The sequence below is a fragment of the Mytilus californianus genome, unplaced genomic scaffold (assembly GCF_021869535.1).
Source record: "Mytilus californianus isolate M0D057914Y unplaced genomic scaffold, xbMytCali1.0.p SCAF_3, whole genome shotgun sequence".
In the NCBI taxonomy this organism is placed as follows: domain Eukaryota; kingdom Metazoa; phylum Mollusca; class Bivalvia; order Mytilida; family Mytilidae; genus Mytilus; species Mytilus californianus.
The window spans coordinates 84,664,713-84,726,873 of NW_026262679.1; the positions used below are offsets into that span (position 1 = coordinate 84,664,713).

General features: G+C 32.5%; 2 protein-coding genes across 2 annotated transcripts; one reads left to right on the top strand and one right to left on the bottom strand.

Annotated features, from left to right (window-relative positions):
• The first annotated feature begins 5,526 nt into the window (after positions 1 to 5,526).
• LOC127735266 (uncharacterized) lies at positions 5,527 to 28,412 on the top strand. The gene is made up of 2 exons (XM_052245383.1): positions 5,527 to 5,750; positions 23,792 to 28,412. Exons 1-2 carry the CDS (start codon positions 5,702 to 5,704, stop codon positions 25,999 to 26,001), a joined length of 2,259 nt encoding a protein of 752 aa, XP_052101343.1. The 5' UTR covers positions 5,527 to 5,701; the 3' UTR covers positions 26,002 to 28,412.
• Positions 28,413 to 36,873: 8,461 nt separating this feature from the next.
• Positions 36,874 to 52,907, bottom strand: LOC127735273 (mesenchyme-specific cell surface glycoprotein-like). Its single transcript, XM_052245399.1, has 9 exons — positions 52,680 to 52,907; positions 52,124 to 52,310; positions 48,572 to 48,716; positions 46,816 to 46,930; positions 43,036 to 43,215; positions 42,042 to 42,110; positions 39,318 to 39,556; positions 37,934 to 38,142; positions 36,874 to 36,991 (listed from the first exon to the last, which is right to left on the bottom strand). The coding sequence occupies exons 1-9, from the start codon at positions 52,897 to 52,899 to the stop codon at positions 36,877 to 36,879; spliced, it is 1,479 nt and encodes a 492-aa protein (XP_052101359.1). The 5' UTR covers positions 52,900 to 52,907; the 3' UTR covers positions 36,874 to 36,876.
• Positions 52,908 to 62,161: the final 9,254 nt, after the last annotated feature.

Genomic DNA, 62,161 nt, shown 5'->3' on the forward strand with positions numbered 1-62,161 from the left:
ACTATGGCGTTTGCAATAACTTAATTCATATTGAGAAGATGAAAATATTCTTGATCTCGGCGAAATGACAAAGTGTGAAAGTGGTGTCTGACAGAAAATTCCGTGGAGTGTTATTATTTGAGAAGATTAATCATGTTACTCGTACCAGCCAGTCTTTATTTTTGAGTCGGTTTTTCGTTGAAAGGATGACAATGCCTTGAACGATAAAGATGGCACATTTGATTAATGTAGGTTTACGCAATGTTCAATCAAAGTGAAATTATGAACTTCAAGTTAATCGTCAAATTTATCAGATTATAACTGTTCAAAATGCATGTATGCTAATTATGTTTACTTAAGGTCTAGCCCCGAGCTGATAGACAAGTTGTTTTTGTGCTAATTAATTTGTAAAATTTGAATGTTATCAAGGTTAACAATAGTAATTAATATACCGGACAATTGATCTATCAAGTTAAGTAGCACGACAATCACTTTAGAATTCAACAAAATGCATTATTGATTTTTAATACACATTTATATCAAATCTATTAAAATTCAAGAATAGGTCCGGATAACCGGTTAGCGTTTTTGGTATTCGGTATTCGGTCCTTCCGACGGTAAACCGGTTAACTAGTTAATCGTTGACAACACTAAATTATCATTAATTAGTTAAACATTTTCTTTTCTTAAAGAGGAAGGGGGATGTTTACCTCCTCAAGTTGCAAAACAATGTGAAATTCTTCTTTATTTCTTTTGATAGTATGATTTTTGTATTTGTAAACAAATATGATAAAACTTTTTAAAAATATGTGTATTTTGATATCACTGTCACATGATAAACTATCGAAACGAACATATTTTACCTTGAATACATGTAGTTCAACCTTTTTTTATGTTAAAAAATCATGTTTTTGTGTTGTTAATGATGATATTATATGAAATCTACTGGGTAATACAGCAGCAAATATGAGTGAGAATAGAAAGCAAGTACGATGTCTAAAACAGAAGATTAGGAAGTTTGAATATGCTTTCGAATACTGGAAATTGTTGGCCGGGATGCAAAATCCGCCTACTCTAAACTGGTGTCGGGTTATGAAAAGCGGTAAGTAAGTAAGTAAGTAAAACTTTATTTTGATTTGGCATATTGACAAACATACTACAACATAAGCTCTAATGAGCTTTTCACTGAATATAAAAACATATGCAATAACAAATAAAACAAGGCATGCAGCATGCAAATAAATAGTAATAAAACAGCACCAGATTTAACTCTAGCATATATATATGTATCTTGCTAATACTAAAAACATATATATGAAGCACTAATACAGGAATAATTTTAAAAATTTGCAGCTAAAAATTTTCAGTAAATAATTTAATGTAAAAAACTTCAACTCCTGTAATTATTTTAAAAAACGTAAAAACAAAATTCCAGTTGCAACGCAAGCTGTTAATGCAGCATAAAAAGCATAAATAATGTATCAAAAATTACCTGCAGGCAGAGCAAAACAGTCCGTTCCACTCCACGACTGAACAAGACTTCTAAAATGTGTGAAGCTGTTAACAGTCCTGAAATGGTCTGGTAAACTATTCCATAAAGAAGCAGAAGTAAAGCTAAAAGATTTCTCTCCATATGAGGTAGTTCTTACCTGTGGTATTTCCAAAATGTCACTGTATCTAAAATAATACTTAGTGCTTTTAATATGAAGTAAATTTTGTAAACATAAAGGAGCCAAATTATTTTAAATTTTATAAGTCTCAAGTGCTATTATCCTGATGCGTCTCACTTGTAGGGTTGGGACCTTTGCGTTCTCAAGAAGAGTTTCAGAGGATGATAAATAGTCGTCATATACGAATCTTAATGCTCTCTCTTGTATTTTTCCAGTTTTTTAGAATTTTTCTCTGTGCAAAAATGCCAAGCCAAAGGGCAAAAATTAAAATTACTCAAAATGAAAGTATGGAAAATTGTAAGTTTTTTCAATCTGGTTAAATGGGATCCAATTCTCTTGAGAACATTCAGCTGTTGTGATGCTTTTTTACACAATTTACTTATATGTGCATCAAATTTTAGTTGGTAATCAATATCAACTCCAAGTAACTTGACGGTTTCTTCACATGAAAAAGTATTTTGCTGAATTTGGATAGACGGATTTTTTGCAAAGGTTCTTTTCCCTACAGCAATAACTTGAAATTTATTAGGATTTGCCTGCATCTTATTTTCTTTGAACCAATCATTCAGCACTTGAGACTCAGATTCTAATATAGATATGAGATGGTCATAATCAGGACTGCTAAAAGACAGAGTATTGTCGTCAGCATAATTAACATATTTTGTGTAATACTCCATCCGTCCTCTTTTCCTCGATTGAGACAACCCGGAATCATACTTGTCATTGAATTGTTACTCACCACGAGCAACATGACGGGTGTGACATGTGGAGCAGGATCTACCTACCCTTCCGGAGCACCTGATATCACCCCTAGTTTTGTTTAAAAGGGGTTCAAATTGCTCTTGATTTAGTTTTCAATGTTGTTGTAGCACGTGACAAGTGTCATTGGTATATGAATGTTAGTTTTACAGTTTTATAACTACTGTATCATAGCCGTAATCACCAGTATAAAAGATCGGTCCAACACGTCACAAAACAAAATCGAACAACAAATCTTGTCCAAACTTATCAACGAGACAGCTACATAATTTGTGTGCATATATGTATGTATAGACAAGAGTTATTAACATACAGCGATTTAAAAGTATAAACTTTTGTTATTGTATATCAACAATCGTGGTTGTTGGGAATCATGGACGGACAGAATAAAGATAATGAATAAGTTCGAACCATAAAGGTGATATCCGTTTTTTGAATTGTAATAAGTTCGTTAGTTAAAAATTTAAAGAAGTTAAATCAAGTTAACACAATGGTCAGTGGATTCTTTAAAAACAATCTACAGTTAGAACAATAGACTGACTTCAGAGAAATTGGTTAAGGTAAGATAACAGTCAATAACCAATCCGCTATCACTTTGTACCTTTCCGGAGCACCTGAGATTTTTTCCAGTTTTTTTGGTGGGTTTCATGTTGCTCATTCTTTAGTTTTCTTTGTAGTATTTGGTGGACCTTTTTGTCTTTTCGTTTCGTTTTATTATTTTTTTTTTTGCCATAGAAGAGGGATGAAAGATACCAGACGGACAGCCAAACTCACAGATCGAAAACAAACTGACAACGCCATGGCCAAAATTAAAAAGACAAACAGACAAATAAAAGAAAAGATGACACAACATAGAAAACTAAAGACTAAGCAACACGAGCCCCACCAAAAACTGGGGGTGATCTCAGGTGCTCCGGAAGGGTGAGCAGATCCTGCTCCACATGTGGCACCCGTCATGTTGCTTATGTTATTACAAATCCGGTAAATAGTCTAATTTGTGTCAGTTTTTCTTTGACATCTAAGTTTTGAATGTCCCCTATATATCTAATTGTCTCTTGTTTAGTAATTTTTTAGCACGCTATAAAAAAGAAGTAATCACCTACTACAGTTTTCATCCAAGATCCTTGAACCGTCACAGAAAATTTTGCCACCCCTTTATTAAGTTGTTTAAATATTTTTTACACCTGAAATTCCATATACTTATATATTCATAAAGAAAACATTATCAGTTGTTATATTATTTGAAACCAGGTTCGCGCCTGACCACTACACTTTGTTCATGTTTCAGCGTAGCGTAAATCCAAGTGGTTCCCAGTTTAACCCGGTCATTGTACTTTTTATCCATTTTGTAATTTTGGATTTATCTAGCAATGTTTTACTTGTTTCTTTGTTTTATCATTTTTCTGAACGGATTTTCTTGCATTCGTATCTGTACCATTTGTTATATATTCCGCCAAGTATTTTCTGTTACATTCTAGAGCTTGTGCTTTGTTAAGGACAGAAATCAATGTTAACCTTTAAATGTTGGTTTTTGCTTATGACCGGGTTTCAAATAAAAAGTCTTTAAACAAAGATAAACTTAATGTAAGGTTTTACTAAAACCCATCCTTATCCAGCTTGTCTGCGGGTACTCTTCAAATCATACACCATATACTCTGACATCATTATATGTTATTATACTTTATGCAAATTTCTTATATATTATCCATTCATTTCATTGGACACGCGGCATTTGTTAATTTTCTTCGTTGTCAAGCATTATGTATAGTAGCAAAGACTGTCTGCTCGGAATCAGAATAACGTATATTTAAATCCGGTTTTTTTTATTTATAAAAGCAACAGCAACATTCTAAGACACAAACTGTATGTGTATAAATTTGCTTATACAATTAGGGTTATAACTTTCGATAATTGTGATTCAATTAATGAAATGTTGCAGTTTATTCATTTCTTCACGTTCTTTGGAATTTTTTTTTAGCACAAAACGACATAATATTGGCTATAACAGGCGCGGATCCAGGATTGATGTTAGGGGGCGCTCCTCAGAATTAGGAGGGAGACCATGACCACATTTTGACAAAAAAAATGGCTGTTATTTTACCTATTAATGTACGTTTTTTTCCTTTTTTAGGGGGCGCGCGCCGGTTACGACCCCGTCTGAATCCGCGCTTGTATAATAGTGACTATGAGTATTGATGTTTAGCATCAATTGGCAAATATGTTATGCCGCGTGATTCATAACGAAAGCAAGTCTGACTATAAATGAATTAGATAGGTTCTACTATATTGGTTGATCAGGATAGGATATAAAGCGGGATATTTGGACTGACTCCCAACAAAGTGTATGTTAGATAATGGAAACATGGTTGGTCGCCAAATTAGGTCACGTACATACTCCTGACTGCTTTTGAAACAGTTTTTACGTGCTACGGGTTGCGCTCTTTCAGCGCGTGACTTACCAAATGAATTTCTTATTTTGTTGTGCATTTGGTTTTCTATTTTATATTTCATATTACAGTTTTCAGGTGGATGTGGAATCATGGAAGTATTTCATGGGCCATAGGGATAATGATAGCCTATTTAGAATTTTAATTTTCACCACTTTTTAACACTGAACCAGAACCTACATACACAGATAATTGTATTGCTTTCATTGCAATATTCAGACATAATTGTATGATTTCCGTCTTCATGATCTGTTATCCGAATAATACTAAGGCTCCTGGTGCTTTGCGGCCTTTTATCATGTAGTGAATACCAAATTTTCAAAAATTCTAAAATATTCATTTTCACCTGCATGTAAAATTATTTTATATTTATCTACACCTAGCTGATTCGTCCCTCAGATTGGAAAAATATGTTCCGTAGATTCTGTATTTGTGGTCCAATCACTGTGGTCAGATACATATATTGAACTAATAAGTATATTTCCCGGAAAGTACATTGTAAGTACTACCGTTCCACCTGGAATGCTATAACAATTAGGTCTGGGTAAACCGCAGAAGAACACATCGCTTGTAACATGTGGTCAGGTTTTACTGAGGCATTCAAGTAGATCTATTTATGTCCTTGTCTGTTTAAAAAGATATTATGTAATAAGATTTTCTGTCAACATCAAAAAAGAATTAATTACTCACATCTTATGACTTTTAACTATTACGGTCATAATGGACCAGTCGGTATAAAGAGAATATTCGAACGTCTTCCATCCGGAAACGGAGAGAATCCGGTATACAAATACACACTTCATTGATCAGAATGCAGTAATATTTGGATATCTTACCAACCTGGTAATGGATAACTATATTTTCGTGCAAGTTGCTGTATTTTTTGTGGTTGCAGGTAAGTAGTTTATTGTAACTATTATGTATACAAATTTCGCAGGTTATTATAAGTCGTGAGTTTTGTCATGACTCAAACAGTACACATTTGTTTTGATACAGATGATCTTAATCTCCTTAAGTTTACGATATCATTCTAAATTTTTCCTTCAAATGAGAGGAACATTAGGCAATACAAAAACCTTTTACCTTTATTATCTGTATACAGTTTTTTCTAATAAATAAGTTTTATCATTTCACTTTATTTTCTTCCATTAAATGTGATCTTGATCATATTTATCCCCCTATTAGCATTCAATATGCATTTGTTAAGACGTGTTAAATTTCTGAGATAATAAGCTAAGACAACAAAAATCTGCTAACTGAAGAGTAAACCTTTTTCTATATTCCTGGCAATTGTGTTCAATATGTTTATACCCTGTTTTAAACAGATGAGTGATAATTGATTTTCAGTAGGGTTAACGTTTGAAGTTATTAAATAATATTTTATGGTTTATAATAGTCTAAAAAATAATGAAATTTTTACCAACTTGATATTGAATAATTCGATGAAAATAAATTGTAATGTGGTAAACACTGCCACCAACAGAAAATTTAAAAACATGATATGTACATAAGTAATATTTACGTCTAACATGTCAACACCAATATGATTTGTGTAATGAAAACGTGCTGTTAGGATTAAGTGTACATATAAATTTGTACATGGATAGATGTGAGGCATAATTATTAAATTAAACTATTCATTTGCCGAAATCCTATCGTAAAATTTCAACACGCTTGATTCATTGATTTTTATATCACAGATTTTTGTATCAGTCTTATAAGCCCAATGACAATTTCAATTCATGTTTATGTTTTAAAATCACATTGTGATTTTTATATTTTTGTATATTTTTTCCAATGCCTAAATGTAAGTTATTTCCCATTTAGAGTAATAATAGCAAAATTTGCATTGTAAAAACTTTTAAAAAAAATAAAAGTTTTATTACAGTTTGGCACTCAATGTAAATAAGTCCCAACTCGAAAACTAACTTATCCGAAATTAGAAAAAGATAAAAATGTTTAACTTAAGTTCAGGTTTGAAGTCATTTTTTTAAGAACACAACATTGTTTATAGAACCAAACAGTCTTATTTGCACATTATGAAATTGTAAATTGATATTTTTTTTTTCAATAAATTGCAGACTTAATTTTGTACAATTGAAAATATTTATTAATTTCTTTTTAATTCTGCCCGGTATTCTCGTGAAAAAAAAAGATGTGACGTCATTTTAATGGTGTTAAACAACTCCTAATCAATGTTTTTATAACGTCTATGAAATTGTCTTGTTCTTGCTTCTTCGTCATTTTCAATACATTGATTCATCAAATTTAGCTTTTTTTGCAACCAATAGGTGCAGACTTTTTAAAGCTCAATGTTGACTGATTGTAAAATTCAACTTACTCGTGCAATAAAGTTTATGAGTTACAGAAACATTACATATAGTTTCATTATCAATATTTGTTTATCGTTTTTTTTTATATTATATTCAATTTTTACCCTCATTCAGAACAAAATATTTAATTCATATACTATGTACTGTTAAACAATTGAAAGATAATGTCCCTGTTTTCACTCGATATTATTTGCAGAGAAATACATTTTTGTGAAAAATTTTATTTGAATTATGAAAAGCTTCTTTTTCTCTTTTCAAGTAATACAATATGTTTAACCCATATCATTTCCATTACTAGAAGTAATCTTTTACTATACGCTAATTTCTCACGTCATTTAAACGTTTTATGGTCTAACTGGATCCCTGCATCTTTGAACTGATAAAGTAATATTGTGACTGCATGACATTTTTCAAACACCCGTCTTTATTCCCCTTGAGAATATTCATCTCTTATCCTGGATGATCAGAAAGAAAAAACTATTTAAGGGTTATTGGCAGTAATTGGCCACAGTTTAATAGATTAAATTACATCACAACTATAAACTTCAAACAATATATTTTTTCTGAAAATTGTCAACTTTAATGTCCAATATAATTATATATTCTAACACTTTGAGACATAATATATGATGGTCGCCGACTGTTCTTAAATAGAAGACCATAACTTCTCAATTGAATAGGACGAAAATCCATTAACCCTGGAAATCAGAGGCTAATGATTTGAACCGATTAAATTGAAATTAACCCTGGAAATCAGAGACTAATATTTGAATTGAGTTTGTGAATAATATATAACAATGCTATCCGAGCGCAGCGAAATGTGCCCATTATTGAGACGGAGTTCACAGACGCAACAAAACAATCCATGCATAGAGAATCCGTGTCAAGTCTTTGTTGTTGCCATTATTCACCAATCTCAAGGTACACAATCATCAAACACCATTGTATATTTCGCTACATTTCGATCTGCCTCTGAAAAATATGAGAAACAGCAGCAGTATATTGTCCAAATTGACTTAACAGTAAAGAACATATATAATACAAATAACACATTATCTAACACTGAACTTGTATTTACAATTTTTCATTTGAACCCCGCTGCAAGATTCAGAAAAATGAAACTAATGTTGCAAGTCAAGAAAATAAAATTTGGGAAAGGGAAGGTGGGTTAAATGAAATAATTCTTAGCCTTTCAACCACGTCTTTTCTCTTCCAATATTCTTGAAAAAAGGAAGTGCGTCACTGTGAGTTTGATGACGAATGCTGCAGCTAAATACCGCAATAATTCTTAGACTTTCAACCACGTCTTTTCTCTTCCAATATTCTTGAAAAAAAGGAAGTGCGTCACATTGAGTTTGATGACGAATGCTGCAGCTAAATAAGATAACACAATGACAACTATAAACCAGACCACTGCGGATAAGAGATTTAAAATCTAAAGTTAGCTCAACCTACTGACGTAGATTTTATGCCCAACAATCGCACAAACGACGTCAAATAACGTCACCGATAACCAAACGCTTTGACGGGAAGATTAGGGACTAGGATGAAATTCTAAAAAAAGGCAGGACAGGAGTTTTAAGTAAAAAAAAGGCAGGATTAACAACTCATGTAAAAAAGTCATGATAAAGTAATAAAAAAAAATGCAGGACCGACTAGTGAAAAATAAAAAGGCAGAACAGAGATTACAACTAAAAAAAAAATGCAGGACAAAATTTTCCATCCTAGCCCCCCCTTTTAGAAGTTACATGGTAGCTCCCTTACAATTGGAATCAAGCGTATTACGAATTGATACACAAAGCCACAACACATTATTGAAGATAAGCCAAAGGATTTTACACCAAATAATAACGGTTTTACTTTGTCGCTCTGAAGAAATTGTAACCTGTGATTAATCGCAATAAATTTCTGTTATTTCTCAATGTAATCTTGTCTGCCCAAAAAATCTACAATGGAAATTTCAGGTTGTATTAATGTAAACTGACACGAGACGAAAGCTTTATTAACGTCCAACACTAATCATAAACAACATTCAATCATGATTGGTGACAAGAAAATAAATGATCTAAAAAATAATTACTAGTACAAAATAGTCATTTTAAGAACAATAATAAAAAATACACACAAGACGTGTGACACGCTTTTGTGGTGTGGGATATATGGAGTAAAAAAGGTGGGATTCGGGGAAAAAGTGGGAAGCGGGAAAAAATTACAAAAAAGCGGGATTTGGGAAATGAGCACCCCGTGTCACCCCTTTACACAACAGAATATCTCTACAATACCAGTTACAGACATAGATCTTACTGAAGGAAGGTCATTATTTCTTCTTCAAAAACAAAAACAAAATTTCGTAAAGCAGCACAAGACATACGGATAGCATTCACCTCAATTCTAATTCTTTATGGTTTTTAATATATTAAAATGAAGAAAATTTGGGTGAGGTTGGTCATTTTCTGCTTTTTAAAGATATTTAAAAAATAAAGAGACAATGGAATTCATCTCGCTGTTTTGTTTTACACATATAGCAGATCCTTTCTTCAACCGGAACCTTTGCGATCAGCACCAAAATTCCTCTCGCTGATTAATATTACACACATAACACATTCTTTCTTCACCCGGAACCTCTGCGATCATGCGTCCAATTAAAATTTTTTTTTTTAAATATTATTCGTACGATTCTTTTGCAGAAATGCGACTTGTGCAATTGAGGTTACTAATTATATTACATAAATATTGCTATGTTTCAACACAGAAAACTATGGTGTACTTGCTTCTCAAGTGAAGTGGTATCAATAATGAATAGATATTCTAAATGAAATGAAGCAAACTCTGTGGTATATATACATCTTTAGGCCAACAACACATTTACACACATAACTTGATTAAAACAGAAAAGCACACTTATATATTTTTTTTATTACTTAGTTCTTACTCATTAACAAGCTCAAATAATCAAAATCATGCTTAGCCGGATGACGATAATTTCAATATAGAATTTAAAGTTCAAAATTTTACATCCATAAAATACAGACGTAGAATTTCGTTATCACGATAATTTTGGGTTTTTTTTTCCTCTTTGTTCTCATTCATATGAACAATTAGTAAAAAAAACGATGAATAATTTGCATGAAAAGACTGTCATGTCAAGGGAAATTACAGAGAAGGCATGAAAAAGCCAACATAATTCGAACATAGAAATGAATATTTTGTACGTGCATCATATCTAATAATTTCCTTCATATGTTCGAAGGAAATTATTCTGTAGTATATCATTAAATGATAATAAACTTATATATTTGTCTTGCACCGTTTGCTTTTACTCTTCAACGTTTTGCAAAACCTGAAATTTAAATGCATAAGTTGCCTTAAATGCGTACTTTTCAGTTCTTACAGTAAATATATAAGTATGAAACACGGCCATATCTAAAAAGACTTTTGGGTGTAAGGTGTCTAATGAAAACATATATGAGTCAAATATCTATTTCAATACAGGCCTTTGTTCTTTAACCCAACATAGTCAATATAAGTCAAATATCCATGAACATGTATGTCAAATTTGTCAATTGCAACATAATTATTCATGACGTCAAACTGACAAAAAAAATCTGCAATTTTATTACCATATAAAATAGTCCTTTTTATTTATTAATACACATAAAATCAACGCGCTTTTGAAAAGATTTAAATGTTCTTTCTTTTTTTGCATTCGGCGGCTAAACACATCTTAGCATCAATTATTTAATTTAAATTGTATTACGCTTTGCATGTCTGTTTTTGTCCTTGAAAAATTAGCTACAATGTGTGGATGAAAATTACAAATAAAAATGTACCTGTGTATATATAACAAAAACGTTCTACTTTCCTTCGGAATCCTTAGATATATAACAGTTATCAGTTCGCTTCAAGTGTCAATCTATTTTTATACAAAAAGATACTTCTTCAAAGCTCATTCTTTAAAAACAAAATTCAACGTGAACATTTTTTTTTAGAATGAAACAAACAATACTATTGTTGCAAAAAGGGGGGAAAATACCAAGGGGGACAACCAACAACAATATGTCGCTTAAAGACGCCCGCAATGGACTAGTGAACATTTATAATGTTGGATTCTCTATTCCATCATAGCCAAAAGGGGGGGGGGGGGGGTGAACAAACAAATAAAAGTCTACAAAATACTACAAAAAAACTGAGCAACACGAACATCATCAAAAGATGGTGGCGAAATTATATGCCGCAGAAACGGTTACAAAGTACAAGCTTCTTGTCGAAATCTATTATGTTACTTCGAAAGAGCAGGCAGCAGTCACTATAAATTATAGTAATTAGCCTTTTTATGTTTTAAAACAAAATTAACTAGCCTTTTATGTTTTAAAGCAAAATTAACTAGCCTTTTATGTTTTAAACAAAATTAACTAACCTTTTAGGTTTTAAAACAAAATAAACTAGCCTTTTATGTTTTAAAACAATGTCATATATCGGTTAGGGTTAGGGTTAGGGTTAGGGTTAATCAATTGTGTTGTTTTAGCATCGCCGCACGCCATACTTTGTACAAATGAAAAGCTGATTAAACACTAGTGACAGTTTGTCAAGACTTACTTTTATGGAGTACTATAAACGACCCTCAGTAAGCTTTCGTTAAAATTATTTCTCACGTGATTTGCTGTATATTCTAAATGTTTTTTTCGTTGAACATATAGAGTAAAGCCACGAAAATGGACTTGCTTGTAGGTAATTTCTAGCATGTGTGTTCATTGGGACATATTGAAATGTTTTCTTTGATGTGTTTGTTTTGAAAGTTGTGATTCTTCGTGTTCAGCATTTGATTCTTTATTTCAATCAAATTTGTGTTTTTACAGATTTTTTAAATGGTGACGTCCGTTTTCGCTGAACTGGAATACATTTTTGTTTCGGGGCCAGCTGAAGTCCGCCTCTGGGTGCGGGATTTTCTCGCTGTGTTGAAGACCCTTTGGTGGCCTTTGGCTGTTTTCTGCTGATTGGTCCGGTGGTTGTCTTTTTGACACATTCCCCGTTTCCGTTCTCAATTTTATTATTTAAAACTTTATATTGTTTAGTGAAATTTGGGAATAATTTTACATAGTTAAATTATACATTTCACTTTTGCTTAGCCTAAAACTACCGTTGAAAGTTAAATAGCTGATTACAGATTAACATTACACGTGGAGATACTGTAGTCGTTCTCAGGTTGAGGTTGAGGTGGAATGTGTTAGTATTGTTCGTAACCGATTAACCGAAGTAAGCAGTAGAAATTTCTTAAATCACTTCCCATTGAAGATAAGTGACGAAACTTCAACTTTGTAGTTAAATTATAAACTCTAAAGGACATGTGTAAACAAGAAATAACTTTTCTAAAGCTAGTCGTCTCTTTGGTGATGAAATTAGAATACATATTTGTCATTGTATCTCAGTTCATTCAAAATAGCTTTGTATATAAATATAGTAGTAGATTACAAAATTTAAAAGGCTTATAAAATGTTTGTGATTACCAATTTTTTTTTCTTTTTTTTTGGGGGGGGGGGGGGGGGGGTAAACCACTGGAAAGGTGTGGAGGGGGTCATTTCTTAATCACCTGCGCTCGTTGGTAAAAATTAAGTACCAATAAGAAGGTTGTTTTGTTATCGATTTTTTTTCAAATAGATTTGTAATTCGTTTATTCGTCCTTTGACTGTTTATTTATTTCTTTGTGTTAGAAAATAATGGCCACTCCCGCCTATATCTGTTTCACTCATAGTAGGTATCAATAAGTGTGAAACGTAATAGATATTTAACAACACAAATAATATATTACAAAACATTTCTCACATCTTTTCAAAACGATCCTTAAAATTTTAAAGCTTGATATATGGTATAGTTAAATTTTTGTTGCTGAAGATATGACATTGGATTCGTGTCTTTTTATTGTAGTTGGACTTCTTTCGCAATGTGGAATACCCCATTCCTCTTTTTTCCGTATTTGAATAAAGAGTATCCTAAAACTTAAAGTGATTCTCTTTAGATATAAATAAGAAGATGTGGTATGAGTGCCAAATGAGACAACTCTCCATCCAAGTCACAATGTATAAAAAGTAAACAATCATAGAGACTGTTTTTTTTCATGTTTGGTTTTTATTGGACTTCATAAATATAAATCTTTGAGAGAAAACAAATACTCAAAAGGGGAACTTATGATACGAGCTATTGTAAGCGCCTGAAATACAAACCATAGTAATTTCATCATATCATAATAATTTCATTGGTTATGAAGAAGGCGATAAGTGCAGCAATGCAATTTTGATTTCAGTATGAGGTCATCAACTGTAACATATTATAAATAATGTTTTTTTCCGTTGTTTTTTTTGTGTTTTTTTTTTATATAGCAAAAACGGTTATTAAGCATAGAGTTTGACACTGTATTGTTTATTTTTGTTTTACATGAACATGTCCTTCTTTTATTTACCATAGTACCATTGTTATTTCTAGTAAAGCGATTTTATTGTACTGATCTATATTGAACAATTTTTATGTGCATTTGTCATTCAAAACTGATTAAAACAAAAGTGTTGAGATGAAAAAAATAGTAGCGTAAGCCCAACCTTATAATATTACTATACTGGTTAAAAAAGCAAATCCACAAAGTTTTGAGACTGTAGAAAAATGAGAAGGTACAAGGCTCAATATGCCATATTTGAAATATAGCAAAAATTTCAAATTAAGACTTAATGACTGTTATAACAATGAACCACTATTAAAACAAGAAATAGATTAAATATCATTCCATGACGTCAAATTTAGCAAAGCAAAAATAAAGAAAACAGACGAATTTCCATTGGTTTTCAGGACCAGAAACATATCACCCAAGCGAATAGGTCGACAAAAAAAGTAAACATTATGATTGTTATACATGATATGATAAATAAGATGCAGGACTTAAATATTTAATTTGTCCAATCCTGCGCATTTTTTTCAGGCCCCAGTGTGGTCGAAATCCAGAAGATTTGGAAAATGTCATCAACATCTGTATGTGAGGCCTATGTTGGGTATCAAATCTGACGATACTTTCGAAACGTTCAAAAAAGTTCGATCTATAAGGTAGATCGGGTGTCATTTTCTGAGCATCCCTTTTCGGCATGTTGCAAAAATCCTCATTTTTTGTTTAGAAATATTTTAAAAAGTATCATTCAATATACAACAGAAACATCATAAACTTGAAATTTTTATATCAAACTATCAAAAATTAAGTGTCGTTAAGTGTATCTAAAATTTTCAGAAAAAAATCCTTTTAAAATCAAGTGCAGATAATTATATTGAATTTTTTGTTTTTTGGATTTTTCAAGAAAATAAGGTTGTCCTGCGAGAGAATGTTCTGTGCTAGTGATTTTGTCCTGACCGGTTCTGCTGGGTCATTATTCTGTGCTGGCGAATTCGTTTTCATTTTATCAGAAAGGCAATAAAACAACCATTGTGTTGCTCAATTTTTCACTAATACGTTATACGTACATCGCAAGGTATTTTAAAACGATTTTTTTTCTCGCAAAAGTAGTGCAAATTCGCTAAACGAAATTGTCCTGGTACTGTGCTAGTGATGAGAAAATATGTTCTGGTTCGGTTCACCTAGAAAAGACAAACAAACATTTGGTGAATGAAATATTTGAGCGATTAAACAACGGCCTGATTTATGTACTATACAATAAACAAAAAAACAAATATGATAGACTGCAACCAACGACAACATAAGAAAAACTGCAAAAATCAGTTAAAAAGGGCTATCTCGTGTTATCATCATTTATAGAAAAGTACCATAAGCTTCTGATTACTTAGTATTAGAAAAAAAAACAACGTCCATGTCTTTTGGCCTCTGAGTATACCACATCTCCTTTTTTATATCAATCTTTTTAACTTTTTGCCTAATATTGATCTAATATATGACTCGAACATTTAAAATGGAAAAGGTTTTGCATAAAAAGTGGTGAGTTTAAAAATAAAAGTAATGACTTTACATAGGAACGTGAAGCTAAATGGGGAGGGGAGTACAGTACATATCTAAAAATAGTCTTTCACCTATGCAGAGAATATATTTTAAGGTACAAAAATTACGAGCGATGTTGAAACACAAAATTTTAGGTAATAAATTAGGTGCCGCCTAGCATCCTAGATATCGTTTCTGTGATTCTTTCGTGCCGTACTCTAGATTCTTTTTTATTTATTCAACCAAATTAGTTTCTATCCTGTATCTGTGCGAAAGAGACACTGTGACACATGTCATCCGCAGCTAAAATCGGCATTCTTTCTATAATGTAGTTCGTAATAAATGGAAGATAACAATATTGTTTTGAGTGAAAGGGGGTGGGATGGGTTGGTGAAAGTTGCTAAGCTTGGAAAAGTTTTATAATGTTTGTAAATTATTTGATGCAGATTATTATGAACAACTTTGATCACGTCAGAAAATAATTTAACCCTTAAAACGTTTACCAAGACTGAAGAGGGTGGTCCTAGAAAGATAAAAAAAAATCTTATCCTATGCAGATAACAAAACATTTTCTGATACACAAATTACAAGTAATATTTTTGCACAAAAATTTAAGCCAAAACAGTAGATCAGGCTTTATCATCCTGGATCTCAGTTTTCTGGCAAGCAGACTTATTTTGTGGTGCACTGTTGTTAGGTCTTTCCAGTTTACTATGAAAAGACATTTTGTTTTTGTTCTGATTAATTTTTTTCTTCCACCAATGTTGTTTTTGAAAATTCTATTTGATTTTGCAAAATGTCTATAAGATATTTGGTAATTGGTATCTAACAGTTATGCTTTTGAAACTCACCCTCCCATGTTTCTGTGCCTGTCCCAAGTCAGGAGCCTGTTGTTCAGTGATTGTCGTTAGTTCATGTCTGTCATAATTGTTTTGTTATAAATTCGTCCGTTACTTTTCTTAATTGATTTTTTCATATTTTTCATGTACGGGCCTTTTATAGCCGATTATACGATATGGAGTTTTCTCATTGTTGAAGGCCGTAAGGTTGTCTATAATTGCTTACATCTACTTCATTTGAACTTTGGTGGATAGTTGTCTGATTGGTTATCATACCACATCTCCTTATTTTTATACAGTTCAACGGAACACTTTTCCGTATGGGAGTTATCTCCCCATATGTTTTGTGCTATTGCTTCTCCTCAGACAACGTAAAAGTTATCGCTTATATTATTATAAGCATTTCAAGAATTATACATTTTGCATTGTGCTTTGAAAAAATCAAATAATTTTCTTCAACCGTATATAATATGCTTATTGTAATTGTGCGTGCAAAATGATGAACGCCAGACATCTGTTATATGTCAAAACTTAAGTAGAATATATCACAGGGGCTCGTATCATAGAATTTTTGAGGCGGAAATATATGCCAGTCGACTTTATAAACAAATGTAGAATGCATACCAGTCGACTTTATTAACACAATGTAGAATGCATACCTGTCGACTTTATAAACACAATGTAGAATGTTTACCAGTCGACTGGCATATATTTCCTCCCCAAAAACATCTATGATACGAGCCCCTTTGAGTGTATCGAGAAAATTTGAAAACCGTAGCACAAAATCCCCTCTTTCTTCGATACAATTTAGTTTAAAAATTAACAGGTACCTCCCTGTTTTAAAGACAAACGTTAATACATGTACAACATTATTTGTGATAAAGATTTATTAATGTTGTCAAATTGCATCGGTTTTTTTGCATTTTTGATCAATTATTTCGACCTTTTAGATAAGAATCACTTGTTATATGTGTTTAGGTACCATGTGCAGATATGTAACGCATATTCAATACGGGAACAAAGAAACTAACATAAGTTTTGTAAAGTTAGTCGACCGTGTTTAAGGACGGAAAGACTACCACTTGGAAAAAGGTTATGTTTAATAGGATCAGAAAATTTGCCATGCATCAAGCCATATACGGACCTTTCAAAGAGTTGTCAGAAAGATTCATAAAATTGTAGAGAACATGACACTCTTCCTATTCAAGGCATGTAATTAAACGTCACTATTCAGACATGACACGATTGCCTTTTTATACATTCCGCTATACATCAGCCAAACCTTAGGGTTAAAAACTTATAATTGCATTACCTATTTTTATACACTTTCATAAAAAATAAATGGACGTTAGTCTCCGTTACTTATTTAGATACGTATTAAATCAAACTATGTTTAAATTTATTTTATTTTTACATGTTTTTAATACAATTTGAAGCATGCCCGTTCTAAACTCTTACTTGAATCTAATACTGAGTATACTTATAATTTCTTTTTAATTTATCATCTTACCATAAATTATATGCTTTAATAATGTGTTTATTGAATGACTTGTGTATACCTATAAGTTTGTATATATTGTAGACGATTTTAAAAAGGTCACTAGGGCTTGTGTTTTGTATAAAAATAAGATGTGATATGATTGCCAAATGACGTAGAAGTTGACAACTATAGGTCACCGTATGGCCTTTAACATTGAGCAAAACCCATACCATAGAGTAAGCCATAAAAGGCTCCGAAATAACAAATGTTAAAGCCCCAAACAACATCGTTTTTGTGTGTAAATCACATTACATAAACTGCTTGATAAATGAAGTAGGTATTGGCAATTCCCTTGGAAACTCAACATATACCCCCACGAACACTTACAAAGGAGGAAATCCAGGATAATCATAAGTCTGTTCTATGTTCCTTTGGAATTTCAACCAAAGATGAAGAACTGGATCTTCTTTCACTGTATTGGATAACTCAACTACACAAGTGTCCTCACAAACAACGTTATATTGCTAGGTCTTCCAGGTGCTCCACGAAACCTCTTTTCTAAATTATTTACATCAATTTTATCAGCAATCAAAGCCGGACTTCAAAGTTCTTGTGAAACTACCTATTCTAGAGGTGGCGTGAATCAGATGTGGATACTAAAGAATTCCAAAGATTTTTTTAGAGTACATACAATCTAAGACTCTTTCATCTTGCAATAGTATTAAAACATTTGACTTTTCTACACTTTATACACAAGTATTCCCCATTCCAAACTATAAGACAAATTAAGAGTTGGTCATGCTTTGTTTCATAAAAAAGAATGGCTTACGTAGATACAAGTTTCTTGTCTTAGGGAGGGATAAATCGTACTTTGTAAAAAATCACTCTGATTCAAACAAAAATATTCTCTGAAACCGACATTATCAAGATTCTTGATTTCTTGGTTGACAACATTTTGTTACGTTCGGAGGACGTGTTTTTCAACAAACAATCGGCATTACCATGGGAACCAACTGTGCTCCTCTTATTGCCGACTTGTTCCTTTATTCATATGAGGCTGACTTCATACAGGAACATCTTAGGAAGTAAGAAAAGAAGTTAGCAATTATCCTTTAATTTCACTTTCCGCTATATAGATGATGTTCTCTCACTAAATAATTCAAAATTTGGTGACTATGTTGAACGCATCTATCCCATCGAACTTGAGATAAAGGATACAGTAGATACAGTTCAGTCTGGCTCATATCTTGACTTACATCTAGATATTGACAATAAGGGTCGGTTGAAAACAAAACTTTACGACAAAAGAGATGATTTCAGCTTCCCAATTGTGAACTTTCCATTTCTATGTAGCAACATTCTAGCATCGCCTGCATACGGAGTATATATCTCCAAGTTGATACGATTTTCCAGGGCTATTGTTACCTATCATGATTTCCTTGATAGAGGGTTGCTGCTCACAAGGAAGCTATTAAAGCAAGAGTTCCAAGTAGTGAAGTTGAAATCATCCCTTCCTAAATTTTACGAACGCCATCACGAGTTGGTTGACCGTTATGGAATATCTGTTTCACAGATGACGACAGATATGACCCAATTGTTGTAACTACAATCTCGTCCCCTTTCCCCCGAATGTGACCTACAGAATTAAGCATATCACCGGGTTTGTACTTACATTAGCAACACGACGGGTGCCACATGTGGAGCAGGATCTGCTTACCCTTCCGGAGCACTTGGTGGGTTTCGTGTTGCTCAGTCTTTGGTTTTCTATGTTCACTTGTTTTGTGTACTGTTGTTTGTCTGTTTGTGTTTTTCTTTTTTAGCCATGGCTTTGTCAGTTTATTTACGACTTATGAGTTTGAATGTCCCTTTGGTATCCTTCGCCGCCTCTCTTTTTTTAAACAATTCAAAGGAGAAAAACTAACGGTTTGATTTATGTACAAAGCAATTAACGAAAAACAAATATGATATACAGCAACAAACGACAACCACTGAATAACAGGCTCCTCACTTGAGACAAGCACATGACAAATCGATACAAGCACAAAAAAAAACACACAAAAGACACAAGGTACAGATCTGAGAGTACTCGCAGTTACTGTAAGCTAGTTCAAAGCGTATAACAACAAATCATGTATCTAAGACTAAAATATGAATCAGTTCACATCCAACATCAATTAGCCTGTTTACTGAATATCGACTTTAATCAAACTTTGAATTGAATGTTTAAATGTTGTAATGATGCACTTATATTATCATTTATTCAGTAATGTCCAAAGTCGTATGTATCAATTGTATTCAACTAGATTGATTGATTGATTGATTGATTGGTGTTAACCGCTACTTTTAGCACTAATGTGCTATTTCGTGGCGGTCAGTTTTTATTGGCGGAGGAAGCTGGAGTGTTCAGAGAGAACTACCGACCTTAAGTAGGAAAACTGACAATCCTAGTCATTTAAGATTGGAGTCGAGCGCACCTGTATTCGTCCATACCAATTTTAAACAAATTAAGTCGTCTCACAGGCCTCCAGATTTTTTTGAAAATTTAGTGTTCAGCCCAAGAACCGGTTTGGCCACAACATAACAATTTCAAGTTTATTTACAATTTACACAGTGTGTATATGTTAAGTATGTTTAAATGAACATATGTTCTCATAGTTTAGGACCTTACTCATTATAGGTTGAAAAATACAGGCAAAGTTTAGATGTTTATGAAGTGTCCTATATTTTGACTTTAGTGGAACCTTAAATGCATTTTTTGTTTCGGAAAGATAAAATCTTTTTTGGATTTTGATGGGCTTTTTTTTTTCGTTCCTGCAGAAGGTGTAAAATAAACTAAGTTGGGATACATCTTTGAGATCCTCCCTCTCAGGTAACAAGTGTATTGTATTGTATTGATTGTCCTTGATTAACATGGACAATAGAAAGATAATATATATTTGCACAACTATAGGGTGTAACTGATTGGACAGTATCAAATGTAATTCAGGTGTTTGTTTATTTTTACACCAACAGCAGGAACGAAAAAAAAAAAACCCCTGAGGTGTAAATACAGCCATTTTTGTCCATTTGTTATGATGAACCTTAAAAACAATCATGTTTAGTTACCAATCAATAGACTCAAATAAATACAACTTGAACAGAAAAGAATCTGTATGTTGTTAGGGAGCGACCATTTGATTTTTATGGGGGGGGGGGGGGGGGGGGGCTAGGATGAAAAATTTTGTCCTGCCTATTTAATTTTCCCTCCTTTTGGTCCTGCCTTGTTTTTTCACTCTATTCGGTCCTGCTTTTTTTTTTTAGTTTATCCTTTATCCTGACTTTTTTTTTTACATAAATTGTCATCCTGCCCTTTTTTTGGCAAATAATCTCATCCTGCCTTTTTTTTTTACTCCAAACTCATCCTAGCCCTTATGCACAATATAATGTATGAATATTATAATATAAAAGGATTTTAATTCATTATCTTTAAGTTTAACGACGAGACATTGGTATGACAACTTTAATGGGCTTATGTGACTTTTTCGGCTAAAATATTCATGTTTTTAAATGAAAATACTTATATACTAAGGACAAGGACATTAAGTGCTTTATTTTGGTAAACAATATGGTACACGAACAAGGGGAAAATCCCTTGTATTTATATCACTGACACAGTCATTGAATTTTTGTAACTTCAGCTTACTGCATCTTCAATAGATTAAGTGTACTTTCAAATTTAGTTCACATTATGTCATATTTCTTGATAAATTATCAAGTCATTTATTGTCTGAATCTTTACTGCAAAATATTGATGATAACTTTTGACAAATTTCAAGTATTTGCCTTAAAACTAAATAGAAAGGACATCCTAAACCGAAACCTAATTCTGATCGAAGGTAATTTAAAAACTGTTAAGTGTCTTTATGATGCAACTAGACTCCCGTCATACAACTTGATTTTTTTTTGTTCAGAGTGTGCTTCATTGTCCAATTTAAAGGAGGACCAGAATGCAAAATTTCCCAAAAGTTCTAAGTATAGATATCAGTGAGATTTATATTTATTTTTGAACCATTCTCAATGGATTTTTTTTAATGACGGGTGCCGCATGTGCAGCATGATCTGTTTACCCTCCCAGACCACCTGAGATCACCCCCATTTTTTGTGGGGTTCGTGTTGCTCAGTCTTTAGTTTTCTATGTTGTGCTTTGTATTCTGTTGTTTGTCTTTTGATCGTTTTTCTTTTTTTTTGTTGGATTTGTCAGTTTGGCTTCGGTTTGTGTGTTTGAATATTGCTTTGGTATCTTCTTCCTTTTTCATTAACCGCTTATGTGTTCTCCTTGCACATATTGCCTTCCTAAATGACGCCTCGCCAATTACCTGTTACGCAAGTTTGAGTAGGTTTATTATCTCCCGTTATTTTCCCCTAGCGGGCAGATTGAATGTGTAAACATGCAATTTATTAATTATGAACTATGCTAGCTGTGTCGACAGATTAACATATCCCATGTGTTTTATTTGTTTACAACTAGTCCATGAAAAAATATGTCCTTGTTTTAGGAGATTGAAATCATTCACAAAACATTACTATTCATAATCTATAAACATATAGATAGTATTGAATATGATGTTCATGTTGATACTTTGTCTGTATAGCAATTCGATAAATAATCATCATATTAGATCCCTGATTTTTAAAACTCTACCTTTATTTTAATATCCATTTTTTCATTTTTAAATATATCTTCATTACTTTTAATATGTACCACGTGTAGTTTTTCTTGCAACGACAGCCATTTTGTGCAGACACAGCTTAAGTATGTAATGAGTAGAAATAACACTTTATACAGTTAGTGCGTTCGAAGTGCTTTTCTTTAATTACCATAACCAGGAACGCTCATTTCTCTAAAACTGAAAGCCAGGGATTCACAAATCCTTGAAGACCTAAATGACCAAAAGGACCAAATAGGAATAACCCGATTAACTTAGGGTCAACTTTTCTATCAATCAAACATTAATACCGGGTTTGTAATAACATGAGCAACACGACAGGTGCCACATGTGGAGCAGGATCTGCTTACCCTTCCGGAGCACCTGAGATCACCCTTAGTTTTTGGTGGGGTTCGTGTTGCTCAGACTTAATTTTTCTATGTTGTGTTTTGTGTACCATTGTTTGTCTATTGGTCTTTTTTCTTTTTTAGCCATGGCGTTGTCTGTTTATTTTCGACATATGCGTTTGAATGTCCCTCTGGTATCTTTCGCCCTTCTTTTTATGCCCCAACCGTCATCCAATCTTATCAAGTTTTCGGGTATCTGGTGTTTGAAGGATTTGCTCGCAAAAATGATTGACTCGAAAATATTTAGCACTTTACTTAATTTGTGGTCGTTTTATCAGTTGCTGAAATCATATGATGACCTCTAAATTTTGTTTCCTTTCTTTTGATAGGTTGTTGTTACCGATTCGTTAATCGTATACCTACATGTATTCTTATTCCTAATCATTAAAATCTTCCGGTTTGAAAGATAATAGTAATTTAAAATTTTACTTGGCATTTTTAAAGACAACATCTTTTGCTCACAACCTGAAATGATCGACCATATGCCAAACTTTTGAGTACTTTGCTAATTTGCAGAGCGGTTATATTGCCATATAATGACGACAGCTCTTACAATAGGATTGCACCTGCCCTTAAAAATGAATATGCAAATATGCAAATTCGTAAGTCACATCATCAATGTGTGCCTCCTCTTCGTGAACAAATGGACATTGTCTACTGTGAAAACTATCTGCCTTTTCAGTTAAAAAATCAGAATCAAAACCGTAGTGTTATTGCTATATAAAAAAACGAAATTTCGTAAAAAAATCCAGATTCAAAATAGAAATGAAGATACGAGAATACACCTATATAGTAGGTTTGATTCTTATGGTAAATAACTTTTATCTCACCTGTTTTCTTGAATTTTCGGCATTATTCTTTTAAACACGATGATTTCAACCTCCCAACTTCGTAAATAGTCAAGTTTAAGCATTTTTTTTTTTAGAATTACACAACATATTTTTAAATATCCGCCAGAAAAAGTTTTGAAAGACTTGTTAATTTAAGATTCGACGGGAAAAGGCTACTGTAGATTATCTGCAAATTTGATATAATATATATTTTTCAATCATCAACAAAGGGAAGTGATTGAACCAAAAGGGCCAAAATCACGTGGTTCAAATCATATTTAAAAAGTACCTAGGATTTTGATATACTTGTATACAAAACAAAATATCAGGTTTAGAAAGAAAGCTTTTTAAAAGTGCTGTAGTATGCTTTTATTAATATAATTAGTATATTTTTTAAAGGTCAGCTAGAAGTACATAGTTTTGGAACAGCGTATCAAGAAAATGGCGAGCATCTTATGACACAAAAACAATATTTGCCTTATGATGTGAGTGAGTTTCCGTTACAAAACTGGGCAGAAAGTACGAGTCGACAAAGATTAACACCTAAAGATTCAAGAGATAGACGATTAAAACAACAAACTAAGTCGAGGTTTACATTATTAGGATATGTACCGCTGTCTTTTTCAGATAATCCACAAGAAGAACCACGACAACAACATAAAGTAAAACGATCTACTGACGGTCTATTAAAAGCAAAGACAATCGTAACAGGGTCTTTGAACACGGGTAATTTAAATGCAGTTTCCATAACAGCAGATCGCATTGTAGGTGATACTGTGATAACAAAAAGTATCGATGTGAGATCCAAAAAAAACAACAGACTTGTTGAAAGAAGGTCGTTTGAAGGTGCACAAGGTAACCACAAGACAAGAACACGACCAACATCTTCAATGAGATCTTCTTATAAAGCATCAGAGTTAAGGGACAACATCGGACTAGATCACAATCAAGTTGACAACAGTAACCTTCAATTGCCGTCAAATGATAAAATGGAATCATTGATATTGCAACCTTTACCACCAAAACGAAATTCAAGGAGAAGATACCAGCCAAACTTTTCCACTAGATCTAGGAATAAAGGAGAAAGAAGAAGACGACCTTATCGGACACACACAGAGTCGATTGGCAAAGATGGAACAGATCAAAATAACCGTGCCGGCAGTAACTTTCAATTGATGTCAAATGATAAATTGACATCATTAATATTGCAACCCTTACCACCAAAACGAGGTTCAAGGAAAAGGGACAGGCCAACCTTTTCCACTAAATCTAGGACTAAAGGAAAAAGGAGAAGACGACTTCCTCAGGCACCCTCAGAGATGATTGGCAACGATGGAATTAAACATGCTGACAGCAACTTTCAAGTGCCGTCAAATAGGAAAAGCGAATCGATTTTATTCCCACCCCTTAAAACACAACACGATTCAATGATGTACGAACAACCAACCACTTCAACTAGATCTTTGTCAAAAACGACAAGGAAAAGACGACCTCCCCAGACATCCTCATATTTAACAGGTGGCAACATCGGAATTGAACACAATGAACAGGCTGATGAAAACTTTCAATTTTCAAATGGTAAAAGTGAACCACTGATATTGCAACAAGATTCAACGATAAATGACCAACATACCTCTTCCACTAGACCTGTGATAAAAACAAAACTCAGTCCGTTGATAGAAGGATTAAATGGTAAAAAATACCCTGAACAAAGAAGATTTCATGGTGCGGGAACAGACAAAACGGGACGCCCATCAGTTATTCGCAATTCTGGTCGCAACAGTAGGCGAAAATCTGGACGAAAATCTGGACGAAAATCTCGACTAACTAGAGTTCTAAGTGAGAACTTGTCAGGAAATCCTTCTGATAATAATGACAGACAACCATCATATAGAACGGTTGATGCTATTCAAAGTGGTGATACTTTCGTAAATCCTAGACGTTCAAAAAAGCGATATAGATCAACGGATCCTCCGTTAGACTTTGTTGAACAAAATGAGATTACAAAACAAAACATGAATGGACTTTTGGAGGCCAAAACAATTTCTTCTGGGTCAATCAAAACTGTTCATATGCGAGCTGAAGAGGTAAATGCTGATAAAATAAAAAGTCAAACTATAAATGCTAAAACTTTGACGGTACAACCAAAGCGTCCTGTAAATTTGGCACTATATGAATCTAAATCTGTTTCTGGGAAGCAAACCAATACATTTATTAAGCCAAAAAGTCCTACTTATGAAATAGCTAATCCAATTTTAAATGTTAGACCAGAAAAAAACATAATGCAAACACCAAAGTTTATTCGAAACAGATATAAAAAACGCTTAGGTCGTCAAAGGTTAAATATTGATAGACACCCGACGGCACCAGAAAGTTTAATTAATCTAGAGATGCTAGGAATAACCCGTACCGGGCAATTCGCACCAGAACGTAAGATGGTCATAGAACCGGCAGTTACAAAAGAAAAGATCAGGAACTGGGATAAGAAGAAGAATATTAATAGTAATTCTGCAAACTTACGACGAAGTAGTCCTACAGAATACGTAGGCGACAATTATAAATCTTTTCGCAAATATTCCAATGTATTTAATGATTCATTTATGTTTTAAAAAGAATTGCATTTAAAAGTTGTTTTTGGTTTATCTAGACCAAATTTAAATTTATAAACCATATCATGACAAATTCTTAAACAAATTGAAAAGTGTTGTTCCATGCACATTTCCTTATGTATGTGACCGCAATTTTTTTCAATAATATATAGTATGGATATGCGTCGTTGTCATTATCTATTTTTAGACACGATGTGTATGTATTGATTTCCGTTAAAGATGGCTACCATCTGACATATTTGATTTAATATATATGGCTTGGGGATAACAACCTCGATTTTCAAATTATCATTTTAGTCTGATTTTTCTGTATAAAAATTTTGTCTGCATATTTCAATTTTGTGGTAGCCCTCTCGAAAACCGAGCTATAGTTAAAACATCAAAGAGACCAACACTCATACTTTTATACGACGCATAAAATTTTAAATTTTCATAAAATTTGAAAGAAATGTTTTTGTCAATGACTTTCAGTTTTCGGGAACACCCTTTCGTCTATCATTTGCTGTTTCAAAGCCTTAACTCGGCATTACTGGAGACATTTATAGTCGAAACGCGCATCTGGTGCAGTAAAATTGGTACCGTTTATATTATCTAACCATTTTCGATAAAAAATGATAAAATAAGAATTTCAAATTTCATTAAACTACATAAAATAATTTCCATTTTATAGTATAATGATAGTGATTAAATTTTCTTTTATGTTTTCAATCCAATCTAATTTTTTCTTTGATTTTGGATGGCTCAACGATTTAGAACAATTTTTAAAATGCCAGAAAATCACACTTTAACATGAAACATTCAATTTTTAGATTTCCTTCAGTGATGATTTTATTTAATCATTCCATTATCATTTTCAAGAAATTGCTGTAATATGCTTAACGTACTTTGTTAAGCTCTTATAGTTTGAGTTTTGTTGGAACTAATTATGGTTTTGTGTGCTAAAACCGAACAATGTTTTTCACGGTTTTATATGTTACACCTTGGTAGATTATACCTGCGTCCTACATGTTATTGTGCCAAGCACAATACTGTGTCCAAAGTAGTTTTTAGTATATACTTATTGCAATTTTGTTGTCCATGATAGGTTATTGTATCTTAATGAGATCAGTGTAGCCCTCTATCATGATAACTTGATAACATGATAAAATTAGGTCAGAAAATATGTCTAGGAAAAATATATTTAAAAAATATTTTGATATTAGATTTCTTAAGTTCAAAGTGAATGTTACTATTTTTCACTTTTTCTTCAATTTTTGTTGTAGGTGATCCTATGTGTGTTGTTACTGTTTTACAAACTATATTTCAGAACATTATTGAACATAATGTATACGTTCATTAAAAAATATAACATTTTATTTGTTCTGAAATATAAGTACAATGATACGGTGACACATGTATGATAATTGTATCAATAAATTGAAATTAATGTACACCTTTTATTGAAAACAATATATTTTCGTCAGACCACTTGGTTGTTACATTTAAAGGTTGCTTATTTAAATAGTAAATGTAATTGTAATAACCAATATGTTATTGTTTAATTTATTTTTATCTGTTCGGAAATTAAATAAGTATATGTTTCATATTACTACCGTTACTTTGATTTTTTAAGAAGAAACCACCCCATCTTTTTTACCTTAAGACATGTTTTTGTATCTGCATTTACGTACAGCATTAAAGATTTTTTATCACGACAAAGAAATAATATTTACTTGATTGAGATATTGTTAAATTGTATCTAGAGTGCTGATAAGATCAAATTTAAATTAGTTACTTAATTAATTTTTGTTGTTTTTGACTTGAATAAAAGGTTTATATACCATTAAACAAGTTTTGTATATGAATTTATTGAATTTATGAAAATGATGATTTTTTTGTATGACGAAATAGAAATATTATAATTTTGAGACAATATTGCATGAAACTAGGATGCTGAAAAATTCAATTTATATTTGTTTCTATTTTACTATATTTATTTTGATTGTTAACATTTGGAATAAAAGGTCTTTCTCTAAACTAAACGAGTTTTCATATCTGTAATAACGAAATGTGTGAGCATAAAGATTTTTCTGCGATGGGGGATCATACCATTAAAGTATAAATAAATGTTAAGATACTGAAAATCACATCTAAGCTGCATGGACATAGAATTTGAATTTCTTCCCATTTACTACTGTTATTGATATTTAGGACTTGGTGGATAACAATTTTTTTTGTGTCTGAATCTTACATTATGATCATTGACTTTTAACTACATGGAAATATCAGGCACGGATCCAGAATTTAGTGGAAGGGTAGGGCGACCCAGTGCTGTAAAAATGAAAATAAAACTTTATACATTCCACGCGTCCGAAGTGTTTTTCTGTATTACAGTATAGGAATATTGATTTAATAAAACAAGAAGTATCTAATTTATTTTTACAATATTTATATGCATTTTTTTAGAATATTTCCCAAATGAAAGTCCTAATACAGAGCTTTTTTTTATCTCATTCTAAACAACTTGATTTCAAAAATCAACAATACTTTATTTTGAGAGGACTACGCAGTTAGTTGTACAAATAATATTCCTTGAAGCCCCTATTATAGAAAACCAATATATTTGTTAAAAAAATAAAATAATGGAGATATGTTCATGACATATATAAGTATAAAAGTCAGAAGTATAATGTTCAATACACTTTCATAAAAAAAGTTATTAACTAATATCCATCAGTGTTATTAATTTGTTGACTTCAATAAGTGATCCCCCCTCCCCCCTACATATTATAGTGTGTGATAAGATTTTGTGAGGGAATTCGATGTTTGCTTTACCATGGTTCACTTAAAAAAGACACTATACCTACTGTGTTCCTTATCTGAATGCATTTAAAGTATAATCATATTCTATGCATCTGAAAACAGGTTAATTTCTTTTAAAACACACGTGTGCTTCAATTGACCATCAAACTGTACACTGGAGGAGTTCATGATACTTTTATGAATGAAACAATAGGTATGAAAGGTTTGATTTTGCAATTCTTATTATTTTACGAAATTTTCGTAATACAGTGAAATTGTACAATAATGAAATGGCGCGTAGTTTAGAAATTTGAGAAACTTTACAGATCATGCGTTTTTATTCTTTGAACACATATATTATTTTGAAGAAAAACATTGAAATATATTTTACGCACGTCTACGCAAGGTAAAAAGCTTGCGTGTTTTAACAAAAAGTAGCATTTTTCAGTCTCATTAAGCTGTTATCAGTCCAATTTAATCCAAACGAAAGCAGTGAGTTAATGAAGAAAAAATATATAAGCCATATTTGAAAATCTTATAAAATCCTTGTTATTTTTTCAATGTTTTTGAAAGAAAAAAGGTGCCAATGTTAAATGTATTAAAAATCTAGAGAGAATCATTTCCCGCCAAATTTTCCACGGCTTATATCTCGAAAACAAGCACACGGACCCTTCATTTTTTTCTGCTTTTTTAGTTCCTTTATTTATATACTATCAATTTATGACAGTCTTTCAGAAAGCTTGTTATTTTGAAACAGAGTAGCGAACATCCTTAAATGCAAACAAAAGTATATTACTGTCAGTAGAAAGTAATGCTGATATGAATTACTTATATAGAGGTGTGTATATAAGTTTATGTCAAAATACTTTATCGGTTATGTCCAAAATATATATGCAATTGTTTCTGACATGATTACGTCTGTTGACACATCAGCTTGAACTTGAACTTGTAAAACTACTACCATACAAAATAGGCACGTACCACCTATGAACTTTTTATAAATAACTTGATAATTACACACTAAACATTCACGATGTCTGAAGGCAACGTATATGTATACGGATTAATCAAACTTCGTCTCTGGATATTAAATTTTCAGGATTCAATATTGAATTTATTTGTCAAGGAATAGAAATAGTGAACTATGATGCCCACCGAGCAATTCTTTCCTGTATTGTGCTGACTACAACCAAAATTACTAGACAATAAATTGTTGTTCCCTTTTCTATTGAATTGACAACAACTATCGATCTCAATGTTTCTGATATCGGTAAAGCATGCAAACATGTGACGTGTATAAATTCGGTTTTTTGTATATTTTCATAGCTCAGCCTTCCTCTTTCTCAATGGGTTATCCAAAGAGAGCGTGCAAAAAACCTTTAATACGGAAAAAGATAAAACTACACGTTGATGAAAACATCTTGTCAACCCATAGACAACCTTTAAAAAAATCATTGTGCGTTTATTAACTGCTTTGAACTAACTGGTGTCTGATTTCTTTACTTTAATTCATTTCAATTCAAACTTATAAATCAACTTATATGATTTGTGACTAAAACAAATAAAACATATTAGTATAATCATAATAAACAAACTAATTAAAACATATATATAGCATAATAGTTCATAAGTCAATTATGAGTCCCCTACCCTTAATTCTAATGACTACTTTATAAAGGAAACTATGCTTTATACCTGTTTTGTGTTGATGGGTAGAGAAAAAATTTCATTTTAAAAGCATCATTTAGGTCATAAAATTTTTAATACAATTTGCATCAATAAAGCTTGTCTTATGGTTGAGTTTTTTCCTGCAATACAAAAGAAAATGTGCTCATCCTCAATTATATTGCAGGGCTGACTCAACTGGTTTTTCCCTGGATAGTTTTAGGTGTTCCCCTTTTTCAATCAGTAAATTATGATTTCTTAATCTAAACTTGGTAAAATTTCGTCTATTTTCGAATATATTAGAATTCAAATATGCTTCTATTTCAGTGATCATTTTGTTGAAGAGCTTTATATACAAGAAGTTAACTACTATTATCCACTGCTTAAACTTGTCCTTGAAAGCATCAAAAGATTTCTAGGAAAGACGATTCGGTCTTATTTATATATATTTTTTTACTTATGGTCAAGTTAAATTGTAGCAAAGTTACTTTGTTTGAAGCAGGAATGTCTTCAACTAACTTTGTGACGTAAATAAAAATGGTATTTTATAATTCCGTGCGTTCAAAGCGCATTTCTTTATTTATCACAAGGAAGTAGTGATATCAACTCGGCGAAGAATTACTAATCGAATACCCGGTGGCTTAACCGAGAGGTACTCGAGTACTCGCTCGGAAAATATCTACAAAATAGAAATACAAAATTATACCCATTTTGCATATTGTGTGTCGTTGTCTGATAGACGTAAAACCATTATCATCTAGGACTAGATAATAGCCCAAGGAATTTTATACTATAATGTATAGCTTATTTACTACATGTACTAATTATGTTAAGAATAATCTAATCTATTATTTGATAAACACCTATTTAAAAATTATTATTCACTCAAATCAGATCAAACAACAGAATGCTCGAGTACTCGTTGACACCCCTGAAAGGAACGCAAAAACCTTAACATTTGAAAACCAGGGATGTACAAAAAAACTCACAAAAGATAACAGGTTTATAATTGTGCAGGCCGGAAGTCTCATTAGTGGCGCTCGAATTAAAAACGTTGGAATGCCAAATCAAATCAAAGTTGTAGAGCTTTTAAAACCGAAACTTCAAAAGTTATGTCAAATACGTCTATGACAATATATACCTTTTACATAAAATGAACATATCAATGATATGTCATGTCAACAGAAATGTGCAGACTACTTGGCTGGTGATACCTTCGAGGACGAAAAGTCCACCAGAAGTGGCATGGCCCGGACCCAATAATTGCAAAATGCGTACATAAATAATTAAAATCTTTAGGACTAATGCCTGGTGAAGTTAGAACCTTAGTCTCAAACTCTTTTCAAAACTATTATGATATAAGTGGAGCGTCACTGATGAGTCTTTTTTAGACAAAAAGCTCGTCTGGCGTACAAAATTATAAGTTTGGTATCTTTAGTTTTTTAAAACTTTCTGACCAATAGATACCCTTTCAAGTCCTCATCAGATCAGTATCGTACCGCCAAATCTGATCTATATTGTTTGGAAACTAGTATGGCAAATTAAATACTTGTATTTGGTCAAGTTTATAATAGCATCATTTCATATCACCAGGTTAGGAACTATAAGTTTGCTTTCAGCTATCAACATATTTCTTTTTTACGATATCGTTTGTTATTGTTTTGATTGTACAAACTCATTGAAAATACCAGGCTTATAATTGTGTACGACAGACGCACGTTTCTTCCATACCAGATTCATTAGGGAACGACCATTTAACTTCAAGGTTTTTTTCCTAAAAAAAAATCTGATCCCCAATTTGATGAAAAAAAATATTGTGGTCAAGCAAACGACAAAAAAAATATTCTGAATCCAGATTTTCCCCATACCTTATAGTGTTAAATTTTGAAAACAATAATTAGATTGATAGCGTCGAAAAACTAAAAAAAAAATCTGACTCAGACAAAAAAACCATACCCCCCCCCCCCCCCCCCCCCCCCCTTTTGGAGTTAAATGGTTGTTCCCTTAGTGGCGCTGGAATCAAAACAGTTTGAAGGATAAATCAAAAAAGATGTTGAATAGCATTAAATACCGTGTTTTACATGAGCTTTATTTGTCTATTACACCGGTTTATATATAGAGTTATGTGCATTTCCTGTATTTCTGTTCCTAAGGTTCCATTGATTGGTATTATATAAAGAAGGTGGACTGAGTTCTTAAAAAATCATTTAACCTCGTCTCTTTTTCATGTGCCTGTCAAACGTTGATAATCTTGTTTAGTGAATATAGTATTATTAGCGAATATGGTATTACTTGAAGATCTTTGTTTGTGTTTGTTTTAAACTTTTCTAGATCGGGGCGTTTTATGTTTTATTGCTTAATTCATAGACACTTGTTGTTAAAAACTGTATGTCGACCTCTAGATTACTATTGGGTGATCTCTTTGCGTTGACGTGAAAAATTGTAAATGAAAATTAACATATTTCACAAAAAACGTCATCCTGCATTTTAGCGTGGGTTAAAAAAAATAGAGGCGGAGGATACCAAAGGGACATTCAAACTCAAAAGAGAAAATAAACTAACAACGCCATGACTACAAAAGAAAAAGACAAATAGACAAACAACAGTACACAAAATACAACATAGAAAACCAAAGACTGAGCAACACGAACCCCACCAAAAACTTGGGAGATCTCACAGGTGCCCCGGAAGGGTAATCAGATAAGTTTAAGGTAATAAATAAAAGGAGATATTGAGTGTACGTCAATCAGACAAAAAAAAACAGAAAACGAAAAGGCACCTACAGGGCAACAAACCAGTTTCAACAATAGACAAATGTCCAACAATATGTAAATCTCTAAATCGTCCCGAGTCAATAAAAGATGTGAAAAAAAAGGCAAAATGAATTTTGAAATCGATATCAACTATATACAAGTACAGTATAAAAAAAAAGCTTGCTGTTCGTTGTGAGCCAAGGCTCCGTGTTGATGGCCGTACTTTGACCTATAATGGTTTACTTTTACAAATTGTGACTTGGATGGAGAGTTGTCTCATTGGAACGCATACCACATCTTCTTATATCTATATAATCAAAAATATTAAATAAAACAAATACGGTAATGCTAATGCGCACTCCAAGAACATCGATAAGATTAAAAAAATAAAGCAATTAAGAAGACTCGTGGCATAAATTGAATTTTAGTCACAAATAAACTCACATTTATTTATTTTCAGACGTTGCTTTACTGCAACTTTGAATGCGTCCTGGTCATGTATTGATTTTATATCACTAGGAAGCGCATTCCAATCCTTAAAAGTATTATAAATGAAAAAAGAGGTTGCGTCCACTCTATTAGCTGTAAGAACAACACAATTGAATTTGCGTGATCCAGTGTTATATCCGTGTTGTTCTTCGACATTTCTTAATTTTCTTTTAAATATGCGTGTTCTCATGTTAATTGCTTCACTCTATTTTCAATTTAAAAAAAAACCAACACTTGATAGTTCCGGTTGGCGGACAATAGACCTTGGATCAAGATTTTTTTAGGAATCTAAGTTTTGTTTATTTGGCAATTTGAATTTTATGTTTTCGAGTCTATGATACTCCGGCATACCACGAAAAACAGCAAAAGTTAAAGTGACAGTGGATAAGAGCCATAGCTTGCTTTACGATACATATATTTTAATCTAAAATTTACCTTTTTGATAATTGAGTTCACTGTATTTGCACCTGTATTTTCACCTGTTTTGATGTATGTCTAATCCTGAATATCAAAATGTTTGCTGTGATTCAACAATGTGATCATTAAATTGTATTTTAAAATGTGTTACCTTCTTCAGTTAACGTTTTGGACCAAATACAATGCATTCGGTTTGCCCAGGTGTAAAGATAGCTTATTGTCAACAAGACTTTAATCATTTCCTCTAGATAACTTCTGTGTCCTTATGAGAAAATATAATAGTGCTGTCGTTTGTATAAAGCACGAGTTTGCAGTCTGACTTGATACTTATAGATATTTCGTAGTAATATACTCTCTGTCCCATCGTTTGGCGTTAACATATGTATAACTGATACGATGTGCCTGTATCTCAACTCAAAAGCGACATGTTTCGAGGGTACAAGAAAAGTCGCCTGATCTGTAAATTTACCGATTGTATGATAATACCTATTTTGACATTTTGACATTGTGAATTCACATAGCAGATCATGCATGCAAATCAGGAGATTCATACCCGCTCCAGCTCCGTTTGAAGATCATGTGACTTCTTCAGGTTATGTTTTTTTTTATTCGTACATTCTTTGTTTATTTACGAGATTTGAACATCGGTTTACTGCCTCTAAATTCAAATATTTGAACGTTTTGATGACTACTAAGGTCTTCTGACAATCTAAATAAGTCATTAGGTTCATAATACTAATTAAATAGATTTATTAAACATACATTGTACTATGTGAATTTTTAGTTCAGGGGAAGTGGCTATATATATATATATAGCATTTGATTTCTTTGTTCTTTCTTTGATGATATTCTGTATTGTATCCTGTTTTTTAATTGGACCTTTGTTGGTATACGTCAAAGAGAGAGGCGAACGATATCAAAGGGACATTCAAACTCATAAGCCGTAAATAAACTGACAACGCCATTGCTAAAAAGAAAAAAGACCAACAGACAAACAGACAAACAGACAAACAACAGTACACATAACACAACATAGAAAACTAAAGACTGAGACGGAGATAGGAAGTTATCATTGAGTTTAACATATTTCTTATGACGATGGATTGCCTTCTTTTTGACGAAATCCTCACATATCTTTTATATTTATTATTAAGTTTCGTTATATTCATCAAATGAATAATGGTTGTTATTTTTTTTAATTCAACTGAAAGAGCATTAACTGTTCATCTATGATACGAATATTTAATTTGATATAATGTAAAATATTATTAGGTTGTCTTACGTATCGTAACTTGACCATCATTGTCTAGTACATTAGCAAAATGAAAGTATCTTAGTCTCAAACACAGAGACACTTTAATTTCCCACCCCACAAAAACATGGGAAATACTTGCAAATAGTTCACAGTTTCCATCTCAAATACAATATTTGATTTTTCAAATGAGGGGTGGGGGCAATCAAATACCGAAATAAAAACGAAAAACAACAACATGGTTAAATGTTAACTAAGATAAAGCTGTGTGTTCACCTTCACGTGCTATCTTCTTTGGTGGATGGTTGACTTGCTTGCATTGATACCAAAATTTTACTATTCTGTATTTAAAATTTACAAAATTTGATAGAAAACTTTGATATTTGAAAACTAAAACCGTAGATGAACTCACCAGGCTGTTTTATGCGTAGCATTTAATGTGTTCAAGGAAAATCTCAACAGGAAAAAAAGAATCACATACTTATATCAAAGTATTGTATTATTGTCATTCAAAAGCAATTCTAAAAAGTTATCAAAATGACGGTGTGTGTTTTTTTTTTTTTTTTTTTTTTTTTAATTTCTTATTTGAACCTTTGATTTACATATTGTTTTTCTGGCATACGAATCGAAAGAAAATCAAAACATCTGAACTAAATCACAAAGGGGATGCCTTTCAACATTTTTTAATGTAACTGTCTCAGGTTAGGAGGCGCCCGAAAACATGTTTAACCCTGCTACATTCTGTTAATGCCTGTCCCAAGTCAAGAGCCTATGATTCAGTTGTTGTCGTTAGTTGCTTTATATTAGATTTGCATTTCGTTTATTATTTTGTACATAAATCAGTCCGTTATTTTTCTCGTTTTAATTGTTTTACATTTGTCATTTCGGGTCCTTTTATAGCTTCCTATGCGGTATGGGTTTTGTTCATTTTTGTTTAGTTGTTTACTTCTACGTCATTATGTTTTCTGGTGGATAGTTGTCTTATTGGCAATCAAACCACATCTTCTTGTTTTTATATTTGTTATTGTCTTATCCTCCGCGAACTTTTTTCTTCTTTTTTCCAACATTGCTTTTCAAGCATTTGTACACAATGGTTCCTATCGATTTTTCTGAGAATTTACCTAGAAATGCGCATCTAAGTCAACCTAAACTATACGCTGTATTTTATTTATTAAGGTAAGAAGAAAATTTGAATGGAACATAGATTGGGTGGGGGGGGGGGGGTTGTAAAATACACAATTCATATTTTTTTTTGATGAGTGAGATTCGTTCTCGACAAGCTAACATTATCACATATACTCAGTACAATTATACCCAAAAAAAACAAAAAAAACAAAAACAAAAAATACAAGGAAAAATTCTGAAGTAATAAAAAAAATAAAGTTGGAGAAATTAAGATAAAGCTAGTCAAGTCAATTCCTTCGTCAGAAAACACAACGATATTTTTAGTTTGGACTTCGTGGTTTTTTTAGCTGCATATTGCATGAATTGATATAAAAATTAAGTACCATTGTTTATTTATTTTTTGGTAATGCCGTTATCATATATTTCATAGAGACTAACAGAGCTGGATCCAGAGCCAATAACATAAACTAATCCCGTTCTATCCGGTAATGCGCTTTCATCCACATATCTGAAATATTGATAAAGAAAAATATTAACATCAATTATTTATCTATTTAAATTGTGATATTTACAGTCTTAATCAGAAAATGCAAAACAAAACCAAAGACAATATTGACACCCGTATTAATATACTAGCCAACAAAAGAAACGATACAAGGCAATGTATTTTCCATATATAATGAAATTGGATACACTGCACCAAGGTAAATAATTGCCCAATTGGTCTAATATTTACAGAGTGTTATTTTCTTATCAACACCATCCCATACCATTGATTTAAGGCAAATACGCGATTTTTTTTTGGGGCAACCTTTGTTATTCAAAAATCGTATTTTCACCCAAAAATTCAAAAATCGATATTAGAACTTAAAACTTTAGACTTAAACATGGTCCGCTTAAAATGTTGAATGCCTTTGCAGATATTTGAATACTTTATTCTCATCTTCGAAATTAAGTTCCGACTTTTGTCATCATTTTCCGCAAAAAAATATTTGACCCCTGTGTTCAATAACACGGTATTTTCTCACTTTCCAATTCGGTCAGATTCTTTTAATCATATGCATTTGCTTTGCAAATGAATGTTTTTCATTAGATAATTAAACAGTTTTTCCTTTTTATTATATTTTATGATACATTGGAGTTCAAACTTGTGTATCGTTACTTATGTTGACTAGTATATGATAAATTTGGTGTTCTCTTCATTACGATATACTTGTCACCATGTACACTTTATTCGATATTGATTATGCTCAATGAACAGTTAATTTGTTGGGCACTTTTTGCCGATTCTTACGTTTTTCTAGTGTTTTAACTGTTGTTTGTCGTTTTGTCTCTTTCTTTTGGCAATGTGATAATTTTCTTTCATGGACTTATGATTATCTACCGTGTTGGAAACATTTTACTTTTTTTTCAGTAGACATTTCCTAGACTAAAATAAACAAACATTTACCCTATGTCCGAGATCAGACAATCCCCAGTAGAGTTGTTCTGGTATAACAGGTTCCATGCTTGATTTGTTCCTCCTCTTCGGTGTACGGATTGGAATGATAGAGCTGTGCCAATAACATTGAACACGTATATCATCCCTGATCTTGATGCTGTGACTATCAGTGGAGCTCCACTATGTGTACCGAAGGCAACAGCTGTAGGTTCAACGCCCTTTAAAATATTTATTCATATTCTATATTGCCGAATAATATACAAATGTAAATACTTTACTAAATAGTAAAAATTATAATGAAAATACCGAACTTGAAGGTAAATTCAAAACGGGGAAGTCCACAAAAGCTGACAAAATCAAACGTTAGACTTTATCAACCAACGGAACAAATGGCAACCAGCTTTCATTTTTCGAAGAAAGTGGTGGGTTAAGCCTGGCAAAAGTGCATACTTTGCTATAAATGTCTTCTTCTTTCTAAATATAGCGATCCTTTACTTGTCCATTCTCAAAACACATATCTATCATGTCATTTGGATAACATGTCGACGTTAATTTTCTGCTTAAATAATCATCAAGGATACCAGACTTACAATTTTGTATGCCAGACGCGTGTTTCGTCTAAAACAACTCATCAGTGATGTCCGAAAAAAAAATAAAAAAATAATCATAACGCAGGAAGATGAAGAGCATTGAACATGTTGAGGACCCAAAATTTCGAAAGATTTTGCCGAATACAACTAAGGTAATAAACGGATTAGATCGACTGATTTAAATAAAAGGGTTCCATATTCGTATATATAACACACCAACTATATTGAAGTGACTGCATGGTAAGTATGATTATCATTATCGACTGACAAATATAGATGATCTACAAGGTTCTACATGCCACCATACATCGTGTATTATATTATAAATTAAACTGACGAGGAAAGGCATCGATCAACTTATGAAAGCTATATTTAGAATCACCATTTGTAATTGTAATTTGGTTTTGGTTAAGAATTTCATTTTCATTTAATTTAATTTTTTTAACAAGCCTAACAAGCCTAACGAAATAGCAGTTTTGAGCCATCTTTAAACGTTATATCTTTCTCTAAGTCAAAGTTAAATTATAAGCCTGGTATCTTTGGTGATTTTAAATGGCCAAAATAAAATGTTCCAATAACGGTAATATTGATATCAAGACACCACAAGTCATTTATCATGGTATAAGCAAAATTCGTCTAAAATCTGTGTATCATTCCACGTATCTACGCGGTCAACGAATCTGGTTTCTCTCCGTTTGGAGTTGTTCGTATGATTCTCTTCGTTTTTTTTTCTCTTGGTTGGTTTGTAACAAACGGGTTGACAAGTTTAGATCATCGATAAGCTTCTGTTTTCTATTACTTACATAGTCATCCGATCTGAGATCCATTTCGCCAGCTGGTGATAGATTGATATTTTCACAGTCACCGTTAAATGTGGAAGAATATTTGTTGATAGCCTCTCTTTCCATGTCATCGCCGGTATCATATACACGCTGAAAAGTGGCAGTATTCCACATTGAAACACTGCGACTGCCATATGCATGAATGTACTGTATAAGGCCCTGGCTGTTTAGACCATCCATTCCACTTACATGTAAACGACCTGAAGAAAAGCGTATTACTAAATATGATTTGTATTCTTATATGACAAAATCCATGGAATACATACTTTCAATAGTATTGTTACTTGTATTATATGGTAGTTAATATCATATAGCAAATGTTTTTACAAGACACCTTATTTGGAATCATGTATCCTCATATACCCTTGGACAAAAGAAACACAAGTTTTATAGTCAAAAATATAATAATACGGTTTAAAAATAAAAACTGGTAGTTATCATCACAAAGTTGTTTTTTTTATCTTTTCTGGTTGTTTTTTTTTTGCTATTTTTTGCCATGGTGTTGTCTTTCTGTTGGACTAATGATTTTTTAAAGCCCTCTTTTATTCTTTTTCAAATCGTTCAGTAATAAGAGACATTTTATTAACAATGAAACAAACTTCGTTCATTTGAAATTATGGACGTCACTTTTATCGATGCATGTCGAAAAAGTACACATTAAGTTGCAGAATTTGATTCAGTATATATTTCCCCAAATTTTTTTCTTTTAGCCCTGAGTATCCGAGTAATGAAGTTGTTTACAAATCAATATGACAGGAAAATTATTACATGACTAATATGTATAAAGTTGGGTATATTGTACAATTTCTGGCCATAACACTAAAAGGTACATTGTACAAAGTCTACCAGTTTGCCCGCAAAAAAACAGCCTTTTACCAAGTCAGGAATATGACAGTTGTATTTCCATCGTTTGATGTGTTTGAGGAGGGACGAAAGATACCAGAGGGACAGTCAAACTCACAGATCGAAAACAAACTGACAACGCCATGGCCAAAAATAAAAAGACAAACAGACAAATAATAGTACAGATGACACAATATAGAAAACTAAAGACTAAGCAACACGAACCCCACCAAAAACTGGGGGTTATCTCAGGTGCTCCGGAAGGGTAAGCAGATCCTGCTCCACATGTGGCACCCGTCGTGTTGCTTATGTTATTACAAATCCGGTAAATAGTCTAATTCGGTAGGTCTCATTCGTGAAAAGGGAAGGGTATTTGATTTTTGAGCTTTTGATTTTGCCATTTGATAAATGAATATCCGATTTGAATTTTCCTTGGAGTTCGGTATTTTTGTTATTTTACTTTTATATCATATTTTAAGAACAGAGGTTAAACACTAATCCACCATCATCATCGCTGACCTGTTCCTTTTTGGCATCTGGCAGACTTTCCTTTAATTTCAAATTTAACGTAGCTATATTCCAGCAGTATATGTATATTAAGATATGAAGTGTGTATATCCCTGGTAAAAGGTAATCAAGGGCTTGCGGTACATATAATGATTTCCTTCCCTTTTTTCCTACAGAAAAGTTGTTGATCGAAAAATTCTTTATGGTAAAGTTGAAAAGTCTTGAAAAATATGATAGTTGATACGTAATTCCTCAGACTGAATTTCCTATTTAGATATCCATGATTAATTGCACTGCTGGTTACATTATGGGAGCTGCTTAGATAAGGTTGAAATCAATTTCATGGAAAAGTTGCCACCATTATTGTGTTATCCGTTAACAAATATCTGTGTTTAATTTGACCAAGGTGGTTGTTTTATTTGTCGAAGATACAATCCTGTCCTTCTTTTCTCGTTCTTTCTTGAAAAATGATTTTGACTCATAGCCAGATTTTAAATCATTAATATGAATAGCAACGCGATGAATAATGTATCGTAAGTCATGCATTTGAGAAAGCCAGTTTCGCACTAATGCTTTTTAAACGATATTTGAACACACTTTGACGGTTTTTTTTTCTTTCTGTTGACACCAAAACACGATTATGTCCTTTTTATATGACTTCATTATTCGTGATTGCTTTTTTCATGCACAAATTAGCGATACAACAAGGAAGTTATGAAAATTATTGAATTTCAATCACACAAGTCCTGAGAAAACCCGAAAAAAAACCAATGAATAAAACTGGGTTTGAAAGGTTAAAAACGTCAGCACTGGTAAATGAACTTCAGTCATAAACGGTTTTATCTGAGCATCATCTGAAAATTCTACAAATCAAAACGTTCAGTCTTGTTAAGAGTTTATATTATTTATTAAATATTTTTATTTTTTCAATACAAAGCTGTTTAGGCTTTTCCCTAACAGTCATTTTAGGACTGGTCAGAAGCTTTTCAGACAGTACAGTATGGTGTTGTTTTGTGCAGTTAAATAACAACTACTGAACAGTCTGGACGTCAACTAGACATATCTACTTTGACTGCAAGCATATTGTCTGAACAATTTGCCGCAGTGGATAAGTCTTAAAATCGACTTAAAATCTGATCATGACTGAGTATAATTTATTGTTCAGTCCTTTAAGAGCTATTTAGATAAAACAAAATACCGTTCAAAATAAGTTAACAATGAAAAAATTAAAACTTACGCAGCAATTTTCTTTTTCAGTTTTTTTTTTATCTTTGCATGTAACAAAAAAATATCTAAAAGATGGAAAATTTATATAAATAAAGCTTTCTTTTTTACCTAAATCAGCATCGTTGTTTATCTTTGCTTTATTATCAGCTCCTACTAAAACTTCATCAATTGCACCATCTGTCATAATAATATATTTCTTCATTATTAGTTTTATATTCTTTCTATGTTTTATTTTGTTTTTGTTCTACGATTAAATTTGTTTTAGACTTTTTTATACATTGAGACAATCCGAAATCTGTCAAATCATTTAGAAAAAAGCGAAATAATTTTGTAAAGTAGCTCAAATCATGTTAACCAAAAATAAAGCTGTAATAACTGTTTGATGTGGTAATTTAACATCTATCCGACAAATGCATCTTGTTTCCTTTGCATTATCCTTGCATAATCTCTATACAGGATATGCATATAAGTAGCACACTTCTAATGCGAGAGCATTGTTTGCTTTCGAATTAAAACAAACTTTCCTTTCTTCAATGAAACCTGCATGTATATATATATATATATTGATCAACAAATGCGAAATTTTACATCCATAATAAATGAAAAAAAGAAATTGTTTATACTAAAAAGTACATAGAGTCAAAGTGTAAAGATTATAACATTTTGCTGTACTGGAGAATAAAACAATATGATTATCTTTTATATGATCAAAGGTCAGGTTTCATATGAAAAGTGATAGTTACGACAACAGAGGTCAAAATCAGATCTGTCCTTAGGTCTGGCCAGGTTAGAACAGCACCTATCTGTATATGCTTATAGAATTTAAACACACATTAGAATAACATGTTCTAACAACGATCATCAGCGTATTCTTCACACGTTTTTTTTAATAGCATCTTCAACAGGATACAATGATAATTCAGTGAATATGGCATGCTTATTTTTTCGAAAACAAAGTAAACTTGTATTCTTTTTCCCCAAAACCGTTGTCTAAAGATTGCTTGAGATATTGATTGATTTTTCAGCGAATACGAACACTGATACAAAATATCAATATGTAGCCTACATTGGATGAAGTTCATTTCAATTGTCCATTACTTACTATTATGGAGAGTCCTTGCTCTTGCAGCATCTGTGAAATCAAAGCCTTCGTTTTGCTGAGTTAATTTTTTAATAGCACCAGTGTTTGCAGTGAATAAATATGATTGGCCGTTGACAACTCCAATTTTTATATCACGTGGTTGGTAAAAGGAGAATATATGATGACGTTTCAGATTTGGACCTTAAAATTAAACTAGAGGCTCTAAAGAGCCTGTGTCGCTCACCTGCATCTTCAACAATGGCCATTTTTTAAGTAAAAATCAGTATCAAAGGGGAACAACTCTATTAAGAGTTAACTGAAAATTTCAGTAATACTGACATATTTGTAGATCTTATCCTGCTGGTAAGCTTTCCGTTTCAAAGTTTTTATTAACCTATTATATTTTTCAAGATAATAGGCAAAAAAAGCCAAAAAAATTGTAAAAAATTATCATTAAAGGGCAATTACTCCAAAACGAGTCTACTAAAGATTTCGGCCGTTTTGGCTCATTTGTAGATCTTGTTTTGCTCATCATGTGTGCTATTTTTAGTTTCTATCTATCTATAACAGATTTCAATATGATAGGAAAATCGTCATTAAAGGGCAATAATTTCAATAAGGTTTCGACTAACGATTTTGGTCATGTTGACATATTTGTAGATCTTGTCTTGTTGATCAATTTTGCTTAGTGTTGTTTCTATCTATCTATTATAGTTTTTAAGATATAAGACAAAAACGCCAAAAATTGGTAAAAATCGTCATTGAAGGGCAATTACTCGAATAAGGCTGACAATTTTGGTCATTTGAATTATTTGTAGATCTTATCTTGCTGTTCATTTTTGCCTTTTAAAGTTTCTGTCTATCTATTATAATTCTCGAGATAATAGCAAAAAAGTTTTTAAAATGGGAAAATTCGTCATTTAAGGACGTCTGACTTTTTCGATGCAAATAGACAATAGGTAGAGCTCAACATTTCGAATATTTTTGCTCTTGTCAGAATGTCTCTATTTATAGCGGTTTTCAAAATAATAGGCATAGATACTCCAATGACGATTGTGGCCAAGTTTGGTTATATGTGGCCCATTTGTTTCAGAGGAGAAGATTTTTGTAAAAGTTAATGAAGACGACGGACAACGGACGCCAAGTGATGAGAAAAGGTCTTTTGGCCTTTCGGCCAGGTGAGCTAAAAAGAGAAAAGCACATTAAATCGATACAATTCCATCTGTGGTGGAATTCTTGCAGTAGTAATTTCACTGATTTTATTACACATAATTTGAATACATTTATGACGAACAAGGAGACGAAAAGAAACACGTTAATCAAAGTTATCAATGACCATCGTCATTGTGAATAACAACATTAAAAACTAGCATACAGCTTTCAAAAAAATTCATACAATACAACACGCTAAATCGGCCGAAACTGGATGCGTTGTGAATGAGTCCAGTAGAAATAGCCTAAGATCGGACAACCACCAACAATATATCTGATCGAAATCATTAAATAATTTTTTCAAGTTTCAACATCGAATTCTATTGTAAATCTAAAATTTTGAAGTACTTTGCTATTATGTTGTACATATAAGGCATTATGTAATAATTTGTAGTAATATGTCATTATGTTATATTTTGAAGTAACAAAGAAAATATCATATTTGTAAGACTAAAAAGTATGTATACTGCGAAGCCACTGTGATATGAATGTATAATCGCTATGGAATACATGTATATGTTACAGTAAATGTGAATGATAAGGAATTATGTATATTCCTGAAATATTCAGGGTGTGCGTAATCACTGGTCACTTTAATGATAATCACTAAAATTTTCAGGAATAATGCAAAAAAAAGCCATCACCACTAGAAAAGGTGTCGGGGATTATATATAATAACTGGAATGAAGGGACAATGAATAAAAGTTATATAATTTATTCTATGAAATCATATTTAAACAGCATTATCTTTAGAAACTCTAATACAAATCATTTATTATTTCAAACTGCGTTGTAAATTTGGATGACATCTACTATTGCACATTTACCAATCAACCATTTTAATTCTCTTCTTTTCGTTTTTTTTTCCAACAGCATCCATTTTAAAAAGAAACATTGTCATTCAAATATTGAATCATGATTTAACCTCACGTTGAAGTGAAAAAACAGTGTGCATTATGAACATCTGACGGTTAAAAAAATGAAGTTAATCAGCCTGTTTAAATTGATTTCTTTTGTAGGATCAAAGCAACATGTATTGTTTCGTAGCCAGGTAATATCCTTTTCAGTCCTTTCATGAATAAAGACCATTATATTTTTTGGGTCTCCCTTTGCGCGATCAACATGCTGAATCGGTATCAAAACATTACAGCCAATATTTGCCTCCTTTAAAATTGTGTTCAATCTGCAAAGCATACGTTCTGTCTTTTTTCCAATACGTTTAGTTGCATTAGTTTGCTAAGTTTTAAGTTAAATTCCTTGTTCATTGGAACATAGAAAACTTAAAACAGATGTTCAATAACCTTCATCGCCATTTCTTTTGCAGCAAAGCATACATGCACTGTGCATTTACATTCAGAACATTAATGTGCAATTGACGCTATTTTGGGCAAACAATAAATTCATGTCATACATATGCAAATATCACTATCATTGAGAATGTTGGTATTATTAATTTCAATTTCAAATACTTTTTTGTTTATGAGTTCACGTGCTTCAACACAGTTTAATATCACTGGAAAAAAACATAAATGCATTTTATAATTCAAATTAGATTTGATGAATTGACAGGGAATGCAAATTGTCCACTTAAACCTTTAAAAAGTAAGAAACAAAGATGATTCATTTGTCTTCATTTGATTTTTTTTTTAAACAAATGATCTTTGTATTATTGTTTTATTGATTATCCCTGAAATAATATCATGGAATTTGTAAAATAATTCTTAAAGATTTCAGTGATTAGGTAAAATCACTGGTCATTTTCAGAGATTATATAATGATTTTAGTGATTATTCAAAATCCCTGAAAAATCAGGGATTCTACATAATCCCTGATTATACAAATTCACTGTAACATATATACTGTAATCAAGGAGAGAAATGTGGTAGAACCAAGAACCGAATTCCCCCGGTATTTGTTTCACCTATAAGGTCAAAATCAGACATACTAGAACATTAAAGAATCTGCATAACATACAATAAAGTATTTGCATAGTGATACAAAAAAAGCAAAAGGTAAACCATCATGTATATAAGGACAATTTTGATACACAAATGCAAATTTCACTTTCGTAAAATTTTGAAGCGATAGGCATCTCTATATAAAATGAATTATTTGTATCAGCGATACAATACAAGTGATTGGTTTTAATGCCAATAATAACTGAGGTTTGTTTAAGAATGTTCTCTTTATACATTATTTGGGTAGAACTCGAAATGTGTCAAAATGTATTCAAGTTGCAGTTTTAAGCTCCATGTATCTTTAGGCAATTATACATTGGTGTCGTTTTAATACTTTTTTCTCCCCGGTTACAAAGCGTCGTGTCAAACATGTCAAAATTAACTTTTTTTGGATCAGAATGCCACAATATCGACAAAACAGTAAATTACCCGAAGACGTGGTTTGAGTTATAATTTTAAGGTTTACATTGTTTTAAGCATCACCACACTTCATAGCTTTTTAGGACAGATAATTAGATACCAATCACGCTTTATGTAATTATGTATCATCAGATGCATAGGGTCATAACATTATAGAAAATTCATGACGAGCCTACAGTTATTTCAATAAGAAGAATTTGATAAAAATTACCTCCGTCTCTGTCACTAGCGTCCATGTCGAAATTCGTCCAGTTTTTGACACCAAGTGCATATATCTCTATAATCCTGTTTTGTGTGATATCAAACTTGACCACGGCATTATTTTCCTATAACACATGACGACATCTATCAACATGAATTCATGAAACACCCTGCTTTAGAAATCAAGAAAATATATGCTTTTCTTCAGTAAGTAAGATTGTGGTAGAATTGTATTTATTCTACAATAAAGGGTTCATACCATATCCTCAATTAAACTGTAAACGTGCCAATCGTTATTTATTTCTTGAAATTTTAGATTATGAGTAAACTCAAGCGATCAATTGCTTTAGAACTAAAATTCACAATTACGGTTTTAAATAATATTTTTTTTTCTCAACGTTATAAATTGGTCGAATTTGTAAACCATATAAATTAATCTCATTTAAAGAAAGAATCGTTCAGCTTAAATGACATTGTTCTTCAATGTCTTGACGAAGTTTGAAATTGTGCAACCAACTTATTTTTTCGAAGTCTAAATGATGTTTCAACGTTCCGAAATCGTACAAAAGAGTTCTTTGCAAAAGACGGAATTATATTCACGATCAACATGAGAACTTTCGTCAAAAAGAGATACAATATACTAGGTTGGTTGATGATGACTGGTAAATAACTGCTTTTAAAACGTCCAGCGGCTCATGCGTATTCAGAATGATTGATTGATATACCGATATGTTGCTTTCTTATAGACCGACACGCTGAGTTAAATTCTTAACTCGCAGTTACTGAAAGCTAGTTCAGAGACAATAACAACTAATAAATAAATCATGTTATCCCAGACTAAAGTATCAACCAGTACTAATCCAACGTATTTCGTATAAAGACGTCATGACCAGTTTGAGAAAAGCATAACCTTTTTTGCGCAAGGTCAAAATATAAGTTCGTAATATCGACAGTAATGTTTTGTTGTTCATCACTCTACCAGTTTAAGGGAGAGTTGAGTGCTCACAAACATATTTAACCTAGCCAATTTCTTTGTGTACCTTCCAAAGTATTTAAAGAAAGGGGCATGTAGTCAAGTGGTTGTCGTTGATTGCTGATGTCATACTTGTTTTTCGATTTAATGCTGAAGTAAAATTCAACCCGTTGTTCTTTTTTCTTTTTAATTGTTTCACATTTTTGACACCTAAGGGCCTTTCGTAGTTTACTTTACGATATCGGTTTTGTTCATCGGTGAAGGCCGTATGGCGACCTGTAATTGTAATCATCTTTGTCATGAACTTTTTGGTGATAGTAGTATTATTGGCATTCATACCACAACTGCCTAATTTTATATAATTGTCTTTTTTAGATACTCCCTTATGGAGGTTTTCAGTGAAGTGCAAAATGATCTCTTAAAACTTCAAAGAAATCATAGAATGATAAATGATGATGCATATGACTTTTTTTTTGTCCATTGACGAATTCATAAAACATGGTAAATATGAATTTGCTAACCCTTAGAATTGGAATTGAAAGTAACGCTTTTCGATAAATTCTACCTTAAATATGAATTGTTTTTCAATGAGGTAAAATCGACATTTAATTATTACTTTAGCAGAACAAGATGGTAACAGTAGAAAAGTAAATAAGGAAGCTTGCTAAAGAGCAAACATAATGATTGCTTTTGTAGTTTGTATTACACAACTCTCTAACAAACCCCATATAACCTTACTGCAATATGACAACAAATATGTCAAAATGTAAAAATGATAGTCGTAGCTACATACTTGAAGAGATATATATGCATATCGATCGTCTTGATCGATAGCGACAGATTCTGGTTCTAAATCTTTAGAAAATGTAGTTTCTACGTTGGCACTTTGGTCACCTCGGAATATGTAACGGACTCCGTTTCTAATATATTCGTTCACTCTGTAAATATAACTGTTCTATATAACATGTTTTATCGAAGACATTGGTGTCTTAAGCTTTAAGATACGATCTCAATAATTATGCAACTTAAGTGATGAGGCATATCGATTTCAAAACAAAATTTTCTAAATAAACATACATGCAAGCAAAACTTATTCCTTTTAAGTATGAAATAGTGTTTCGTACAAGCGACACCATATGTTTGCAATGACATAATTGATTGTATAGGTATTTTATCTAGTCCTTCCAGTAGCTCGGTGAATGTGATGAACATTTTAATCTCTTCTCATTGACGTAGACGCAGTTATGGTCATCGTCATTATACATGTTATACATCCCCTACTCTTCATGGTGTCTTCTGCCATTCATACAAAAGCCTTTAGGTATTCATTACATTTGTACGAAGCTTTATTAAAAACCCCTTCATAACTTTATTCTCTTTACAACTTATTTTTGAAACCACTGTTACAAACCCCCATTGATACAAATACAAACTTACAGCTATAAACTCGGATATTGCCAGTCACAAACTTTTCAGACCAGTTCGCATTATGAAAAGGATAAAAGATCCTTTCTAAAACCTTCCTTTGCCAACAAAGATCTCGATGCCATCAACTTGGGCAATATCCTGTATCATAAATCAGTTCACTCGAAAATACCTCCCGTATTTAAAGATCAGACTGTACCTGTCATTTCTTATACATTCCAGCAACGCTTGCATACGGAATATATATCTCCCAGTTGATACGATATTCCAGGGCTTGTATTTACTATCATGATTTCCTTGATAGAGGGTTGCTTCTCACAAGAAAGTTATTAATCCAAGAGTTCCATGTGGTGAAGTTGAAGTCATCCCTTCGTAAATTTTACGGACGCCACCACGAGTTGGTTGACCGTTATGGAATATCCGTTTCACATATAATAGCGGATATGTTCCAATTGTCGTAACTACAATCCCGTCCCCCTTTCCCCGAATGTAACCTACCGAATTAGACTTATTACCGGGTTTGTACTAACATGAGCAATACGACGGGTGCCACATGTTGAGCAGGATCTGCATACCTTTCCGGAGCACCTGAGATCACCCCCAGTTATTGGTGGGGTTCGTGTTGCTCAATCTTTCTATGTTGTGTTTTTGTGTACTGTTGTTTGTCTGTAAGTCATTTTCTTTTTTTAGCCATGGCGTTGTCAGTTTATTTTTAACTTATGAGTGTGAATGTCCCTTTGGTATCTTTTGCCTCTCTTTTATACCTAAACCAAACCAATTACATGTACAACTAAAATTTTCAATTGAAAACCCGTGTTTCAGGATCTCAATATTGAGGACTTCAAGTTTTTCGTTTCTGCCATGGTTTTGTCATTTCATTTTCGACTTATTAATTTGAATGTCCCTTTGGTATCTTTCGCCTCTCTTCTATAGTAAGAATAGGTCTCAACGTAAATGCGTGTTTAATTTTGCTAACGAACTAATTAGCTCATAACATCTTAGTTTTACCAGTACAGTAGAGAATGCTGACCCTTCCGGAGCACCCGAGTTCACCTACCGAATTAGACTTACTACCGGGTTTGTACTAACATGAGCAACACGACGGGTGCCACATGTTGAGCAGGATCTGCATACCTTTCCGGAGCACCTGAGATCACCCCCAGTTATTGGTGGGGTTCGTGTTGCTCAATCTTTAGTTTTCTATGTTGTGTTTTTGTGTACTGTTGTTTGTCTGTAAGTCATTTTCTTTTTTTAGCCATGGCGTTGTCAGTTTATTTTTAACTTATGAGTTTGAATGTCCCTTTGGTATCTTTTGCCTCTCTTTTATACCTAAACCAAACCAATTACATGTACAACTAAAATTTTCAATTGAAAACACGTGTTTCAGGATCTCAATATTGAGGACTTCAAGTTTTTCGTTTCTGCCATGGTTTTGTCATTTCATTTTCGACTTATTAATTTGAATGTCACTTTGGTATCTTTCGCCTCTCTTCTATAGTAAGAATAGGTCTCAACGTTAATGCGTGTTTAATTTTGCTAACGAACTAATTAGCTCAAACCATCGTAGTTTTACCAGTACAGTAGAGAATGCTGACCCTTCCGGAGCACCCGAGTTCACCCCTTGTTTTAGTTGTTCGTGTAACTTGACCTTTTGTTTTATGTGTGATATTTGAGGAAGGGTACGTGTAGTTGTTTATCGCATTTTTTTTTAGAAAGTGAGTTTGGATATCATACCCCCGTAAGACTGCTGGTGGTATCAACTATGGTAATTTTGTATTTAGATATCTAATGTTTCAATTAATGCTAATGATTTTAACGCCCTAAAAGAGCACAGGAGCGAAGTTTCAAATTAACCATATCTCTCAGTGAGACAACACCACAGATTACAGGAACATAATCTAAATGACTTCAATCGCATAACGGTTCAAGTGTTTGAACAGATTAATCACCTGAACCATGGTCCAGATCAGGAAAGATTACAAACAATTTTTAGAAACAATTCGTTTCATCGTTTTCTTTGAATAAAGACCAAAGATTTTGACATTTCAAGTGATCCATTGGTTAAACGTTTCTAATAAAGCATTGCGCTGCACTGTATGGTGATATTCCCTCTGATAAAGTTTGATTAATATTTTTTTAACATGCAAAAAAGTACTATTTTAAAGGCTTTGTTTCAGAATATGTAACCAACAGTATATAAGAAACTCCAAGCTAGACACTTGCTGCTACTTGTAATAATCACTAAGGAGATTTTAGAATTTTAGAAATTGTTCCCAAGAATGTCACTTACCTATCAGGTCAGTTTTGTGTTTGGATGGAAGTATGGATATTTTAATCACAAATTGGTAGGGCAATATCTGTAAAATTGATTTGAAACAATCATAATAATCTTCAAGTACATCTTTGATATCCTTGACGGGTTGACGGTACTTTTTGTTGTTAGTTCTTGTTTGTTACAACTGCTCGTCAACATTTAATTCAAGAAAGCTGGCAATAAAAAACGAGTCAATGAAAGACATACAACACTGTGACTAAAAGAAAAGGAAATACCAGACGGCCGACAGGTAACGAAAAAATCAAGTTGAATGGATTCCATAAATGTTTGACCTAAAGCAATTTTTGACTATGTCTGTCTTAACACGCTTCTGGTGCATTGAAATAAGTACAGTATAATTTTATAACTTTGAATATGGTTGATATCATTTTTTGATCAAACGATGACGTTAGTTTGTATGACCGTTGGCCAAGATAACTACAAGTAGAATAAAAGCATTTTAGAAAATCAATGTCAATTTGTCTTTCAGAGGGAAATCCAATCGCACGCCATCCTAACAACGTAATTATGTTCAATAGTGGGTACCTTAGCAAGTAAAGTGATTTATATATATAGATTGCCGATTTTAAAAGCATAGAATCTTACCTATCGTTAAAACTATCAAAGTTAGTATTAACTTCTGGCGGAAATCCTTGATCGTTTTTTATGATAACAGAGATTGAACCTCGTGGATCTTCAAACGTATTGTGGAGTAATCCTGGTTTGCCTTCATTTGCTACAATTAACCTGGAACAGTCAGATGTAAATGCCATGTCCTTTGGTGTATGTCCGGCTGAAATGTTTGAGTATGAGCCAGTTGTAAATGCATTCAGTTGTTTACTTAACTTAGAAAATGAGACATGGAAGGATGTAATTTGCGACATATAAAGCCTGATACAGTTACTTCTTGATTTCAATATAAAATAGATTAAATATGAGGTAAAACATGCTTTTATATACTTGGAGAGCCTGTGAAATTCTTAGTCACCAATGCAAGAAGATCAAGACGCAAATATCAATTCTTATAAATAGGATCTAAAAAATGCACAAAATGTACTACTTTTTCGAAATATTAACACTTCCAAGAAAACAACCATTTGAAATGTATGTTTTAGTGATGAAAGACAAGTTTGTATGATTTTTAAAAAAGTTAATGCAATACCTGGAACACGCCCAATTTTTGTTAATTGGGAGTCAAAATGTGTGAAGGGAAGGAATAGTTCTACATGTCCATGAGCGGTCACTGTGTTACTGCCAATGGCTACAGCAACTGTGTCTGAGCATGTCTCAACATCTGTTATTGGACCATCACCAACCGTGTTGAAATGATGAGTGAGCAAGATGGTTGGATTATCCTTATGGGTTAAGTCAATAATGTGCATCAAGTTGGTTCCGGTACCTGCAAATTAAAATAGATGAAAATAATGGTCTTAATTCTTAAACCTGACACGTTGTTTGTTATATATATATATAGATACATTAATATTCTTAATTGCCTCCAATATTACATAACAATTTAAGTGTCGTTCTTTTAATACGCAGTATATCACTTTTGGTCATATAGCTCATTGCGTTTTTAGGTATTAATTAAATATCTTTTGTTTTGAAATATTTGGGTTTGAGAGTTCCTGGTAGAACTGTATAAAGTGATGCTCTTATTATATAATGAGCTACGTCGGATAGAAGTTGACCTTATGCAAGTGTAAGTATACACGTACATGTGTAAGACTTTGATTGATTTGGAACATTCAAATACGAAATAAAAGATGAATTTTGGTCTGTTTTGTGGGGTTCTGGTATACATCAACTCAATTTTCAACAGTAACAGACAGTGGTTGTTGTTTGTTGCTGTATATCATATTTGTTTTTCGTTCATTATTTTGTACATCAATCAGGCCGTTAGTTTTCTCGTTTGAATTGTTTTACATTTGTCATTTCGGGGCCTTTTATAGCTTACTATGCGGTATGGGTTTTACTCATTGTTGAAGAAGACCGTTCGGTGACCAATAGTTGTTTACGTCTGTGTCATTTGGTCTCTTGTGGAGAGTTTAACTTGTCTCATTGGCAATCATACCACATCTTCTTATTTTTATATTTGTATAGAGATTTTGTCAACTCGAAATAGGTTAACAGATGTATTAATAATCATTTGCATAAGGTCGATTTCTATCCGATGCAGATGAATTATATAAGTTTTAACTGTTTTCATATATTTCAAAACATTTGGTTACGAGCTTACCAAATGAAAATTATACCACGAACATGTGGGCACAAAAAAAATGTTATAAAACTCTTCTTAGGCAATATGTACAACTCAGCTTGTTTGCAATGCATGTATTTGCAGCAATGTTTTCAGATACACTATATCAATCATATTATGGGAGTGATGTCGATTAAAACAATTATTAGAACCAATATTAGAGGGTCCGGATGCGTTTACAGAATAGAGAATAATGGGCAAAATGAACAGAAAATCTACACAAAAAAAAAAAAAATAAAGAATAGAAAAAAAAGCATTAGAAAATAAAGAACAGAGAAAAATATGGTAAAAAATAAAAAATAGAGAATAATGGGGTGCTTAAATATAAAGAATAGAGAATAAAGGGCAAAAATGTAAAGAATAGAGAAAAATGACCCAACAAAATAAAGAATACAGAAATGAAGGACCCACTTCCAGACCCTCATATTACATAGCTGTATGATTCAACCTTTCAGTTTCCTGGTAAAAATATGACAAACAAGACATTAGTATACGCTATCATGTTTCTTTTAAAGTGCTTGTTTTGTATTTCTTTGTTAAATATAGGCAATGATGTGAATTCCTAATTAATTGGATATCTCTGTTTTATTGCTTATTTTCTTTCTATTCTTCTACTTATGTCTCAGATGACAAGGCTGGACGAATATAAATTCCAATATCGACGCAACAAAAGTTAGAAAAGTCTTAAGGCAGTTCATAAAAAAAAGTAGATTTTATTTCATATATACTATTTGCTTTTTAAGTTATAATATGTTAGGGATATGAACAACTTACATATCCTATAATGTACTGATGGTTATAATTTCAATCTCAAACTAGCTATGAAGAGAAGGAGTTGTCTTGTCGTGAGAATCAGTGTAAATGAGGAAATTGTTGCGTTTGAAGCGCTTTTGGGGCTTAATAAACCAATATATTGAAAGCCAATGATGTATGAATACTTGAACTCTTGACGAACTATATGACCGAAATGGGACATAAAAAAACGACAAAGCTTTGCCTGATGGAGTTGGAACCTTAATTCCAATGTAATATTGAGTATTATTTTTGCATCATTTTATATATTCATTATTTTTATTTACTTGAATTACAATTGATATAATGTCATAAAGATTCAATAGATAAATGTTTTGAAATATATAATCAGTTAAAACTTATATATATACGAAGAGCATCATAACTAAAAAGAAACAACTAAACAGTTCAACCAAAATAGTAAAACGTCAGCTTTGATTGTTTAATTCCTTTTTATTTTCCTAACGTCTCTTGGCAGGTTTCAGACATATTCAGGACGTGAACAAACTAACAAGAAATACATGTACATTTGGAAAGTTCTCTATGGTAGGCCGACTTAAAAGAGGAAGGGAATTTCGATTGACACGGGAAAATGATATGGAAAAGTATATGTTGGATATAGGGTCAGACATTTTGCCTTGCAACAGACCACCAACGGACACCTCAAAGAAATGTTGCAAGGGTTATATAAAATCCAGAGAGCTTGGCTATTTCCTTACACGTCCCTATTTCGATCGGACGTGGCTGCGTATTTATACATTCCGCATATCCTAATAAATATCTTATCAGTTTTGATGGACTTATTGGAGGTTATTATAATAAAAGTCTAACTTTACGAAGTCATTCTTGTACTTTCGTTTTTTGTAGATAAATGTCTCATTGACAATCCTACCACATCTCCTTATTTTAGACAACTTAGAACATATTTTACCTACATTAACATAAAGTTCACTAAGTCTTATTCTATAAATATTCATGTGATACATGTATTTGTTTGAGCGAGACATTTCCTACTAACAGTTTATGTAAAAATAATGTGCAGCTAAGTCTATGTACTTGTACGTACTCATTTATAATAATTTCAACAAAAAAATAATCATTTATTTATTTATTTATTTATGTGTTTGGTTTTTTTTTTTTTTTTTTTTGGGGGGGGGGGGGGGGGGGAGACAAACATCACATTAATACTATACCTTGCCTTTCCCCCAAAATAATTCATACAGATACACAAGATAAATTGGAGAGATCCGTTTGCGTCCTCTTGTGCCCACAACTAATTTGCGCTACTAGTTTTAAAGATACTTAAAATCATTCGCGACAAAAATAAAGTAAATATTGCGCCAATTCATTTAAAAAAATTATTGACTGAAATTTTCCGTTGATAAATTAAGAAATGGTTAAGAAACTAAGGTTCCAACTCCCTCAGGCAAAGTTTTTGGCTATTTCTAGATCCTTTTGGTCATGTGGGCCTCAAATGGTTTCAAAAAATGTCCATTTTTGATAACTGGCAAAACAAAATACATAATATTGAGAAATAAGTAATTTAATTGTACATGTAAATACTTAAACATCAGTATAAGTTAAATACAAAATATGCAACCTTCAACTGAACGGTAAGCTTGACAACAACTCTGTAAAAGTGAACATCTTGTTTTATTAATTTTGCATTTACATTGTGTCATAGATCAAATTTATTCGTTCAGTGTTTGTTCATTTGTTTTTGTTAATATGTCTTTTGATTGAGTTAAGCCATTTCAATCAATATTTTATAGTGTGTCTTTCTATGTTGTGATGTTACACTATTGTTTCAGGTAAGATGAAGGTTGGCGCCTATTAAAACGTTTAACCCTGCTGCATTTGTTTGCACCTGTCCTAAGTCTGAAACCTGTTGTTCAGTGGTAGTCGTTTGTTGATGTGGTTCATAAGTGTTTCTCGTTTCTCCTTGTTTAAATTATAGATTAGACCGTTGGTTTTCCTGTTTGGGTGGTTTTACACTAGTCATTTTGGGGCCCTTTATAGCTTGCTGTTCGGTTTGAGCCAAGGCTCCGTGTTGAAGGCCGTACTTTGACCTATAATGGTTTACTTTTACATATTGTGACTTGGATGGAGAGTTGTCTCATTGGTACTCATACCACATCTTCTTATATCTATATATGGTGTACCAAGTAGTTCCCTTCGCAACGATTTTTTATGGCTCTACCATGCTAAAAAATTAGAACTTAAAGGTATTTTTTCTTCAAGAATCTGACAAAATAAATGATTTTATATGGTGAAACTATTTGATTTGAAATTTTAACTACCAGAAATATTTACAAATGTCCACTGTGTAACGATATATGTCCCCTATGATACGCTCTTTGTCCATTACGTCATTTTTTTTAAAAGAAATGTTTACCTCAAATTATAAAAAAACGTGGTGTTTATAAAATAAAATGTATTGTCTAAAACAATAATCATAAAAACATGCATCTGAGAAACCGCGTGTAACAACAATGGCTGCTAACATGTAAATACGTCCACTGCGCAACGGTCCACTACGCAACGTTTTCGTTGCGAAGTGGTCACAAACAGTTGAGAGGTGGACAAAACCCGTTCACCACGCAACAGGTTGTGTCCACTTCGCAACGAAAACGTCAGATACATGTTTTTATGATTATCGTCTTCGACAATACATTTTATTTCATAAACTCCACGTTTTTTATGGTTTGAGGTCAACATTTCTTTAAAAAAAGACGTTGCAAAGTGGACAGGTAAAAAAGTACGCTATCAATAGGACTTACAAATTGATTTAATGCAGACGAACAATATCATCAGCATCCATAGATGACCGCCATTTTACTATGTGAAGTTGTATTTTAATTTAGTAGCAAGTAAAAGGAAAGACCACAATTTCAATAAGTCTAGAGAATGATTATAATTTTGCCAATTGTTTCTTGTCGTTGCGAAATGGACATTTTTTAATCGACGCCATTTAAAAAATAACTAGCACAAATCTATTTGAACTTATCTAAATATTTGAATTCATTTTAAAATGTGCAGATGTAGCTCTATGGCATAACATGAAAAGGCGCAAAAAAGATTGGTAAATTGTATGAAATTTTGAAAATTTGGACGAACTTTCAAATGTGGACATACCGATTTTTTTTTTTTTTTTTTTTTTTTTAGCCCTTTGGTCGCATATTTTTAGAGAGTCCTTACCACAAAGCAGACAAACATTGCTGCTGTTGTCTATAATAAGTATAATTTATAGACTGAGACAAAAAAAATAAAAATTATATGATATAACAATTTAAGCCCTGGACAGAAAAGTGAACATTTTTTTATAAAACGCCGATATAGCTATTCACGTGTTTATGTCCTATATATATTTGGCTTTCGAATGTTTGGGTTCGAGCATTCCCGATGAAAGTTAATGCAGAAAAGCGCTTCGGACTCACGAAATTAATTACGTTATTTTCTTTACTAGCATTGGGTATAATCAACTCAGTAGTCAGTGCTTCCGTACTTCTACCATGGTATATTACAAACTTTACTTAAATTTTCCGTTGATAAGTCTAAATGAAATGATAATTAAGAAACTAAAGTTCCAACTCCCTCAGGCAAAGTTGACGTTAGATGCATTTGTTTATTATTATATCTCTTTTGGTCATTTAGCTCTTCATGTGTACGGTCTTATACATCTTTGGCTTTCAAATAGTGATTTTTTTTTCAGTTACCACCATTTATTAAGGTTTATTATGTACGGTAATCATATAAATATATGTACACGAAAATTGGAGCAAATGAATTCCCTAAATTGGCACAATTAATACCTTTGAAAAATTTAATATTTGGCGCAAATGATACATCTTGAAAAAAGCAATTGGCATAAACAGGACGGCTGCCAGATAAATGGTTTATGGCATTTCCCTGTACAAAAACAAACTTAGATATTTCCTAAAATAGGAGATGTCATAGATATTAAGAACAAACAAAGTTGGGTATATAAGAGAAGGTACAATAAGGCATCGCTCCTTTTGGCCCCTTGAATTCGAACATAAAAAAGTATAAAAAATCTACCAAATGACATCCTTCAGATGTTCATTGGACATTAAATTTGTCTTTAAGATATCATTCTTTATACGTTTGAATTGGGTCTTGCATATTTGCATTTGTTCTTTATAATTATTACAAAACTGCCTAAACTTCCAAAATTGTCTCATTTTAAGATATTGCCATTAATATTTAGATGTGAGCAAAGGCTTCATACAAAAAGATATTTTACTAAAAGATGTATTTAACAAAGATAATAAATTAAATGTGTTTGAAATATCTCTTTGGATAAGGCCTTGGCTCGTATCTATTAAGTTACAAAAAATACCTGTATAATGGCAATTGTAGGGTCATACATGTCAATTTCGACATGTTTATGACAACAAAGTGACATTACAAATGACCATTCAGCAATAAGGTGTCCAAGTTATGTCGACCTGTTCGTTTATCAATAAATCCAACATAATTTTTATGTGGTTGAATAAAATTTCTAAATATACAATAATACTATTTGCACAATTTCTCTCTTGTCATAACTCGTCTTTTGTCATTTGGGACATGTGACATGTGTAATTCGTGACTATGATACTAATAATTGACATTTCTGCACCAAAAAAGAACAGATCGTTTTATTTTAATCCACGACCTTTCGCAATCGAGGCGAACACGCTATCACGAGGCCACTGAGGTGGTTTGAAAGTAAATTGACATGATTTGTTGCTTAATTTATGAACTTTATCATTACTACTTTGTAAACATACCAATAACATATAGCATTCTTGTCTGAGTGTGATAGCTAGCTTTTGTCGCTCCATCTCTAAACATGCCATAATTCCCAGCAGTATTGTATGGTAGTTTAATATATGCTTTTTCGCGGAATTGTAATATTCCAGATACAAAAGGTACCATGACAAGACAAGAAATTAAATACCACATATCTGGTTTTCTGAGAAAAAAAGATATAAGTATATATGTTACAATATGTTTGTCATAATAAACAGCTTTACAATGGTAAAACCTTATTCCTATAGAATTATCTTTTTTTATTTTTAATTAGCTTACTTTCCCATAATTGAATGCATTAAGTAAGCGTTTTCTACACATGGATGAAATGTTAAAAAAAAGCTGATAGTTTATTATGTCTGAAACGGAAAGCTATTTAAAAGTGAAAAACATATAAAAGTCAAAATCTGAGGAATGTAAAAAGATATTGAAGGGTAAATAGTTTGGTCGATATAGTGATCGACTCTATTCCATGGTACTTGAAATTATGGATACCGCAGATACAATTAATGAAATTGAGAATGGAAACGGGGAATGTGTCAAACAGACAACAACCCGACCAAAGAGCAGTAAACAGCCCAAGACCACCAATGGGTCTTCAACACAGCGTGAAAATCCCGCACCCAGAAGCGGGCTTCAAATGGCCCCTAAACAAAAATGTATACTAGTTCAACGAAAACGGACGTCACACTAAACTCCGAAACATATAAATGAAACCAAATTAAAAAAAAAACATACAAGAATAACAAACGCCAGAGGTTCCTGACTTGGGTCAGGCCCAAAAATGCGGAGGGGTCTGCTTCATTTCTTGACTTGTATCTAGAAATTCACGACAAGTGTCGGTCCGGTCAAGAACTAAACTTAACGAAAAAATTGATTATTTAAAGTTTCCAATTTTGAATTTTCCATTTCTAAGAAGCAATATTCCATTAGTGCCTGTATATGATGTACATGTATATATGACTCTCGGTTGATACGATATTCCAGGTCTTGCTTTTCCTATCATGATATTCTTGATATAGAGTTGCTGCTCACAATGAACCATGAGTCCAAATGATAAAGTTGAGTCACACCTTCAAAAATTTTACGGATGACATCAAGATTGACCGTTAGGGAATACAATGTATCTATGTCACTGATGACCACGGTTATGTTCCATTTTTTGAACCACTTCCATACTCTTTTCCTCGATAGTGAAATCCCCGAATGCTACCCATCAAATTATTATTGGCAAAGTAGACCAGGAACTGGTTATACCTCTGGAGCACCTGCGTTTACCCCGATGTTTTTATTAAAGGAGTTTGTGTTGATTTTGCTCTAGTTATCATTGTTGTATGTTTGTGATATTTTATTTTCTATTTCTGTGTTGTCTCTACCAAAGAAAATCTTGTTTTGATTTCTCCCTGAATACCTTAGTTTTATTTCAAACTTTCACATTCGTTCAAGTTTTATGATAAGAGAATTTCTCTAATTCTTCGTCAATTTATCCCTTTCTGCACCCATTGTATAAAAAAAATTTAATCAACGTGTGGTTCGTTTTATCTCAGTTCTTCATTGGTTAAAATCCGATTATGACGTCGAATTTTCTTGCTTTCCTCTGAATTCCTATTGTGACGGCATGAAAAAAGCCGACCATGCCTGATGACGTCACATAGAAAGAACACATCTTTTTGCAAATCATTCAAAAAGAAGGAATAAGTTTGCCTGCATATTGTTTGAAAATCATTAGAGAAACAGATTCCACCACCAAATCTCGTGTAATACGATATTTATCCACTCTCGATAGTTAAATTTTAAATATTTAAAACGCTCGGCGAGCCTCGCGTTTTAAATTTGAAAATTTAACTGTCTCGAGTGAATAAATATCGTATCACACTCGATTCAGTGGTAGAATCTATATTTATAAGTACCGATGGTTTTTATACGACCGCAAAAATTAAATTTTTTTTTGTCGTATATTGGTATCTCGTTGTCGTCGTCGTCGTCGTCATCGTCAGCGTCGTCCGAAGACAGATGGTTTCCGGATAATAACTTTAGTATAAGTAAATAGAAATCAATAAAATTTTAACACAAGGTTTATAACCACTAAAGGAAGGTTGGGATTGATTTTGGGGGTTATGGTCCCAACTGTTTAGAAATTAGGGGCCAAAAAAGGGGCCCAAATAAGCATTTTTGTGACATTTCCAGACAATAAATTGTGTTAAAGTGTATGAATCTCTCTGAAATTATACCACAAGTTTCCATACTACCAAAGGATGGTTAGGATTGACTTTGGGGGGGTTATGGCTCAAACCATTTAGGAATTAGGGGCAAAAAAGGGGGAAAAACAAGGGTTTTTCTGGTTAATAGACAATTGAGACAATTTAAAAGAAGTGTAAGGGAGGTAATCCAATGCAAAATCCAAATCAATTTAAATAACAATGTTTGATTACCTCCCTTACACTGCTTGTAAATTATGTATAAAGAAATGTTGATTGTCTGAGGATACTGACCATAACTTGAGGGAAAGAATTTATATTTTTGAATAAGGGAAAGGGGGGAGGTGAAAAAAATTGGAGGGGGACAATTTTTCTCATTTCAGATTTCAGAAATTAAACGAAAACTTCTTCAAATATTTTTTTGGGGGGGGGGGGGGGGGGGGTGGGGGGGGGGTTAATATTCAACAGCATAGTGTATTGCACAAACGCCAAAAAACGGGGTTATTTTTTTGGGGGGGGGAGTCAATTCGCATAGTGTATTGCACAAAAGCAAAAAATTGAATATAAATTCAAATCATA

What these genes read in the sequence shown, in the direction of transcription:
- LOC127735266 (XM_052245383.1), top strand. Translation starts at nt 5,702, where the DNA reads ATGGATAACTATATTTTCGTGCAAGTTGCTGTATTTTTTGTGGTTGCA. An exon ending in TGTATTTTTTGTGGTTGCAG is followed by an intron (nt 5,751 to 23,791) that starts GTAAGTAGTTTA and finishes TATTTTTTAAAG; the next exon opens with GTCAGCTAGAAGTACATAGT.
- LOC127735273 (XM_052245399.1), bottom strand. Translation starts at nt 52,899, where the DNA reads ATGCACATTATTGACTTAACCCATAAGGATAATCCAACCATCTTGCTC. An exon ending in AGCAAGGACTCTCCATAATA is followed by an intron (nt 42,111 to 43,035) that starts GTAAGTAATGGA and finishes TTATTATGACAG; the next exon opens with ATGGTGCAATTGATGAAGTT. An exon ending in ATCTCAGATCGGATGACTAT is followed by an intron (nt 38,143 to 39,317) that starts GTAAGTAATAGA and finishes AATATTTTAAAG; the next exon opens with GGCGTTGAACCTACAGCTGT.